General features: G+C 44.0%; 2 protein-coding genes across 3 annotated transcripts; one reads left to right on the top strand and one right to left on the bottom strand.

The window, feature by feature from the left end:
• The first annotated feature begins 21,333 nt into the window (after positions 1-21,333).
• On the top strand, positions 21,334-62,472 carry PSKH1 (protein serine kinase H1). 2 transcript variants are annotated; one of them, XM_044419816.1, is made up of 4 exons: positions 21,336-21,402; positions 25,405-25,508; positions 26,149-27,167; positions 55,377-62,472. In XM_044419816.1, exons 3-4 carry the CDS (start codon positions 26,247-26,249, stop codon positions 55,692-55,694), a joined length of 1,239 nt encoding a protein of 412 aa, XP_044275751.1. In that variant the 5' UTR covers positions 21,336-21,402; positions 25,405-25,508; positions 26,149-26,246; the 3' UTR covers positions 55,695-62,472. The 2 variants fall into 2 exon arrangements, with proteins under 2 accessions (XP_044275752.1, XP_044275751.1); XM_044419817.1 differs by lacking the exon at positions 25,405-25,508 and having other exon boundaries at positions 21,334-21,402.
• Positions 62,473-63,251: 779 nt separating this feature from the next.
• On the bottom strand, positions 63,252-70,629 carry CTRL (chymotrypsin like). Its single transcript, XM_044419815.1, is given in 7 exon segments — positions 63,252-63,497; positions 65,156-65,263; positions 65,909-66,020; positions 66,022-66,113; positions 67,501-67,582; positions 69,184-69,263; positions 70,262-70,629. Coding segments are annotated over 7 exon segments (783 nt in total). The 5' UTR covers positions 70,409-70,629; the 3' UTR covers positions 63,252-63,335.
• Positions 70,630-71,870: the final 1,241 nt, after the last annotated feature.

The following is a 71,870-nucleotide window of genomic DNA, read 5'->3' as shown; positions in this document are numbered from 1 at the left end:
AGTTAGTTTTCCCCAGTCCAATTTCTCCCTTGCCATCTCTGGCCTGCTTAGGTCCCAATCTTCCCTGCCCCTGGAGTTCCCCAAACAGTTAAGTCCCCCGTTCCCCAAATGCTTATGCCTCCGTTTCTGGATTTTTTGCAGTATTTTTTCACCCCACTATAAAAGGTTGAATTGCCTCTTCCGAGGCTAAACTATGCTGGTATTTGGGGGCCTGACTGTTTTGCCCCAGCCTTTCCCCACACTGGAGCACTGCCCCTGTGAGTTTCTCCAGAATGGAGCGTGGCCCCCAGGCTGAAAGGTCTACCTGCCTCTACACTCTGCCCAATTCCATAGTCATCTCTCAGCCCTGCCCCCCTTCATGAGATGAGGGATGATTTTGTCACCTACAAGTTCATTGTTTTATGATGCTGGAGAAGATGGTGTCTCCTTTGTTCTTACAAATAACAGAGCTAATGAGAGAACGTGTGTGTATGTAGCTCTAGGAGAACTGGTCCTGGAGAAGAGAGAACAAGAAGGAACCAGGCCAGGATGAGTGTGTGGGCTGCATCTTGAAAGAGCCGTCCTCAGATAAGGTATGAATGGAGGGAGGAAATCCCCAGCCTCAGGCAGGGAAGGGGCCTCTGAGAAAGTTGTCAGAGGATGAGGTAAACTATAAAAGTTTTGTTCTAATTGTGTACCTCCTGCCAACCTGGCAGTTCGAAAGCATGCAAATGCAAGTAGATAAAATGGTACCACTTCAGTGGGAAGGTGACACTGTTCCGTTCACCACGGTGTTTAGCCATGCCGGCCACATGATCATGGAGACTGTCTGTGGACAAACGCCGGCTCCCTTGGCCAGGAAACGGAGATGAGCACTGCCCCCGAGAGTCAGGCATGACTGGACGTAACATCAAGGGGAAACCTTTCCCTTTACCTTTTTAATTGTGTACTGCGCAGTTCCAAGGCCTTCTGCCTTACATGTTTAAGAATATGTTGACCATCTTGCAGTCTCTGTTCTCATATTGTTATTCCTACTGTCTTTTACAACATGGCCTTGCACCCCTCCATTTAATTAATTAATTAATTAATTAAAAGCTTTTGTATGCCGTCCTATTGTACAAGATCTCAGGATGGCTTACAATATTTAAAAAGACAATTAATACAACAATTGCAATAAATAATAAAACAGAACAAAACAATAAATCGCAAAACAGAGCGAATAAACTTGAAAATGATTAAAGTTTTAAATACTGTTTAAATAAAAAGGTTTTGGCCTGGCACTGAAATTAGTATAAACTTGGCGCCAGGCATACCTCTCTGGGGAGTACATTCTAGAGTCTGGGGGCCACAGCAGAGAAGGCCCTACTCCGAGTTGATGACCTTTTTACCTCTCTTAGAGAGGGTACCTGGAGTAGGGCTTCTCCCATAGATCTTAAAGGGCGTGAGGGCATATAAGGAAGGAAACGTTCCATCAGGTATTCTGGTCCCAAGCCGTTTAGGACTTTATAGGTCAAAACCAGCACCCTGAATTGGGCCCAGGGATGTCCTACCCTAGGTGGTGTGTGTATGTTAATCCACAGGTTCTGACTTTGGTCTCAAATGGTGTGTCAATCTTTATTCTCAAGAGGTGCAGTAAGATCTGTTACAAACGCAGAAAGGTGAGAAATAACTATGTGACCCACGCAGTCTAATCCTGCTGCAGAACTCAAGGTAATTACATGAAATTCCCAGGAGGACTGCCCCATCCTATCCCACCATTGGCTGAACAGCCCCAGACCTGCCTAGCTTTGGCCAGGGAGCTGCCTCTTGTGTCATGCCCGAGGAGTATTTGTGTCTCTTCTTCAGTAGAAAGTGTCCACTAACTTACACTAATTAATGTAACTACCTGCAGATGCTAAAATTGCCCCTTACGTAGCAATATGATTGAGCAGAAAAGAGAAGAGAAGAAAGAGGGGAAGAGAAGAGAAAAGACGGGAAGAGAAGAAGCAGGAGCTACTCCCTGTGAATGTGTCTACCCAGCAGTTCCTGCAAGGTCCCTCGGCATTTAAAAGCAGCCAGCAGGGCAGATAATCTCCCTATTCTTCATTTACAATTTCGACAATCCTGTGTTTAAGAGTGAATTAGTACTAGATCTCTGCAGGAATCAGCTAAGAGGATAAACCAGGCTGCAAGTATGTGTGAACAACAGAGGATACCCAGCAAAGCTTGCGTATCATTTATCTAGGCAGCGTTCTCAAGATCCCTGAGTGGAAAGCCACTGTTCCTTCATGCATACAAAGAGCTGTGCATTGCTTACTGCTTCAGTGTGACACACTGACTGACTTTGGTGGTCCTGAGGAAAGAACTGAATGAAAACACTCTAGAAATTGTTCAGTGGGGAGGAATAAATTGCCTAGAAGATACTGCACATCATTGAAAGGGGAAGAATGCAGAAACATTTTCACACATGCTCAGGATGGCCACCATAGAAACAGGAAATGTTGCAGTCAGTGGTGCATTTAATTTGCTACAGAGTTAACACTTCCCTTGCTTCTGGCAGGGCAAGGAGCTGCTTCGCGTTACAGTTATGTGCAAAGTTCTGAAGGTGCCCAAGTGCTTTGCTGAAGGGGCATTGTGGCACTGGCACAGAGCCTCTTTCCTTTGTGAAGAAGCTAGATCTATGGGTCTCTGTCCACCTCTGTGTGGCACCCCCTCACATACCTGTATGTCACCAACAGATCCCCTCTGAGTCTCCTCTTCTCCAGGCTGAAGAGACCCAGTTCCCTCAGTCTCGCCTCATACGGCATCCCCTGCAAACCGGCCACCAACCTTGTGGCCCAGCGCTGCAATGACTCCAACCTGGCTATATCCTTCCTGTAATGTGGAGCCCAGAACTGAGCACAGTACTCCAGTTGCGGGTGCACCAGAGTCGTGTAGAGTGGTAGTAATACCTCTCCTGATCTAGAAGCCACACTTCTGGCTATGCATCCAAGGGCAGCATTCACTCTCTTGACCATCCCATCACACTATCACTACATTGCTTTCAAGGTGTTTGCAGACTGACTGCTTTATTTATTCACTATATTTATTTCCTGCCTTTTTGTCTTTTCAAGGAATTCAAGGCAGCGTACATGATTCTCCTCCTTTCCATCCTATCCTCACAACAATAAACCTGTAAGGTCAGTTATGCTGAGAGTCCAGCGACCTCTATTGCTGAGCGGGGACTAGAACCCAGATTGCCTGAGTCCCAGTCCCACGCTCTTAACCACTACTCCATACTGGCTCTCAAATAAAAATCAGCTCCAGAATATTCCCAGGCATTGATGTCAGACAGACAAGTGTGTAGTTCCCAGGCTCTTTTTCTTTTCCTTTCTTGAGGATGGGGACAACACCTGGCCATCTGGCACTTCCCCATCATCCATGATTTCTCAAAGATTAGGAACAGTGGTTCTGGAAATTCTTCTGCCTGCTCCTTTATGGGCCCTGGAGATTTGAACTCACTCGATCCAATTAGATGATCCTTGACCGTTTAATCCTATCAGTCCTGAACTGCCATCCTTCTCCTTCAGCTTGTGCTTCCCCTTCATCAGGAAGGTCATAGAGTTTCTTTTGGGAGAAGACTGGGCCAAAGCAGGAAGTGAGCACTTTGGCCTTTGTCACCTGTGATCATTTTGCCATCCATATTATGCAGTTGAACCCCTATTTCTTCCCTTTGTCTTTTACTTTGTTGTTGTTGTTGCTTTTCGCATCCCTCGCTAGCCTCAGTTCATTCCTGGTTTAGCCTTCCCGAAGCCACGCCTGCAATTTCGTGCAACCTGCTGGTATTCTTCCTTTGTAGCCTGGCCTTCCTTCCACTTCCTATAGATGTCCTGTTTGTTTTCAGATCAGCTCTAAGCCTTTTGTGAAGCCACATGCACTTCTTTTGTTGTCTTCTATCATTTTCCTTGTTGGAATTGTTTGCAATTGTGCCTTTAGAATTTCCTTTTTTAAAAATTCCTACCCTTCTTGGACTCCCTTTCTCATCGGAGTCACTTGCCATGGGACTTTACCTATCATTGTTCCAAGCGTATTAAAATTGGCTTATCTAAAACCAGTGTACATGTTGGGCTGCATTTGACTTTTGCTTGGGCTGCATTTCCCCCAGAGTTCTTTGACCACTAGGTCTTCCCTGCTGGTTACTGTTTTAGTTCAAGGATAGCCCTTCTTCATGTTCCTTCCTCCACTTTCTGTTGGAAGAAGTTATACTCAACATATGTTAGGAATTTCTTCGGGGGGGGGCAATGTTTGGCAGAATTTGTCTTGCGATAGAAATTGGGGAAATTGAAATCCCCCATAAGTACGGCATCGTGCGTTCTTGAAACACTGGCAATTTGCTTTTCAAACGTTTCATCCTTGTCCTCTCCTTGGCTGGGTGGTTGGTAATAGACTCCAACCACTGTGGTCCTTTTATTCCTTGCTCCATATTAATCCAGATGCTCTTGATGGGACCACTAAGCTCATCCTCTTATTTCTGAGCAGATACATACCTTTCTGGTATGTATCCACAGGTCATTCTGACATGCATGTGGTTCCCCCCCACACAGCAGGGAGTGTCTCACAACGGACACACTTCTCTTCTTCCTGCAAGCCTTGCCATCAATGCCGCCACCTGGTTGCCCTTCAGCCTCTTGTTCAGTGTTGCGCAGGATCACCTGCAGTTCTTCCACCACAGGCTGCCCTCCGGCCTCATCCTCACGTAGCTGAAAGCAGTTTGAGAGCTCCCCAGCTTCCACGGGTGCATAGCGTCTTCTAGTCCTTCTGCACTTGTCACCCTTTTCCAGGGAGTTAAGTCTTCATTTTCGCTTCTCCTGCGATTCTCCTCTCCTGCCTCATCTTGCTTTTGCACTTCCTGCTTCTGCACTGCTCTTAGCTGTTGCAGTGCCACCGCCCTGTCTAGAAGCAATTCCATCTTGACCTCAGGTAGGATAAGCAACTGCACGGATGTTGCAGGTCACCGCCACTGGGGACTCCTCTCAGCCATCGCTTTCTGCTGCCTTCTTGGTTCTAGCCTGTGGGGTCTGTTGTGACAACTACCGCTTTCTCCTGTCTTCCCTGAAGGTTAACAGCCCAGTCCCACCAATAAATGGGAGTGTGTTACAAGGAAGGAAACCAGGGGTTGGGTGGGGGGACTATGAGGGAAAAAGCACACATTTCGTCAGTCCAGTGACGCCGAGATGTGTTGGACTACAAGTCCCATAATTCCCAACCAGCATAAACAGTGGCCATGAAAATAGGCGTTGCAATCCAGATCCAATACACCCTGGATAAACCCTTGATCTGAACGAGCATGGCTCTTATTATGCTCTTAAGTTTGTTAGCACTGTCAGTGTGTCTCGTCTCTGTTAATCTGCTTTGCTCCTTCTTAGGAAAACTATCTAGAAGTCTTCCTTACATGTAGATGGAGGAATTCCTAAGTTTATTTGAGACACAATCCTATGCAAATTTGAACAGAAATAAAAGCGTGCAACTTGCAGCGCGGGCATGCAGGGAGTGGTAAGCTGTTTTATTGTGTAAACTTGCATAGGATTGTGCCCTGACACACCAAGGGGAAAAAAATAAGTACTTTACGTTTTCAACAGTTTAAATATTCAGTTTATGTATTACCTTTCCACCCAGAACAGTACTCTGGACAGTTAATAAAATAGAGATGAAATTAAAATCTTTATTATAGTGTAACATAAAACAAATCCATGAAAAGCACAGTTATAAATGCAACAACCTATTGTATCACTTGAAAGATTAACAAACTGATTATGGTTCTTAAATATAGTCCAGAATGTACATTATCAAGGCTGTGCCAGAAGCCTGTGTCTTTGTAACACTCTGTTTTTACTCAATGGACTAACATGGCTGACCATCTGGAAATTAACTGGCAAGCACTAGCACTGTTAAATTACCCTGGCGGGGACATATATTGACGAAGCCAAGTGCAGCAATAAAAAATTCCTGGTTATCAGATAATTCAACCTATATTCAAAACAGTAGGGATACATTTTATGCAATGTATACATTTCTGTTGACTGACAGGAAATATGAGGGCATGTACCCAGCGGATTATTTTCTGGACTGTCTGAATTTTGTTCTGACAAAATATTTGCAATTTACAGAAAGCTGTGAGTGTGTAGATGGTGATGATGATGATGATGCCTTGGTGACCATCCTAAATCCTAGGAACTTGTCCATTGCAAAAGATCCTTTTGCTGCTTAGACAAACGAGATCCTCTCTGGAGCTCTGGCAGCCCTTGCAAGCTGCACTTTCTGTTGTCCATTCATTGACCTGTTTGGGTGTGTGTCCTGCATCCCCATCAAGTGCTTTCTTGCATTAGCTGTTCTTGCTTTGTTTCATTTGGGTTTAAGTTTATATTGACATACTCAGAGATGCGTTGTGTAGGAGGTAAGAGGAACTGTGTCAGAAAGAGGCTGTTGCTAAGTATTAAACAATTTAAGGGCGAACACATGCCTGGTGAATTAATACCAACAACGGAATCTTAAGAAATGAGGAATCCATTCAGGCTGAGTGCTCTGGTCATGATGCAGTCTCCCTCCAAGATTTGGATGACTTGCATGCAAGCAGCTTACCAGACTGGGTTGTTTGTTTGTTTGTTTTTGAGACCTGCTAGGAAGTGCAAGGGACTGCAGGTGGCGCAGTGGTTTAAACCTCTGTGCTGCTGTGCTGGTTGATCGAAAGGTCATTGGTTCGAATCTGCCCAACGGGGTGAGTTCCCATTACTCCATCCCAGCTCCTGCTGACCTTGCAGATCAAAAGCATGCAAACGCAAGTAGATAAAAAGGTACCACTTTGGTGGGCAGGTAACAGCGTTCCGTGCACCTTGGTGTTTAGTCATGCCGGCCACATGACCACAGAGACTGTCTGCAGACAAACGCTGGCTCCCTCGGCCAGGAAACGGAGATGAGCCCCCAAGAGTCAGACATGACTGGACTTTAATGTCAAGGGAAAACCTTTACCTTTACCTTAGGAAGTGCAGTTGAAACATAGCCAAACAGGAGAGAAAGACCACACTAAGAGTATAATTCTAAGGACTGAATTAACTCCATCTGGGTTCAGTGGGGCTTGCTCCCTCCTTTAGGCTTCTGCTTACCAACTAAGCACACTCCAGCCCAACGCGGGCTCTGTCAGTTCCAACTGTGATGGGGCTGATTCTCCATTGTAACTGTTGCAAATGTGTGGATGCAAGAAACCTGTTTAAGTCTTCCCTTCCATATTACTATTTTTTTAAAAGAACGCACCACCAAGCTTCTAGTCCTTGATGCTTCTAAAAGAAAATAATTTGAACGTGCAAAGAAGAGATATTTGCCGGCAGTCTGAGTCCAAGCAGCCTAGGTGATGTTTTTAAACCTGGGGCTAGGGTGGTGGCTGGGGCCAGATCTCTTTGTTCTGCATGTACCATCCATACACCTCACACTTCCATTCTTTCTTGAGCATGCGATGCTCCTTCATGGCTCAAGCTTTCCTGTCACCCTTTGTCTGAGAACAAGACCTGCAAAAATCCAAAATTTTGTGAACATGAAAAGCAAATGGCGTGTACAGAGTTTCTGGGGTTGCATGAAATGTCCTGATTTGGAAACATTTGGATTTCTGAATGCTGATCTGAGGTTTCTTCAGTTCAGTATTTTGGACCCCTGTGTAGCTAGGAGCAGTGCTGTAATGATAAATTCTGAATTACTGGTGCTCACCATGACAATCGCCATAGTCAGATCACCAGAGAATCCAACATTGCAGGCAGAGTGTTAATTGGATGAACAAACCATTTTTAACAAATTCTGTCTCCATCAGGAATAGACCATTTTTCCAGCTAATTGGTCTTAATCACCCACTGAAGACCATCCCTCCCCAAATTACTTGATGCAGCAGCGTTTCATTTCACTTATTTCATTTCTATAGTGCCCAATCACTGCAGTTCTCTGGGCTGCTTCCAAAGATTAAAACCTTAAAAATAAAAACCATATGCCTATGGACATACAACAGATTGAGAGCCATACATATATCTAAGCATACTTTTGAACAATAGGAAACAAGAGCAAATCCAAGACCTGATGAAAACCTCAACAGATCTTGCCAAATGTCAGAGAAGAGGGGGGGTCTGGCACTGGATGCGCCTCCTTGGGGAGATAATGGGGGGTCGGGGTTCCACAGGGAAGGCTTTCTCCCCTGTTGCCCTTGGGGGAGCAGCTGGAGGAAGCCCTTGCCTGCCATGCTCAGTGTGTAGTGGTAGTTCCTCCTGGGACAGGCACCCCATCTGGTGGTATTGCCGCCAAAGACCACCGACAAAATATACGTTGTTTCTATGAACATTCATTCTCCACTTCCCCCACCCACTCTACCTGGGGGATTATAGCTAATCTCAGACAGAACAGTGAATTCAACGATAATTGGAATCACCCTTTTAGGGCTCAGCTCTATGTATGTTTAGGCAGAAATAAATCTTACAATTCCCAGCATGCCCCAGCCATGCATAAGATTGCACCCTCAGAGTGGTGGACTAAAAGCACTAAAAGCAAAAGTAATGCAGTGAAATAGACGGAAGCTTAGAAAAACCCCATCCTAGGCATATAGTTTCCATTTCCATCACTGTACTTGCTCAAACAACCTTAACACTTCCCTTAAATCAACCCTGAAGGACCTCTTGGTAGTTGCTCCTTGCGCCTCCAGTTAGGCTAGATTTGCTCTACTATTTCTCCTGCCATCACAAACCCAGTGTTACTCACAAGGGGACTGGCTCATCTGTGGGGGGAAGTGGATGCCTACAGAGCATCCGGAGATCCCTGCATGAATACCCCTCTCTCCCATTATGAAACCCTCAGTCGACCTACTTTAGGCTCTCTGCCTTTGTTCTTAATTCCTGGAAATGGCCGTGCTCCAGATTTTGCCCATCAAGTCAAATTAATTGGAGTCAATCCTAATTTGCTCTCTGCTGCTCTTCAGGCAGAAGATTAAATGCTTTGCAGATATTATCTCCCCCTGTCTCCCCACGACTGCCTCTCCCTTTTCCTAAGGGACAATCCTCCCCGAATTAGGAGGGCCGGTAGATGGGGGCAAAGGATAAAAGAAGGGGGAGCTCAGAGGAGATGATATTTAAATTCACTCTTTGTAATCGTGGCGGGGGTGGCGGGAGCGGCACCGAGCTGGAGCTATTGTTGGGAGGCTGAGTACCAGATGGCGAGCCAATGCTAGGCAGCTGTGTGACAGCAGTGGACACATGTGGAGCAGAGATGGGAGGACCAAGGCTGCCCTGGCGATGACGGTGCCATCCTGTGGTTTTGCTGGTATGCTGGTCCACAGGCCCTGCTGGCTCCGGGGAGGAGAACTGGATGGGGAGCCATGGCTGGCCGAGGCTGGTTTGGCTCCCTAGGTGAAACATCACATCTCTCATGCACCAAGAGATGGCCTTCACCCTCTGTTTAGAGTTTGCCAAGTCAGGACAGTGAATCTGCATTCAAAATCCCACCTCTAAAATGTGTGCATTTTTTTCTTTCCAGACAACCTATAGATACACAACAGTTCACACAAAGGCCTGATGACAACCCAGAATCAAACTGGTTGACTATAGGTTCTCACTGAATCAAATGCACTATGGTTTAACTATGGATTGTTAACCATGAACAACCCAGAGTTCATAACACAGTAGTTCACTGGTTCTCTTCCTGGCTTGTTCATGGTTAACAGCCCATAGTAAATCATAGTGCAGTGCTTGCACATAGCAACAACCTCTGATTTAATGACAACCCAAAATCATCCATACTGTGGGTTGTCATTACATGAGTCATGGCTTGGGCATCATGGCATAAATAAACGATGGATTTAACCTGTGATAAACCTGTGAACTAGGTTATGTGTTTTCCATAGATTCTTGAGCAACTGATCCTTAGAATGGTTTCCAAACACTGATGTTGAGACAATGATTATTTCTGTTGAAAAGTTTGGAGATAGTGTTCCACTTCTTCCTTTTTTAAAATTTTGCTTGCTCTTCTCTCATTCTTTCCATTATAGCAGGCAGGATTCTCCCTTGTACCTTACATCAGTGCTAGAAAAGATACTGTTATGGGTGGGAAGTCCTGATCTCAAAATCTCAAAACAGTCAGATGGCTCTTTAAGGTAAATTAAACTCCTTGGTCTCTTGTAAATTAAAGTGCTTTTGGCAGCCTGACTTTGAATCACTACAGGCAGGAGTTCTTGAACAGGGAGATGGTTCACTTGGCCAGGGACAGCTAGTCGCTACTTGCTTAGCATCTGTGGGCCTTTGCCATTCCCCTGAGCCAAGGACAGCACTACTCTGCTGTGTCCTTTCAGGGTTACTAGGCAATCCATTCCCCAAGGGTTGGGACTATCTGCAATTAGTTTTCTGCAGCATCTTGAATGTGCTGCCTCAGTGTACCAGGCAGCAGAAAAATCTTTTTTCTCAGGACACCAGGGAGAAAGAGGAATGGACCACTGAGGCCACCGTATGCCATCATAATTATTTCTGGCATTTCAGTTTGGTAAGTACAAAGGTTTAAGGGAGTGCACCCCTGGATGATTCAACCCACAGAATAATTTAACACTGAAATGGAGATAGTTGGAACACAATACTGATGGAGAGTAAATTCTGGAAAACTCCCCGTAAAGGGGATGCTTTGCTCTTTTTAAGTACTTTTTAATAAAACATAATTCCTATTTTGTCTTTTGGGGAGATGCTAGGGAATCCCTTTTAAAATTTCTTTTAGTGCGCACATATTTTTATTAGAAATCATCACATTTCAGGGTGCTTCAAGGAATGGTTTTTATTGTGTAACTGACCTGCCTCATTTGCAGAATTTTACTGGTGGTCCAGATGATAACTTCTTCCATTTATAGCCTGCTCAGGTTTTCCCATGTTTTCTTCCCAGGAGGAGGAAAAAAACATGGAGAAAAAGGTGGAATGCCTTTTGATTGGTAGCATTAGCAGTCTTCTGTCTGGAAGCAGCGTTAGCCCTTTTCTGACTGCTCCCCACTCAGTCTCTTGAAGCGAAATCTCTATGGAGTACGGCTAGACACCAAATGCATCAGGACACACAATGCCTATGTACAGTTTCTTTTTGATGCCTGCCTATAATTGCATGTATAGATAACAAATGTTACTGAATGTGTTTGCGAAGCATCTGCAATATGTCCAGCTTGGTACTTTGTGTGGTGACGACGACATTACATTTAGATCCCATCTTTCTTACGAGGAACCTTGGATACTTTACAAGTTCCCCTCCTCTCCAATTTATTCTCACACCAATAACAACAACAAATCGGCATCTTGCAGCATGAGAAGCAGGAGCAGTGTGCAAGAGCTGTGTGTGTGAGAGAGAAACACTCAGTAAACACTCCCTTTTTCTCCTGCAAAATTCAGGGTGGCCACAGACTGGGGCTTTCCCTGTAGTGCCAACTATATGCAGCATTACATAAAACACGCAGAGCCATTGCCTGAGCCCTTGCAAATCTGAGAGATGGCCGCATGCCCTCCTTTAGACGGGGCAGTCCTCTGTTTGAAAGCATCTTCTCTTTGAAAGGTGTCTTCTGTTTGAAGGGCTTTCCAGTTCGAGTCCCTGCATAAGACTGTTGTTCTTGGTGTGGCCCATGGAGTCATCTCTGACCTCTGGCAACCCCATGGATGAAAGCCCTCCAAAATGCCCCATCCTTGACAGCCCTGCTCAGCTTTGAAGTTCAGGGCTGGGGCTTCCTTGATGGAGTCAGCCCATCTCCTCTTTGGTCTCCCACACAGCCCTTCGCCTTTGACTTCCCCTAGCATGACTGTCTTCTCTAGTGAGTCTTCCCTTTGCAGAATGTGCCCGAAGTTGGACGACTTCAGTCTTGTCATGTTTGCTTTGTTGAGGATAAAGCAACCTCATAAAAAAGGAGAGCAGAGGCCTTGAAGTGGCCCATTCACACCTGAAAGCAGACTGAATTAGCAGGCTCACAGGTCATCTGGTCAAAATCTTCCCCCACAATGGTGAGATACTTTGTATTTCTATTTAAATTATAATAATTATTTCTAAATTTTCATACACATACATCAGCACAGAACAATTTTATGCAAATCTGTCTCCTTTCTCGTCCTTTCTCTGGGGTGTATTAAGAGACTACCCTAATCCAAAGTCACCTTATCTCACAAATTTGAAGGCTGAGTTAAGGCGATCCTATGCAGTTCTAGGCACACCTACTTCTTCTAATTTCAGTTGGCTTAGGCACACCTAACACTGCAAAGGATCAAGCTACTATCTCTCAAACTGCTGTTGGCTGTACTGAAATAAGCTTATGTTTCTAAAAGGCATGTGTGAAGTTGGATTTAAATAGATTTAACTGAAAATGAACCCATCCCTTTTGGCCTCCACCCAAGCCAGCACTTAGCCCTCCCTGACTTTTTTGTCCTTGTTTTTGCACTTGGAGAAGGGCACCTTGCTTGCCGCATGGTCTCCACACCCTTGGTCTAAAGCAAAATCATGAAGCCTGAATTTCCCACATACATGCAGCCTGCTCTTCTAATCTCCTGCATCCTGCACCGGCAAGGCATTTTAGGTAGCTCCTGGTAAAATACAGATGAAAAACAAATTCCTAATTAAAACATAACATGAAATAAATGAAAACAGAGTAAAAGCCCCCCAAACTATTGGCAGGGAATTTGGTTACAGTGTGGGAAACCAGTGTGACATACAGTATCTTGTGATACCTTAGAAGCACAGAAGACTGACTGATACCATGTCACCTCATCCTCATTTAGCCTGGGATGCAGAACACCAACCAGTAGTGGCTCTTCTGGGCGTCTGGCAGGAGGTTTTCCAGCCCTACCCACAGAATCTGGAACTGAACTTGGGATCCCTTCTATGCAAATTATTTTCCCTGCCCTTGAGCTCTGGTCCCTTCTGACCAGTAGCCATGCTGCCTGGGAATTATGGGAGTTGCAGTCCAACGCATCTCAAGGGAACTAGGTTGATAACCACAACCATCCAGTCAAGCTATCTGTCATGAGCTGTAATTTTCGTCCTGAGTAAGCACGTTTCTCCAAAACTCCTTTTCCAATAAATGCTACTGTTAAAGCCTCTGAGCTCACCCAGAGTGAAATGCTGAGCCCTGTGTAACATCCATCATTCCCGCGCTTCCTTTATAACCCCTTTGACATCTTGTTCTTGAGTGTGGAGCACTGTGAAATCATGTCCACCTGCATTCGTTCTGTTTCTTACCCAGTTGAACCTCCTTGCCAGTGCTGTCACCTGTCAGCCAGCACCACCTGTTCGAGAGGAGGGATTTCTATGTCCCACAAAACACTGAGCTCCCTGTCTCCACTCCCCTGCTGTGAGGGGTGTCCAGCCCCCTCTCCGCAGATGGGTAGTCTGGGGCTCCCATTAGCTCGAATGGTCAACCCCTCCGCCCAGAATGTTGCCGGGAGAGATGCTTGCTAGCCACCTATGCCTTACAGAACCCTCAAATAGTAGAGTTGGAAGGGGCCAGAGGGCCATTGGGTCCAACCCCCTGCTCACAGCAGGGCTCCCAGTTAAACCATCCCCTCCAAAAGCCTGTCTGGCTGAACCTTGAATGTCCCCAGTGTGGAAAAGCCCACACTTTTCCCAGGTAATGGCTTCCATTGTTGGACTGCTTTAACTCACAGGAATTTTTCCCCGATATCTAGCTGGAATTTGGCTGCATGTAACTTGAGCCTATTACTCCAGGTCCTGGACTCTGGGATGACTGAAAGGGGATGCTGTCCTTCCTGTTTGTGACAACCTTTCAACCTGCCACACCTACATCAGATGAAAAAGAAAAATAGAGCTGAGTGTCATCTGGGTTCGAGTCCCCGCTCAGCCATGGAGCCAACTGGGTGACTTTGGGCCAGTCACAGGCTCTCAGCCCAACCTACCTCACAGGGTTGCTGTTGTGGGGAATAAAATTGAGAGCAGCAGCAGAATGATGCAAGCGGCTTTGAGTTCTTTAAAAGAAAAGGGTAGGATGTAAATATAATAAGTACATATTGGAGGTAAGAGGCTGAGAGCATCTTCCTTAAGGCCACCTATTTAGTTTATGCCAGGCTAGATTGAACTGAGGACTTCCCACCCATTAGTTTAAATTCTTAGACATGGCACACAGCCAGCTCCTTGTCTGAATAGTGTAACTGAGCACATTTGTAATGGCACACTGCTAGTCTGGGCTTTGTGCAGAAGTCTGTGGCATGTCAATGGGTTCCCCATGTTTGGATTCCATCAGTCCATCAGTCCCTGGGAGTTGTAGTCAGCAACCTTTAAAGGGTAGCAAGTCTCCTGTCCTGGTTTTAAAATCCCCCTTGCTCTGCTAAGAGTCAAGAGTCAGGGTTAGGGCATATGAATGGCAAGAAGGTCCTAAATTTCCATCCTTGGAAAATTTATCTAGGTAATGAATAAAGTGGCAGATGATAAGAAGGACCTTGGAGGAGCATTTTCCAGCACAGAAGAGAGCACGGGACAACATGGACCGGTGCCCTGGGATGCAGTATTGTGCGTCTGAGACTTTCACTGGGCAAAAACCACCTCCTCCTTAACTTTATTAGAATAGCAGTCTGTAAAAATTATCACAGTTTAGCCCAATAAATTTCATGCATGTAGCAGCCATTATGGATTTTTCCAGGACCCAAAGTTTAAAACACACACACACACACACACACACACACACACACACACAGAGAGAGAGAGAGAGAGAGAGCACGAGCGAGCACTGAATAAAAAAGTTAATCTGTAATAAGGACTTGGAGGTCATCTTACTGCCTGTTTCCCTTGCTCTCAAGAAAAGATTTGAACAGGGGGAGTGAGCTGGTCTCCCAAATTGGAGTCTGCCCCAAAATAGCCAAATTCTGTTTGTTTAGCACAAGATGTTTAGAACCAGTCATTTGGTGCGTCTATAAAGCAAAAGCTCTCTGCAGTGCACAGACACATTTCCAAGATGTCTTTAGGTGTCCTGGCATCAATGGAATAATGAACTGAATTCTATTAATTCTCATGAGAACACAACAGTTTACTAGCAGCATTATTTTCCAGTGACGCCACACACACAAGAGACAGAAGGTTACTATTTCCACAAATAAATGAGCTGTATTTGTAAGAGAAGAGAAGCAGCTGAGGAATTGGGGTGAATGCAAGAGAGACAGTTACTCTGAGTCAAAGGGTTTTTTCACACATGGGGGCTTAATCAGGATTGGTGCCAGCTGTTGTTCCTGCATCTAAACAATCAACAGTTTACAAAGGACAAACAGAACCATCTCAATGAAAAAGAATGGCTGAACACTAATTGGGTATTAGAAATGGCAGTTCAAAGGAACCAGAGCAAACATTTCTGCTTCCTAAGGCAGTTAATTCCTGACCTCAGGGATTCAAACAAAAATAAAATTAAAGTGTTTACAGGGCTAGTAGTGATGAATTGGACACAGTTTTCTTTTGCCATGAATCATGATCAGCACCTAAGTTTAAGATGCAGAAAAGCTAGAAAGAGGAAGGCAGCAAGGATGAATCAGGAACTGGAGGCAAAGCCCAATGAGGAAAGATGGAGAGATCTAGGCATGTTCACTCTCAGAAAGAGAAGGCTGAATGGGTGATATGATAACACTCTACAAGTACCCAAAACGCCTTCACAAAGAGGAAGGACAAGCTCTCATCCCTTCCAGAATGCAGGACATGGAATAATGGACTTAAAAGAAACCAGGATTTTCTCAGTGTCAGAGTAGTGTGACAATGGAATTAATTACCTGGGGAAGTTGTGGGCTCTCCTGCACCAGAGACATTCAAAAAGCGTCTGGACAGTCATTTGAGTGTCCTGCAATAGCAAGGATCTAATGGGCTTCTGTCCTCTCCCAACTTTACTATTCTATGATTCTATGATTTCTCGCTTGACACAAACAGTTGTTATCAATCATGGCTGAGGCTTTTATTTTACAATTGCTCTGCCTCAAAAATTGAATTTTACAGTGTTTTGAGACATTGCACTTCCATATGTATCCCTCCTGCATTTTCCCACCAATGCTTCCTTCTTTTTTTCTTACCATTAAGAAAACTGTTAAGGAGCGAGAGATGGGATAACTGCACAGTGCCTTGTGAATGGCGGTACCAGGAGCCCTCCATCGGGAAGCATCCATGGGCTCATGCAAACTGAGCACGGACCAGCTAGGATTTTGTCTGCCTGAGGACCAGTCTACATCAGTGCTGGCACCATTGGCAGTATTTGCCACTGCTCCTCATCCTCTTTCTCATCACTGCTGTCTCTGGCTTGCTTGCAGGCAGGCAGCCAGTGAGCATGTAGTCGACCTGGGCCAGAGCAAAAGGCAGATGAACGAGCAGGTTGCAATGGGAAGAGGAGGAGCAACTCTGGGAGCTCTGGTTAGGCTCTGGTAAGGGCCCTTGGCAAGTGCCCAACCATGCTTACCTTTGCTCCAGGCCATAATCTACCTCTGTTAGCTTGGGACTGAATCACATTTACCTGAATGGATTAATGAGTGTATGGTAACCTTGTGTAGAGGGCTGCCAAATGCAGCTTTAATAGTTGCGCAACAGAGGGAATTTCAGAAGGTGTGTAGCTTGTCATGCAGAGAAGGAAACTACCACTGAGATTCTCTTTTCCGCACAGCTATTAAATGTGCAGAAGCCTTGTACTTGGCCACTCCATGCTGTATGCAGAATATGCTTTTATTCATCTCACAAAAGTAGTTGTCTTTTGATTAGAGCCTTCATCATCCAGCTGTTGCATCTTGTTTAGAAGGCTGATCTGCTGCAAAAATAAATGCATCAAAGCTTTGTGGACGAATATACATTTAGATTGGATGGTCCTTCAGTTAAAAGAAGACTTCAAAACAGTGCACTGCCCTCTGAGAGCATCTCAAGAAGTTGACTGTTCTCCTAAAGAAGGACATATATGGCCACTGTATAAAATGTTGACATTTAATACATGGAAGTTGGTTACTTTTTAAAAAAAGCTCATGATTGCATAATTAAGATACCATGTTTTTATAATTAAAAGCAGCAATACCATATGTATTTGGTATGTGGCAGAGCAAACAAATACACCATACAGCAAGCAAAGCAAGATTTTCAGCAAGCTATGGTAGTAAGGAGGTACAAGATGTGATCTGTGGTGTTGCAAGTACGAAAGAGAGTTTCTGCTTTCATTAGTGGTATCTTAGAGCGTACACATGGGTGTGTGCATGCACAGTGTGCGCCATGACGATCCTCTCACAGCAAGACTCTCACCACCACCCAGCCATTTCACACGGATCTTGCTTCTGGCAAAGGGGAAAGCAGCTGCAAAAAAACCTTTGCTGGATTCAGCAGCAATGGCTGCAGCAAACCTCATCTCTGGTTTAAACACATTGTGCCACGTTCCAATTTCAGCTTTATTAAGTTGAAAGAAAATCTGTTAATCCAGCCATAAGGCTACAATCCTCTTACGCCAAAGTAGCCCCATTAAAGTAAACTGTACTAATCTAGAGGAAAGAGTAAGCAACAAACTTCAAGGAAGAACAATCCTAGAACAGGTCACCCAAGAAGTAGCCTGAAATGGTCTTCTTTTCACCCAACTTCACATATTTATTCTTGCTCATAAAGGCCTCCAGGGTGCACCTGGGTGGCTTTTGTTCTCACTGTTTTCTCTCTAATACTAATTCAGTCAGTGAGTGCAGATAGAAATGGAGCCAAAATGAGAAAGAAGGCAGGGGCAGTAGCACACTTAGCAGAAGTAAACAGACACCTAAAGGGGGTAAAATAAACTACAGCATACAGCTCAATGAAGATTGTGTGTGCTTAGTAGTCATGAAATATTGAAGTACCACTTGGAATAGAAAAATGGAAAATGGGATCAGACAGAATGTAATAGAGCATTCAAGCTCCTTACAGCTAGAGGAGGGCTTGATTGGGCAGGAACTCTGAAGACAGGCAGTCCTCTGGCTAGGAGGTTAGGATACATCGCAACATTTTTCAAAAAGGGTAGTGGAAAGGACATGGGGAATTACAGACCGGTTAGCCTTACATCCATTGTAGGTAAAACAATGGAAAGGCTCATAATAGCAAGAGATCTAGTGATGCTAGATAGGGAAGGGAGGCTGGAGGCCATACAACACGGCTTCCGCAATAACAGGTCCTGCCAGAAGAATCTTGTGGAGTTCTATGACAAGGTTTCAAGGTGGCTAGATGGAGGGGATGCGGTGGATGTAGTCTACCAGGATTTCAGCAAGGCCTTTGACAAAGTGCTCCATGATATCCTGGTTGAGGAATTATGGAATTTGGGGATAGGCCAACACACTGTCTGATGGATCAGGACATGGTTGACTGACCGAAAACAGAGGATAACTATTAGTGGGGAATCATGAGGATGGCAGCCAGTGAGAAGCAGGGTCCCCCAGGGCTCTGTCCTGGGGCCGATCCTGTTCAATCTTTTCATCAATGACATGGAAGAAGGTGCAGTCTGCTGATCAAATTCACAAATGATACTAAAATCAGGGCAGTGCCCACAACTGAGGAGCAGGTACTTCAGATCCAAAAGGATCTGGACAGACTATGGAAGTGGGCAGGAGACAACAGGGTGGCGTTCAATGTGGATAAGTGCAAGGTCTTGCACTTGGGGCATAGGAATAGCTGTCATAAGTACAGGTTAGGTGACAAGTGGCTGGAGAGCAGCACTTCTGAAAGGGATCTTGGGGTGCTGATTGACTGCAGGCTGAACATGAGTCAGCAGTGTGATGTGGTGGTCAAGAGGGCGAACGCCACCCTTGGATGCATAGTCAGAAGTGTGGTTTCTAGATCAAGAGAGGTATTACTGCCACTCTATATGACTTTGTGTGCCCGCAACTGGAGTATTGTGTTCAGTTCTGGTCCCCTCGTTGCAGGAAGGATATAGCCAGGTTAGAGTCAGTGCAGCGTAGGGCCACAAGGTTGGTGACCGGTTTGCAGGGGAAGTCATATGAAGCGAGATTGAGTGAACTGGGTCTCTTCAGCCTGGAGAAGAGGTCACTCAGAGGGGATATGTTGGCGACATACAGGTACGTGAGGGGATGTCACATGGAGGTGGGGAGAGACCTGTTCTCCCCTGCAGAGGAAGGCAGGACGAGCGCCAACGGAGCAAAGCTCAGGGAGTCAAGGTTCCATTTGGATGCCAGGAAGCATTTCCTGACAGTCAGGACCCCGAGGGTGTGGAATGGGCTTCCATGAGAGGTGGTTGAGGCCCCTTCGGTGAGGGTGTTCAAAGATAGGCTAGACATGGTGGGCATGCCGTGAGCGGAGCTGACTCGCTCTGTTTCTCTGTTTCTGTTTCCATACAAGTCCCACAGAGCATGGTGACTTGAGTGTTGTAGGAGGAACCCACAAGGGCCAGGTTCTAGTCTCCACTCAGCCATGTATTTTATTTTATTTTTCTGGCATTTTAACAATTGAACTATTAAACTTTGTTTTTATGTCTGTATTGCTGCTATGCTTCTGTGCTGAATAACAGCAATAGCGATTATGGTTTTGTTCTTTTAATTGTGTGTGTGTGTGTGTGTTTAGCTTTTGTTTAATTTTAACTTTTATTAACCAGCAGAGAGCCTTGGCTACCAGGTGGTATATAAATGAAATAAATAAATAAAGCTTACTGGGTGACTTTGGGTCCGTCACTTCTCTCAGACTAACCTTATCTCACAGGGCGGTGCTTGCTCTTTTCAAGTTATCTCTGACTTATTATGACCCTATGAATGAAAGCTCAATAAAATGTCTTATCCATGACAGCGCTTGTAAATTTCAGGCTGTGGCTTCCTTTATGGAGTCAATCCATCTCCTATTTGGTCTTATTTTTCTGCCTTCTACTTTCTCTAACGTGATTCTTCAGGGAGTATTGCCTTCCTACGATGTGAGCGTTGTAGAGATGACAAAACAGAGTGAAGGAGGACTATGTAAGCTGCGGTTGGTTCCCTGCAAGAGGGAAAAAGTGGGGATATAAATAAGATGAAACAAAGCAATATAATGTGTTGCTAATGCCTTGGCCCCAAGAATCCTATCTCATTAGCAAGTTTTGATTCAAACTGCAATCCTGTGCATCCTTGGAAGTCAGCCCCATTTAGTTCAGTGTGATTTATGGCAAGATATACATGCAAGTAATTGCACACGACTTGAAGATTAAGACTCCCTTCTTCTTCTTTTGTTCCATGAAATACACAATATATGTCACTTCTTTCCTCCTTAAGACTTCAGAATTTGAAACTAGCCTTCCTTTTAACTGAACTCAAACACACTTTTCTCCAATTTACCTTCTTTCCTACTGTTTTATTTGTTTAGGCTATCTTTTTACTGAATTCTAGGGATTGTACCAAATTTGCCTTACACGAAGCTTACAATCGTATAGACTTCTGCTCTCCTCAGAAGTAAGCCCATTGAGTTCAAAGCGTTACTCCCAGGCAAGTGGGTATAAGATCGGAGCGTTGAAGCAGTATTTATTTTAAGAGTTTTTGCATAGCAGCTAAGCTTTCCACCTTATTGTTCCTGATCGTTAGTCCTTCTTTGCACTTCATTATTTGGACTTCCCGTGGGGAAAACTGATGTGTCCGCTGATTATGTTTCTTGCTGCATAGGACCCCCGTCTCGTCCCCGATTTTTTTTTTTAAAGAAGTTACGTATTAATGATTCTCCTTCTCTTCGTTATCACATTTCCTGAGTTTATTGAATGACTTGTCCGTAAATGTAAAAAGTATTCTGGGAGAGACCCTGTGCATATTTAAAAGCTCTACAACCCCCAGCATGGCTGGAAAGGGATTACGGGGAGGTGCGGGTTTCCCCCTCGCTCCGGCTAAGTGTGTATTTATTTGTTACAGTTCTATACCGCTCAATGGCCAAAAGCAGTTCAGACCATACACAGGACTGGAACCTCACTGGAAATCCCACTGGAAACAGTGCGACACACTTCTGAGAAAGCGTGTATAGGTTGCGCTGCTAAACATGCTTCATTTACGTGCGTGTGCATGTAGGAACCACCACCACGATCTCGAGATATGGGATGTTCTAGCCTTAAGCCGGCACACATAAAAAGAGGCAGGAGTACACGCTTTATTCGCACGACAGACCCAGCAAGGACAGGGTCGGTCGCACCACCTCTCCTCGGGGGCAGAATCCCGGGCACCAGCAGGCCTACAGGAGCAGCGCCTGCTACCTCTCTTGCCCTGCTTAAGTTCCCCGGCGACCGCGACCGCCACCCTCCCAACTTCCTCGCCGCCCTCCCCACGACGCCTCTGCATTAAGTACCAAGATGGGCCCGCCCAGCACGCATCTCCACCAATCAGGGCCAGGGAAAGCGGCCGCGCACCATGCGTTATGTCCCCGAGCGCGTACTGATGACGCACTGAGGCGAGCGCCAGGCCATAGCCCCCGTTTGGGCTCGGGCTGGACCCGGTGCTTACCCCGCGGCGGGCTGAGGTGAGTCGGTGCGGGCAGCTTGGTCCCAGAAGTCGCTGAGCTGCATGTGGATTTTGCCTTCTCCGGCCGCTCTTGCTTCCCACACGCGTCACCTCGGCGGGCCTTGCCTGGGGTTCTTGGGCGCTTTGAATCTTACAAGGGCCTGTACTTCTCTCCTGCTTGTCCTTCGTATAAGGCCTGTGTTACGGATTTATCCCTTTCCACTTGCCTGTGTACACCAGCTGCTGGGAAAAATGGCTGGGAGAGTGCCCTTGCGCTCATGTCCTGCGTGTACGTTTCCTATGGGTCACTGCGGAAACAGCATGCTGGAATAGCTGGACCTTTGGTCTGACCCAGCCTGACTCTTATGCTCGTATGGCTTGACTCTGAGCCTGGAAGCGTTTACACTGAGCCTTTCTAGCGCCGTCTTCCCCAATCAGTACTCCTGGTTGCCCCTCTAAAAGCTGTTCAACATAAGGGATGTCAAAGCTCTGGGAGAGCAGCACGTTGTCGTTAAAGGTTGAATGAGGGAAATAAATAAAGATGTGTTAATATTATCATTGTGTAGCTGCCAATGAGAATTAAGTTCTTAAAACATAGAAAACGTATCTTATCCCAGGCAAGTGTTTACCATCTAGCTCAATATTATCTTCACTAAGAGGAAGAGGCTTTCCAGGGTCTCTCAAGCAGAGGGCTTTCACATCACCTGCTACGGGGTCTTGAGCATCTGGGACCTTCTCCATGTAATATATATGCTTCATTGCTGAGCTGCAGGTCCTTTCTTCTTGGTCAACCAATAATCAGTTTTAAAGCATCATTATGAAGGTCTGTGGCCTAATGCTAGGAGAACTTAGCTTGTGTTAACATGCTGTTGCCTGAAACTCTTGAGTGATGTGGGAGAAAATGAATGGGAATGGATAGGCTAGGTTACTGTTTTCCAATCTTTGTGAAGTCAAAAGAATGCCTGAGGATGTATGCTATCTTGCTGCCCTTCCTATTCTATAAAAATATTATGAAAATGAGAATGAGCTGTGTGTGGACAGAGATGTTTAATTCAGTGTACCAAGAAAGCATGCATTGTATAAAACTAAATATGAGAGGTGCAGTTTAATTCTTGTATCTGAAGATTTCTTCCTACATTTTGTCCTGCCTCTCTGATATTTCTTAAATGAAAGCTTTGCAAATGAGTTCCTTGGAATAAAATTTGGTAAGTTATTAATGCAAAGAATGATGGATTTAATAACCGTTTTTGTTTGCTGGGTTCCTACAGCAATTTGAAACCTACTTACTAACATTTCACATGCACACAACTTAGTATTTTATGGCTGTTTAATACTTGATTCCACTTGGTTACAGGCCTCTTTTAATGCAGCTTTTTGGACAGATCTGCCTTGGAGAAAAAAAGGCAATGACTCCCTCTCAAGCTGCTCTGTGACACACAAGCTTGAGAGGGAAGATGTGTTGATAAATGTGAAGAAAGTTATCCATGCAGTTACTGGATTGATAGATGGACATTAGTGACCACTGGTATCTTGTCATTTAACGCACAAAAGCTAAAACATACTTTCTTACTTTTGTAAATAACGAGCCCACATATTTGCATGTGCTGCAAATGATTAAATTCCAGAAATGGCCATTATTGACTTATATAGTATGTGTCCTATCCTAAAACCTGATAAATATGAGACAGAAAACTGGACAAAAACAGGTTTCTAGCTAACTTTGGCTGAAATTAAATCCAGGATTGGAGAATATAATATATAATGTAATATAATATAATAAGGCAACAGTACCGTTGTAGGTTTCATTGAAGAAATCACTAGGCGTCATTGACTGATATTATGCAATGTCAGCTTTTTCACCCAAATATGTTTTCTCTCCCTTTACAAATTAAGTATTGAGGGGGATGGAGCTGCTACTCTATCAGTCCGTTATCTACCCTTGTTTTCTGCCCACATCAGACAGCAAGATTCTAGGCAGAAGAGGTGGTGGCCAAGAGGACCAATGGTACAGCTGCATCTTCTGATAGTACCTTGAAGATTTAAAAGGGAGAGGCACCATCTCCTTATGATGCCCTGACAGTCATACCTGCTTTCCAATTACTTTCTTCAAAAACATATTACTTAACAGATTCTTGGAATAGGTCTAATTGTGCTGATAACAGTTTTTTCTTCCCATCCTGAGGTTTGAATGGGATGGAAGAAGGTAAATCACTTTCCAGATTCCCAAACTACTTTTGCTGTCTGAGAAGAATTTGTGCATCAGATCTTTTTACAAATAGTGTAGCTAAAACAAGACCTTCGCAGGAGGGTTAAAATTTAAATATGGCAGCAGATGGCATATAAAAATAAAAATTTAGGTGCTGATATTTCTCTTGTGGGACAAAATGTGTATATTTCCAATGGGGTGTGTGCTGTAGCTATTTTATAAACTTCTGAAGTTAGTCATTAGGAAAGTGTCTTATTTTTAAAAAGCATCTTCTAGAGGCATTCTTCCAACACTAACCTAAGTGCTTTTTTAAAGATCACATTTGCTCAGTTTGAGTAATATACCACATTTAAGGTTGTTTTCCTGATATTTTGAATGCCGGCAGTACATGATTGATGTGCATTGCGGGTGGTTTACATTGTCATAGGCATGTGGTAAGCCATCGCCAGAGTGGGAGTGAAGAAGTCATAAGTGCCCTTGTCCCACTCTTTTCTTTCTTATTCTTGAGCCTCAAACCAATTCTGTGCAAGGAGGTTTGTCTTGAAGAGATGTTTAGGCTTAAATGCAAACCTCTGAAGACTTACTTTCATAAGCCGTTTGGACTTGTCTTAAATATCTTGCTTGTTCAGCTCTGAGTAATGGGATTATCTTACACTGCTCAGGTTTCATGTTCATCTAAGGAAAGGTAAAATCTATTATGACAGCAGAAGTTGGGAATATCAAGCAGCTTTCCAATATTACCCTTTGAGTATTTTCCCCCTAAGGCCAAAATTAAGAAATCTTAAACTGCCTGTCAAACTGCAATTATGTGTAGACAACATTTCTAGTCCTACCCAACTACTTTTTGTTCTAATCTTTATGCAAAGTTCAGTTATTTGAATGATCATTCGTGTCTGGAGATGACACATAAAGTCTAAACATACAACACCATTTTGAGTCAGTTGCATTGGCTACCAGTAGTTTCCAAAACCAATTAAACGTGTTTGTATCTGTTATCATTCTTCTTTGTGAAGGTTCGACCCTAAAATGTGGCTTATAAAGTAGACTAAATAAATCTTCAAACAATTAATCCAAGCAAGCTTCTCCAGTTTGATGGGGATAGGAGTGCTTGCATTTTCTAGCCAAGTGACAAGAAGCACTTCATTTTCCTAAAATTCAAAGAGTTTGCTGAAAAAAATGAGAGCAATGAATCAAGCAAAAAAGTCCCACCAAGAACCCTATTCTATATGTATCTAAAAACATTGTTGAGATTTAATTTATAAGAATGAGAAATCCTTTAAAGCCCTGATAAATGTTTCATTGCTATTTGGTTATTAAGTTACAGCTTGCAGTGTGGTTTTTTATAAATACATAGTATATATATTGCAGTGGTGATAGCACTGTTTGAATATATACCATTTGCAACATCTGGCTTTCCAGTGCTATGGTAGTTCCAGGTTCTAGAGGAACAATAGAGAAATGAACATGGACAGACTATGCTAACTACACAGACATATAGACTAATGGTGTATGCCCTTGGAAGAAGTCTGATTGATTTACTTCCAAGTAACTTTGCCAAGTCTGAAGTGGCAATACTTACCAGTAATAAAATTTATAAATTCTGATTACAGAATTTGAGATTCTTGTACAAAATTTTGGACCCCTTTCCTTCCTATACTCTTCTTTTTGCAGAAAACAATTGCTGCTCCATATCCACTTCCTGTATTCATCTGCATAGATTACCTTTTCTTGTATAGACTTTCATGAGATGTGAGTCCTTGATACCCATGGAACGTCAATGCCTACTTAACTTTTTCTTTTTCCTTCTTTTTCTAGGGAGGTACTCAAATAATTTTGAACTTTTTATGCTGTATAATCAAGATGTGCAGATGCTTAGAAGTATAAGACTATCTTGCTTTTAACTTAACTGGAGTTATCAGGTGTGAACCTTACTTTTCTTTATTATGAAAGGTGTGCTGCTGATATGATACTTCTTTCATTGCTTTCATGAAATGCGGGTGTAAAGCATGCTTAAATTCCCTTTGTAATCCTATTTGTTGAGAAGCCACACTTCCTAATTTACAGCAAAGATAAGTTCTTAGTGATTTCCATAAGCATGGTAAGGAACGGTTTTAGTATTGCTCAACCCAGACATCATACCATACTATGATTTGTCCATACTAATCATAATTTGCAATCCAACATATAGCTTGTCCTTTCAAATGTACAGCAGATGAATCATAGTTTAGAGCAGCTTGTTTGCTTTCATCTGCTTCTCTCAGCATTTAGCTGCATAAGCTCACTCCTGTCACTGGCATAGCTGATTTTGAAGGTAATGTCAGTTAAGATATGGTGCTAAATCATAATCCTCATAAAACGTAATTTGCAAACTTCATGCTCTAATTTCTGATTCTGGTGTACTGACTGATCACAGAACCACTGTTTATCCAATCTTATCTTATAATTAACATTTCTCAACCATTGTGTGGTTAGATGTAAGAGTTGAGTCAATGTGCAGGACGGGAGGGGGGATTTATTTGGAAATGTGTCACATATTAATGGCTCTTTCTTTTCCTCCAGCTTCTTGGGATGTTGCGAAGGTTCAAGTTATTCCAGACATGGTTGCTGTGGTGTTGCTCTGGGAGAATGCCTTGATGGATGACTAATACCATTCAGTGATGGGCTGTGGGACTAGCAAAGTACTTCCCGAGCCTCCTAAGGATGTTCATTTGGATCTTGTTAAAAAGGTCGAGCCATTCACTGGTTATAAAACGGACATATATAAGCACTTCATCAAGAGTGATGGCGATGCCATCAAGTCTGCTATCCCTTCTCCTCCTTGTCACACAAACCCACATGTGGAACAGCCAGAGCCTCGTAAAAACAGAGTGGCAAAGTATCGTGCAAAATTTGATCCCAGAGTGACAGCAAAGTACGACATCAAAGCCCTGATTGGCCGAGGTAGCTTTAGCCGTGTGGTGCGGGTTGAGCACAAGGCTACAAAGCAGCCCTACGCAATCAAATTGATAGAGACCAAATACCGCGAGGGACGAGAAGTGTGTGAGTCAGAGCTGTGTGTGCTGCGTCGTGTGCGGCATACCAACATTATCCAGCTCATTGAAGTGTTTGAGACTCAGGAGCGTGTTTACATGGTGATGGAATTGGCCACTGGAGGTGAATTGTTTGACCGTATCATTGCTAAAGGCTCCTTCACAGAAAGAGATGCTACCCGGGTGCTGCAGATGGTCTTGGATGGGGTTAAATACTTACATACATTGGGCATAACTCACAGGGACTTAAAGCCAGAGAACTTGTTATATTACCATCCAGGCATGGATTCTAAAATAATGATCACAGACTTTGGACTGGCAAGTGCTCGAAAGAAAGGAGACGATTGCTTAATGAAGACCACTTGTGGGACGCCGGAGTATATAGCCCCAGAGATCTTGGTCAGAAAACCTTACACTAACTCTGTAGACATGTGGGCCCTGGGTGTTATCTCATACATCCTACTGAGCGGGACTATGCCTTTCGAGGATGACAACCGCACTCGTTTGTATCGGCAAATCCTGAAAGGAAAGTACAGTTACTCAGGGGAGGTGAGTGTGTCGGGTCTCCATGGTCTCTCCAGGAAACTCCTTTGTCCTTACACCTTGACTCCTGCTACAAGCCAAATTCTATCTATTGGAATATAGTATGCTTTTTGTTTCAGAAATTAAATCCCCTTTCTGTAAAAGTATGTTGCATTGTCAAAGAGCGACTGTCATCTTGGTTAAAGTGAAGGTAACAAGGGACTCGGTGGCTTCTGAGCATTGGCCACCTCTTCCCCACTGCAGGGAGGTGGGAAGGCCAAGCTTTTCCGTAATAGTTACCAGGAGTCCTCCTCAGGCCGTTTATCCTGATCAATTTCATTTCATGTGTTCCATTTTTTATAAACCTTCTTTCCAGCTTAAAAAAAGCTCTCAAAGTGACTTACACCAAAAATTGTATTAAGGATTTATTAAAATTCAGAATACTTAATAATAATAGTCAACCTCTTCACTGGACTATTCATTGGAATAGTTGGTTGTTAAGCAGTTACCGAGGCCTTGCCCTTTTGACTCCTCTGGAAGAAGAGTGCAAGGCACTTTCAGTATCTACAGCAGCCTCAGAACAGATGACTGCTTGCTGAACAGCCAGGAATGACCGGCTATCTATGAAATGTTCTCTAAGACATTCCCCTCTAGGAGTTTCCCTAGTACCAGGGAAGGACAGTGGGATAGGTCTGTTTTCTCCACCTGGTGCTTCCAAGAGTTATCAAGATACCTTATTGTCCAGATGCAGGACATTGTAGCATAGCATCAGCTGTTTTGCTGTTTGCTTTGTTCCATTCTTTGCCACATGGTTCTCGGTGGGAATAAGGGTATCTGAGTGAGGAAATGAGCTTACTCTCTTGTTCCTTCAGAAAGGACTACTCCAAAATGGAAATAGTTCAGCTTGGCCAAAATGTGACCTAGAAAGAACTTTATTTTTACTTGATAAATAAATATACATTTATTTATCTATAAATAAACATTGCTTTATTTATTAGATTAATATCCTGCCTTTTTTTTTTTTTAAGAACTCAAAGTAGCTTACACAATTCTCTTCCTGCTGCTCTCAGTCTTATCCCCACAATGCTCCTGTGAGGTAGGTGTGACTGGTCCAAAGTCACCCAGCTGGTTCCATGGCGGACTAGGGACTAGGACACTGATCGCCTGTGTTTCAGCCCCATGCTCTTAACCACTACACTGGTTCTCATTATATGACTAAGAGCAATTTTTGAATCAGGGGGTTGAGAACTGACAGTAAAATAACTGTCTGAAAAAGTAAATGGGATGCTTAATATTTCTGGCATTTTAGATATATGAGTCTGTGCTGGCAATTTAGTAATGTCTTTTGTGGATTGCAGTGATCTGGATGCTAAATCAGAATATAGGGTGATGCAGAAACACAAGTTGCTCTTCTTAAAAACTTTCTCTGGAGAAGGTTAGTTGTGGCCTAAGACTTCACACATCCTTCAAAAAAAGTACCTTTACCAGTACAGAACAGGGCTTTTGCTCTGTAGCTTCTGTAAAGTGCCTTGCAGAAGGATTAACCTTCTTTGCCTTTTCATATTATGTCATGTTATTGAAATGGATTTTGTTGCCATTGTACCTCTTGATGTACAGCATTGTGAAGGTACATAATATTTTTTTGTTGCTGTACAAAAGTTAACAAAAACAAGCTGGCATTTGTTGGCTAAGTATTTACTCGCATTGCTGTGACATGTTAAAATAAGTTACGGTGCAACCCATAGAAGTCACATGTTATAAGTAGTTGGAGTTAACGTATATATGTAGTTTCAGTGCCACATGATCTCAGATTAAATAACACCTGTTTCTGGGAAGACCCTGCATTAGTTGGAGAGCATATCTAAACAAAAAGCATTATTAAGACTGAGGAGTTATCAAAATAGATCTGGAATAAAATTATGCAGAAACACAGTGTTTGGCATTTGCAAAAAAGCATGTGGGAGACACAACAAACATGTAGGAAAAGGTTCTCTGGCACAGTGAGACCACACTGGAACTGCAAAACGCTCCTTGCAGCGCAAAGCCAACAGTGTTTAATGCCCCTGAGACCATCATCCCCACAGTGAAGCGTGGTGGTGGCGGCATCTTCTTGTGAGGCTGCTTTTCCTTGGCAAGGGCTGAGAAAATAGCCAAGATAGAGGGCTATATGCATGGAATCAAGTAGTTCTAGAGGAAAAGCTTTCATTCTGTATGGGAACTGAGACGGGTGGATGTTCACTGTCCTGAACACACAAAGGGACACTGGAGTGGTTTAAAAACAAGAACTTGAATGTCTTGTTCAGCCCAAGCCCAGTTTGCTTGAGAATCTGTGGCAAAAGCTGCAGGTTACACATTTCTCGATGCAGCCTTACATAACTGGAGCAGTTTTGCCAGGAAGAATGCTCAGACACTACAGAACCTGAATGTGCAAGAGGGTCTCAGTTACAGAGACCTTAACAAGAGAATTTTCCCTTGCAAGTGCCAGCACAAGCTGGCACTTACTTTGGTTGATTTTACTTTCATGCCACAATGAAAATATTGTGTACCTTCAAGGTCTTGTGTATCTTGTGTACATCAAGTGGTAACAATGTGATCAAATCCATTTCAATTAAATGTAACACAACCAAAAGTTAAATGGGGGTGAATACTTCTGCAAGGCTCTATATGCATATTGCAGTGTTGTGTCATACATTTTAATTTCATATTCATTCCATTGCTATATCATCCAGTGGCCAAAGTTTCTGGACAAATTACAAAGAATGCATGTAATAGAGTTAGATGTCACAAGCAAGCATGTACCTCTAGTTTCCTGTGTGCTGATGAGCGTGGTGCCTTAGCAAGACAGTTCTAAAGTTGCTTTTGTATGTTTCTTATGTGGCATGACATGAAATTCTGACAACTGCCATTCAGAAATTGAGTAAAGATAAGTAGTATGTTGACAAAACTCCTGTTTGACTTTCATGCTTTTCCTCCTTTTCCTAGATTCAAGGGCTGACTTGCAAGTATTTCTCAATTGTTTCCTTGCATGTAAAGCTAACCCACAGTTAGTATTATATGTAGGATTCTCTGAGCTCAAGGAAAGCCTGGGGCTTTATCCTTTTCCTTCTGCTGAGTTTAGCTTTGCTTTATCCATATCCTGGCTTGTTATGTACAAACTTGGAATTGTGACATCTAAAAGAGATTCTGGTTTGTTGAGCAAGCTTCCAAAACAATCCAGGGTTTATTATTGCTTGTTTAGCTGGTGACTAAGATTTGTTTTTAAACCAAGCTTGCCTGTTCATACATAAGAACAAGCTAGGAGTTGGAAGAAGCTGGTGCATATACACTGGGTTAGTTTTAGATGGAACCAACCCAATGGTTTTAGTTTTCACAAAATTTGTTGTTGTTAGTCACGAAGTCGTGTCTGACCCATCATGACCCCATGGACAACACTCCTCCAGGCCTTCCTGTCCTCCACCATCTCCCGGAGTCCACCTAAGCTCACACCAACTGCCTCAGTGACTCCATCTAGCCACCTCATCCTCTGCCGTCCCCTTCTTCTTTTGCCATCTATTGTTCCCAGCATTAGACTCTTCTCCAGGGAGCCCTTCCTTCTCATTAGGTGGCCAAAGTATTTGAGTTTCATCTTCAGGATCTGGCCTTCTAAAGAGCTGTCAGGGTTGCTCTCCTCTAGGACTGACCGGTTTGATCGCATTGCGGTCCAAGGGACTCGCAGGAGTCTCCTCCAGCACCACAGTTCAAAGGCCTCAATCCTTTTGCGCTCAGCCTTCCTTATGGTCCAGCTTTCACAGCCATACATTGCAACTGGGAAAACCATAGCCTTGACTATACACACTTTTGTTGGCAGGGTGATGTCTCTGCTTTTTAGTATGCTGTCTAGATTTGCCATAGATTTCCTCCCCAGGAGCAAGCGTCTTTTAATTTCTTGGCTGCAGTCCCCGTCTGCGGTGATCTTGGAGCCCAGGAAAATAAAATCTGTCACTACCTCCATTTCTTCCCCATCTATTTGCCAGGAAGTGAGAGGACCGGATGCCATGATCTTAGTTTTCTTAATGTTGAGTTTCAAGCCAACTTTTGTGCTCTCCTCCTTCACCCACATCAAGAGGCTCTTTAGTTCCTCTTCACTTTCTGCCATGAGAGTGGTATCATCTGCATATCTGAGGTTGTTGATATTTCTCCCAGCAAGGGGCAACTGGTAATTCATCTAGGCCCGCCTTTCTCATGAGGTGCTCTGCATATAAGTTAAATAGGCAGGGCGACAGTATACAGCCTTGCTGAACTCCTTTCTCAGTTTTGAACCAATCATTGGTTCCGTGTCCAGTTCTCACTGTTGCTTCTTGACCCGCATATAGGTTTCTCAAGAGACAAATAAGATGGTCTGGTACTCCCATCTCTTTAAGAACTTGCCACAATTTGTTGTGATCCACACAATCAAAGGCTTTAGCATAGTCAGTGAAGCAGAAGTAGATGTTTTTCTGGAACTCCCTAGCTTTCTCCATGATCCAGCGTATGTTGGCAATTTGATCTCTAGTTCCTCTGCCTCTTCAAAATCCTGCCTGTACTTCTGGTAGTTCTCGGTCCACATACTGCTGGAGCCTAGCTTGTAGGATTTTGAGCATCACTTTGCTAGTATGTGAAATGAGTGCAATAGTGCGGTAGTTTGAACATTCTTTGGCATTGCCCTTCTTTGGGATGGGAATGTAAACTGACCTTTCCAATCCTGTGGCCACTGTTGAGTTTTCCAAATTTGCTGGCATATTGAGTGTAGCACTTTTACTGCATCATCTTTTAGGATTTTGAATAGCTTAGCTGGAATACTGTCACCTCCACTAGCTTATTTATTACATTTTTATAGTGCCCAATAGCCCAAAGTTTCTCTGACTATGCTAGAAATTAAGGCTAATGCTAGAAGCTATAGCTTTCCTCATAATTCTCTCCTTTTTTCTACTATATGGTGGGTTAATTAGCTGCCTACTTTCTATTGTTGCCTTCCATTTAGTCTCAGAATTGGTTTGGTTAGAATAGTCTTAGACAAGAGTTGATAGTAATCATCTATATCACTGAAAAGCACCTAAAACCTTTTAGGCCCCATATACCAAGATTTAAAACATCATATGTAAACTTCATAAATATGCTATTTTATATATTAGGCACATTGCAAATTATACAATTTATGTTAAGGCAATAAGATAGGTTTAGGACTGATGAGAAAGAATTTTATATGTTTCAGTTTCCCCTTTGGCAATGGTGAGGGAAATGGAGGGGAAATTCTCCCCAGGGACATCAACATTTCTGGAAATTTTCTCTCTTTAGTGAAAAGGGGATCAACCAAACTCAGGCACTGATTCTTAATACTGCATGTATGTTCTTATAATGGGCAGTTAGAATGGGAATTCTTCAAGAAGAGGAGGCAAATAAAGTTTATTCCAGTCAAGCCGAAGGCATGGGCCATGCTGCCCCATCCCTCAGCTCTTACCCACTGGAACATTAATTTGAATCAAGATACTCCATGTTTGTAAATCTTGTATATCTCTGCTCTCATTTTTCTTTCCCTTGGTATTTGCTCTGGAAGTGCAAAGTGTTTGTTACAAATAGATTCACACTGGCCTGGTTTGCATCAAAAGTAGCACTCAGTTTATAGTCTAGACTAGTTTGCTTGTTTAGCCATGTCTCCTTGTCTTTTAATACACAGTCAGTGAACCTAAATTTTCTGATTTAGATGATCCAACAAAGTCCACTGTTCAGAAAATGTGAACAAGACTGACAGTTGCTGATGCAAATCATAGCTTGGCAATCTTGAAAGCCTCAGAGTGCCCTGTGTCCTGGCAGGATGCTGCCAGCAGTGTGTGAGCAGTTTTTCACATTTCCATCCTCTTTTGTATTTTTCTCTAGTTGAAGCCCTGAGCCTCTCCAGAAAGACTGTGCTGCCATGGGCAGGGCTGCACTAGAGAGGTCTCAGGGGACATCAGATCCTGGCCTCTCATCTCCCTTCCTTTCCTCACCCTCTTTTAACCCTCTTAAAGTTAAGAAGAGGTCACTTTTCTAGCCTGGGGAAGCAGCTGTAGTTCTTTGCTTGCTAGCTGCAATAGGGATGGATATGGGCAGTAATGGGAATATAGAATCCCCCTCCCAAAGTTCTAAGAGTGTCTTCTGTGGCTTTGCGAGTGGTGCTCTGACAAGTCCTGTGTTCTCTGGGACGTTCTTCCAGGTCTATAGGGTTGCTCTGCCCATTTTTTTCGCCATTAAGTTGCATTCTAGCACTGTGAAATTACCATGACCAGATCCCTGACAGGCACTCCAAAGAAACAGATCTGTGGATATTTGATCATAGTTGTAGGATTGATCTACAGTGACCTTTCTAAACAATAGCATAAGAAAGGAGTTTATGAATCAGTTGGAACAGTGTCTTGCAACATAGGCTATCACAGAGTTTCACAAACAGGGAGAACTTGCATGGCAGAAGAATCCAGTAAGGGAAAGAGGTTCTTCCTCATCCCCACCCCAAGAAGTGTACAAGACAAGGTTGGCCTCCAGTGCTAAGCTGAGATCACAGAGCCCTATTGAGAGAAATGAGAACTGAGATTCTGGCTGACTTGTGAAGTATTCCCATTTTCGTGACAATAAATGAACTGACACCTAGCTAATGTGGCAGCCCGACAGAGCAGCAGAGAGCTTACCACTGGGGTTCTATTCCTGGAGTACAGGGTCTGTTTTCAAGAGGCTATTAGACAATCGATAGGCAAGCTATACTATAATAGCTCATTCAGGTCCTGCTGACCTCAACTGCTCTAATTATCATTCTTTGGCTCCTGCATGGTATAGTGTTGATAGCTAAGGCATGAAGTTTAAGGAAGCCTGGAGGGAAGGGACTTGGCAAGCAGTTCTGATGACGTTAGCTCCCTGGGTAAGGCTTACACTGCTTATCAAAGCTGGATCAGTGCAGCCTATCCATCAGGAACTAATTGTGTTCTCTCCTGCTCCCTGCAGGTCCTTCTTTGCTTTATCAGGATTTTGCTAAATAGGCTGAGTGGACTAAGTTTTATTGTGGAAAATCCTACAAGTTACATAGTAGAAAGTGCCTTCTATTGCTTTTGGGGATTGTAAGAAGACAGTGTCTTGCAGAAATATTCACTTCCTTTTGATTCTTTCACATTTTGTTGTGTTACAACCTGGAATTGAAATGGAGTTAATGGGCATCGTTACTACTTGATATACTCAGAATATACAGCATTGTGAGTGTGTGTGTGTGTGTGTGGAGAGAGAGAAGCACAAAAGCTATAAAAAACACACTGGCATTTGATGGTTGCATAAATATTCACCTTTTTGGTGACTTACCAAAATAAGCTCTGGTGTTAACCCACTGACTCTGGAAGTCACGTATTGCAAAGTGAGTAGTTGGATGGAGTCCACTCATGTGCAGTTCCTGAATTCTCATTAAATACGCCTGTTTCTGGAAGGCTGCAGGGTTTGTTGGAGAACACAGCTAAACAAACAGCATCATGAAGACCAAAGAAAGATCAAAACACCTTCAGGAGAAAGTTGTGCAGAATAAACAATCGACATCAGGTTTTAAAAAGATATCACATATTATGTATGAACTTTCCCCAAAGCACTGTTAAGTCTGTTTATTACAAAATGAAAAGAGTATGGCTTAGTCAGAAACAAGCCAGAACTGAGGGCTTGGCTGGCTGGAGCCAAATACAAGGGAATTCTAGAGGAAAACCTGTTCCTTTAGAGGACTTGGGGCTGGGACAGAGGTTCATCTTCCAGCAGAGCAGTGATTCTAAACACATGGTCAAAACCTGAATGTCTCAGAATGACCCATTCTGATTGAGAATCTGTGGAAAGATTTGAGAGTTGCTGCCCACCACAAGTCCCCATCCAACCTGGCGGAAGTTTTTCCAGGAAGAATTGAAAAGCACTGCAAGACCTGGATGTGCAAGAAGGTCTTTATAGGCTTACACAAGACTTGGTCTTCAAATTCTTGCCAAAGGTGCTTCTGCAAAGTATTGACTCAGAGGTAAATGCTTCTGCGACCAACAAATGCCAGTTTGTTTTGGGTGACTTAACTTTTGTGCCACAATAAGAATATTTTGTGTCTTCATGGTGTTGAATATCTTTTGTAGGTCAAGTGGTAACAGCTGATCAAACTCAGACAGACAGTGCATAGAGAGTTGTAGCTTTGGCCAGTTCTGAGAAAGGGTGCTCTGAACCACAATGGAGACAGTGGTCAACCAACTGGCAGCTGTTCCACTATATACTTGCACAGGATTAAGCACCACCAGATAGCAGTACTAACTAAATGTTAAGATTCAGCCTTGCAATCTTCATTTGTTTGCCCTGGCTCAGGCTTTCAGCAGCCCCTGTGGAAGGAAAGAGGAATAAATTGCGGTTATATCAGCAATCATTTGCTTAGAAGAACTTAAATTCCTCGTCATAACGGCCTGTGTTTTTTGCATCTTTATTTCTGCTTGTCCGGCATTATTTACATGACTAGAGCCACTGTCTGTCTATCTCAATACTTTTTCCAGATTTTTCTGCCCTGTCTGTCTTAGCCTTCTCTGTCCTTTTGTTCTGAGTAACAATGGAAAGATGTGGGTTCAGATCCTTGCTGGGCCATGATGCTCAATGGATGATTTTGAACTAGTCGCTGTTTCGCTGGAGTCTAGCCTAGCTTTTGAAGTTGTTAGTTGAAGATGAAGAGGGTGATGGAGTGAAAGAGGCAGGTACACCAGCTAAGCTCCTTAGAGCAAGGATTGAAATTTTATAATTTAATAAATACAAGGCAGAAGTCCTGCTTGCCTTTGTCATTTCAGTATCTCCTTTTATGTAAGACATGAAAAATAACATGGGAAGAAGTTCTGTGTGGAATGTTTCTTGGGCCTGTGTGGAGTATCTGGGAACAAAATAATAATCTTGTGTACATACTTCATACATTTTTCCCCATCAAAAATATTGAGAAAGTAGAGGCTGTGTCATCTGTCTTAAAGAAATCTGTTGTCACATATATTTGTTGGCTTTCCTGGGAAAATGGCCCACCAGCGTCACCCCCTCCTTTCCTGTTGCTTTGTGAATCACATCAGCTTTTATTCTCTGATGAATGCCACCTCCAGATGGAAGGAGGCTTAAAACAGCTTGACGCACAATGCACTTTGAAGGGTCTTGGTGCAGATGTTGTCTGGAACATGGTATCGTGCATCACTGTTTGCTCCCCTGAATCCGCTTCATTGGGTATAATCCAAAGAAGGGTGGGGTATCATAAATGTCTTTGTTCTCATGGATTGGTATCTTGAACAAACCATCTCACCATGCCCGTGTGGGAGAGCAGAAAAAGCCACAAGTTTCGAATATTCCTAAAGGCAAGTCAGACTTGCCCAAGTCTCATTTAAAACAAAGTAGAGCTTCAGTGCTGAAGTACAGTGATCTTGGTGGGAATTAGGTGTGCCTTTTGCTAGAGCGCCTTCACTGGAAGGGATATTGAGCTTATATTAAGGGTCAGATGTGATGGTACAGAAAACACTTCTGCTTGAACTCCAGAATTGCTGGCAGCTGGTAACTTAACCTTATTTAAAACTTTCTTTCTTTACTTTTCAATTCATAATGCCCAGGGTGGTCTATAAATCACATAGTGTTCAGGGTGGTCTATAAATAAAATGAGGAGATTTTTACATTTACAATAAACAATAGAAGCTATTATAATAAAGCATGGCAGGATTAAGACCAGTCATTCTGACAGTGCAGTTCTGTACTCACTTACCTAGGAATTAAGCCCCATGGGTCTCAGTAGAGCTTTCTTATGAGTAAGCATGTATAGGATTAAAGTATTAAGGTGGAGAAAAGTAAAACAGTTTAAATCCCTTCATTTAACGCTTGCTCAAAGATATACCAATAAAATTAAACAATAGTAAGACTCAAAAGAAAAAGAACTTTGAGCAACATAAAATGAATGTAAAAATAGAGCACAACATTAAATACCATTAAAAGCTCGATAGAATAAAACTGTTGCTGCTGCCTCTCTGAAGCACCCTAAAGAAGGTAACAATTTTCCCATTTTGAGTTGCATCATCAGGATTTTACTATAGAAAAGACCTGTCTCTCTATGTGATGAACATATCAGAGGCTCTCTGGTAATTGTAGGTTACAGGCATGTTCATGTGGGAGGAGCTAGTGCTTTGGGTATCCCTGCCCTAACTTTGGTTTGCTTGGCATCCTTCCCCCAATGGAATAGAATTTGGCAGCTGGATAGATACAAGAAGTTTTGCAAAACAGACTGCTATCAAGAAGGCAGTATTTCTGATAGATGCCTACCCTATTTCTCAAGGTTAAGGGCATTCCAAAGGTAAGGTGGCTGATCTTATCAAAGGGACAGGCAGTTCTCTGGATAGTGCACTTATTCTGCACAGCGCCCCTGAAGCTCCAGTGGCTGTCTTTCTTCTGTAGTCACAATGCATTGTTCCCAGGAGCCACACTATTGCTGTCCACTAACCACCATATTTCCCCGAAGATAAGACCGGATCTTATATTATTTTTTGCTCCAGAAGACGCATTAGGGCTTATTTTCAGGTGATGTCTTATTTTTTCTTACAAAAGCCGTAAGAGTCTTGCCCTGAGAGTCCTCCACGATTCCTTTCTTGTACTCGACAGAATAGCTCTTTCCTTTTGCATCCACCTTGCAATTTGCATCCATGCATTAAGCACGTCCATTAGAACACACGACATATTGACGTTATTTGTGCGTTGTGTCTGTACGCTAATTGGTCATTCGGCAACAAGTCTCGCGTTCATCTGTTTACATAGGGGTTTACCTCTTGTCCAAAGGCACCCGCTTGGGTATTTACAAATACTTAATTATAATATATATTATCATTTATTTTAACTATTAATGTCAATAATATTTATATTTAATTATATATTAACATTATTATGGTATAATTCAAGACGTCTATCGTGTGTTTCAATGGATGTGCTACCATGTTTCCCCGTCTGTCTGGCTGATGATCTTAGCTGGGGCTTATTTTTGGGGGAGGGCTTATATTATGAGCATCCTGAAAAATCATGCTAGGTCTTATTTTTGGGGAAACACAGTAGGTCTGGAAGCTTGTTTCCTCCTTTCTTCCAGTGATTGATACACCTGTTATTGCCTTTTGAAAGTAGGAAAGTATGGATACCTATTCCAAAGGATTGTTAATTACTTGCCACTCCTTACCAACAGAACAGGTGTTTGAGGGATAAACTGGAATGCATTCATGTATGTTCCATCCTTAGTTATGCTGACTGCTTCTAACAGGAGCCAGTAAATGAAGTTTACTCAAAATCAACACAAATCTGAGCACTCTTCGATGAGGACTTTTATATAACCTTTGCCTACATGTATACTTCTGTGCTTTCTTAGCTAGATGTGCAATCCATCTGTGTATCTCATTGAAAAATGCATTGGTAGCAACTTTTGAGTTCTCATGATTATCCACCACCGTCTTTTTAGATTGCCCTTTCCTGAGATGTGTTAAATGTTACAGATTTTTTTTTCACTGAGGTTTAGAACTGTAAATATGTTTAAGAATGAAGAAACACATCCATGAAAATCCTGACTGGAATAAATAGCAGCTAGAAAACTCAGCTTTTAAATGCACCTGAGAGTCTGTTCTACCTTCAGGAAGAAGAGAAATCCATTTACAGAGGAATGTGCTCTTGTGTCTCAGATGAAGATAGCATTGAGCAAGTGCTGGCAAGGCTTCATGTTACCCGAGGGAGCTCAGTTGAAGAGGCAGACTATTCTTGTCTCTTTCTTCCTTCCTCCCTTTTTTTTTTTTTTTTTGGTAAAAATGGGGAACATTGAATGGAGCCTGAAATAGGCTGCCTTCATGCCTGAGGGGGAACACTGAGGTCAGCCTGACAAATGCACACTCCATGATGAGGTGCTGAAGTCTTTCTTGCTCTGCCTCTTACTCTTCTCTCCTGCCTTTGCCCATAATGCTGTCATTCAAGTAAAAGCTAGTGCAGGTGTACTTGAGTAGCTTTTGTGCTGGTCTGATTACACAAACCATATGGCCAGCCCTCATGTAGTAGCTAAAACTCTCACAGAATCAAGGAGTCATCTACTTGAGCCAACTGGCTGCTTGCGTGCAAACACAGCCCTGGAAATAACAGTGTGCTTGGTTGCAGATGGTGAGTGCAACTTGGCTTTAAAGAATCAGAAATGCTGCACACGAAAAAAGTTTCTTTTGGGATCTTTTTCTTTTGGGATGATTCACAAAGGTATGTTTGGGCTGGACTTCTGTTTAAAAGCTGCATTATGCCCTTTTCTTATTGTAAATATATTGAGCACAAGGTCAGGATTAACCCTGGTGACTCAAAACAAAACAGTTTTGTTTCCACCTACTGCATTTTTGATGCAGTTCAGTAACACACCTGGAAATGCATGGCGTATATCTGGAATTGCTGTTTACCCCAAAAGATGTCTGTTTACCCTTTCTGTGTGTAATTTCTAACATTCCAGTCTACTTCTATGAATTATCATGTATTTTGTGTTCCCATTTTTCATTGTGGTGCATTATTTATTGCAAAACGATTTGAGTTTCTTTGAAAGAAGTGAGTCAAAACTTCCTAAATAAAATGAAGTTCTTTAAAAATCACACGACACATTTGTGTATGAGTTAAGGCAAGTATTCCATGAATACTGGGGAAAAGTAGCTTATCTTCAAAGAAAAGTGTTCCTTTTGGGGAGTTCAGCAGCATAAAACCAGGCATATGAAAAGATAAATACATCCAGAGCTCATTGGTAAGTTACTGAATGCTCAGTATTGCTTACAATTTCATTGTCATCCAAAGCTCTTCAGTCCATTTCAAATGAGAAAGGATGGTCTCCTGGGCCAGCAAAGAGCAGGCTTCTCATGCAGCCTGGAACTTCAGACTGGTACACAGGGCAGAAGAATGCACATCCTTAGACTTCTTTGTTCGTGGTATTGACGATGGAAATGCATGAGATTTTCATTGTTGATGTGTGTTGCTCTTGCCTCCTTTGCAGTTTGGCACAATTTGGCATGCCAGGGAAAACCAAACCAAACCAAACTGACCCTCAGCATGTAATACACAATTCTTTCACAAGTTGTGTGGGTGGAGAGAAGTACAGTTGGGCCATAATGCTAAGACGCACAGAATTAAGATTTTCATTTCATTCTCTTACAGGACCTTGCAAAATCCTGTTTAAGGGCCCATGTGATGTATCTAGAGAATTAATAGTGCAGAAGGATAGACACTAGTGAGGTTTTAAAAAATAAAGCATATGAAATACACAGAAAATTTAGAAATACTCATAACCTAGGGCAGTGATGGTGAAACTTTCAGAGACCAAGTACCCAAACTGCAACCCAAATCCTGCTTATTTATCACAAAGTGCCAACACTGCAATAAAACCCAAATACTAAGGTTTTAGTTTAAAAAAACCCAACTCGTACATAAGAAAACTCAAAGCTAAAATCTTGTGTTAATAAAAACGAATGTATTAAAACTCACAGCCAGTCCAAGCAAATATATTGGCAGCGCACTGACCAGCCATGCTAAAGCTTGAATGAGTCATGGCTAATGAGTTGCGGCTTGTGACCTCATCGCCTAGCACCACTACTTTCCAAGCATGCGCATGGCCCCTGTGTGCACTGTTATCTGATGCTCAGCTGCTGGGTGATGCTGGGGCGACTTGGCTGACAGAGAGGACTCTGCCACCACTGCCATAGGGCATATTTGAGCTACAAAACTCTGCTGTATTATGTGTGTTGAACTTCAAATGTTTATATAGCGAACTGCTCAGAAATTTAATATGCCAGCAGTTGAGACTTCTTACAGTAATAGAAAATGGAATACAATAAGCAAAACTCATGTCTAACTTCTATTGACATTTTCTCTTTGCTTGTCTCAAAACGTAGTCAAGCATAGCTAGTTTCAGTAAAGCTAATAGCTCTGTTGTTTTTAGTGTTATGGAATTTATTAATTTAGGCATGATGGCGCAATTAATTTATTTTTGTACTCTTTTAATTCCAGTATTTGCCCAAATGTAGCTGCAGCAACTTTATATGCTATAAGTTCACAATACCCACTATTTCCTATTTTTTCTTAATAATTTTATTATTTTTCTTAATTTTGTGTAATAGCTATTATAAAAGCAGAAAAATGAATTGAACTATTAAAAATAATTGAACAGGCCTTTCCACTCTGGTTATTCAATTATGTTTCTAGCATTCTGTCCATGACTTGTTTGGTTTGTTCCGCTTCCTTTCCTGTGTGTGGTTCAGTCTTTCTGCTACTAATGGAAATAGGTAGCTTTGTTCCCCTTGCCCCTTCCCCTCCTGCAGCTCTGGGAGAGTGCCAGTCCGGAGTTCCCAAACACATTTCCCAATTAGTTCTTTGTTTGGGCTTAAATTCTTCTTTGGAAGGATTGTGGGGTTCTGCAGAAACCTGAGAATTGGCTCAGGCAAGTGATCAGTGTTGATTGGTAAAACAGTAAATTGTACAGACAGTTAGTGGTGGGGAGGAAGCTTCCTGCTGTTGGCTGTTATAACACCTGCTTTTGTTGCATTCACAGGCTTGGCTGTGTGGATTCCTGCTCAGTGGCTTGTAGCCTGCCGAGTTCCCACAGTATAGCATTCTGCACATACAGAGCGGCTTCTCTCCTAGGGGAGCCATTCTTTCTGAGATATTTCAGGTGATTGATTTCAGAGAGTGATTCGGTAGCTAGCAGCTACATTAACAGAGACCAAAGGGGGTTGCAATCTTATACAGATGGTACAAGGTGTACAGTCCATTCCAAGAGAGTCATCCTTCTTGAACTTAATCTGAACTATTGTGTGGAGTATTCCTATTCCTGGTAACACCCAGACCTGTTAATGGCATGATGCTGCCACTTCTAGTCACCTGGGTATCAACACTCAGGCAGCACAAACCTTTTGCTTGGACTTCTGCCAGATTCTTACTCTAGACCATGTTTAGCATAGCCTGCAGTAATTAGGGCTGACTTAGCTAGATCTGGGTTTTATACCTATGCTCTTGCCATGCTACATTCCCATCCTCACCCTTATTCCTTGCCCCTGCTATGCTAACTGCTTCCACTGGTACTGGTACTATTGTGTAACCTTTTCAGAATCATACATTCCTTTCACTTAATGGCTGGGCTTCCAGACCAGCCCCAGGCAAATTGGGACCTAAGTTATTCTTATCCTGATGAGATTTTGAAGGATCACTCCCAAATACTGTTGTAGCCAAGGACCTATTGCCCTGTGTATATTCAAAAACATTTTGTATTGGTTATATAATTTAGAATCTTGCAGATCGTTTCTCCCTTAAAAAAAACCCGGCAACAAACACTGATCCATGTTTCTAATCCTTAAGATTATAAAGATAGGTTTGAAAGTTTGTAGGCATGCCGGATAGGATTTGCAGGGACCTGGGCTTTTGCCACTGCCTCATGACTTGCCAAATAATTCTGTGACTCACTAATATTTGCTTAATAAATGCATGTTGCAGCATCTAGTCTTTCTTGGTGTGGAAGTCAGATGAAGTTGCTTCAGAATTTTCTGGGTTTTTTTACAAAGCAAAGCCCTGATGACTGGCTCTCCTTTCTCTCACAATCCTTGTGCTTCTCTGATTCCAGTCATCTAGTGGAGCACAAGGCCTGTCATAGGTGGCTGCCACTGTTTTTTAAATACCTATTTATTTTTATATTTTCTACTCTACCACAAAGGTTGAAACTAGGCCCCAATGATGTTGACAATGTGTTTATCAATTTAAAAGCAACACTTCTGTTTAAAAAAAAAACAGTTGAAAGAAACTGCATTGTTATGCACTATCAGATCATCTTAAATTTATGGCAACCCTCTGAATGGATGCCCTCTAGAACGGCTCATTTTTGACAGCCCTGCTCACCTCTTGTAAACTCAGGGCTGTGGCTGTTGAGAGCGAGAAAGATGCTACTTCGTGCATCCGTGTTCAAGAACTCTGGGCTGGACTTCAGAGGAATCAGAATCTGAAGGAGAACAGGGGCTGGGGCTGGGAGTGAGGGTCACCCTGATCCTCTCAAGTCCGGACTCACAGGTGGGCACCAGCCTCTGGGAGTAATCAAGATGTACAGTTGGTGGGAGAGTACTTGGAGCAGGGGAGATTTTCAGGCACAGACGAGGCAGCTTCAGGTCTTGATCCCATGATGTGGCATCAGCAGAGGAGGGCAGTCCTATTAAAGGATTGGTGTGCAGAGAGGAGGTGTGCTCATTTTCAGAGGGCCCCAGACATGCTCATAAGGAGAGTTCCTGGAGGTGAATATTAGATTGAGTTCAGCAAATCACTCTGTGCATGCTCAGAGATTCATTCTGGGTGCTTTTTGTTCAATAAAGAATGCTTTGCAAGGGAAAAGGTCTGAGGGTTTTGAACGCATGGAGGAACCCTGACTCACTACAGTGACTTTCTTTATGGAATCAATACATCTCTTGTTTGGTTGTCCTCTTCTTTTTCTTTTGCCTTCCAACTTTCTGTAGCCTGATTGTCTACTCCAGTGAGTCTTGCCTTCTCAGGAAGTGCCCAAACAATGGCAGTGCCAGTTTGGTGATGTTTACTTCTAGGGAAAGTTCTGGCTTGATTTTTCATTGTCATTCCAAGGTAGTCACAAAGCTCTCCCTCAGTACCATGTTTCGAATACATCAATTTTCTTCCTGTCTGCCTTCTTCACCATCCAGCTTTCACACCCACCCATAGTGATTGGGAGTGAACAAGCTGCACAGTTAAATTAAAATGCAACTTAATTAAAACAGGATAGTAGCAGATAAAATAGACCACTTGAAAGCAGCCGTTAGCTCATTCCCTTCGGTTGTTCGAGCACCTTCTTGCTAGCTCAAAGGAAAAATCAGCCTGTCAAGATTTCCTAGAGCAGGCATGTCCAAAGTCTGGCCCGGGGGCCAATTGCGGCCTGTTTTCAAATTTTGAGTGGCCCACAGCCTCTTCTTCCGCCGGCTCAGCCTGTCACTCATCCCCGCCGGCTGGCGTTTTTCCCTTCACCGCACAGCGGTTCCCGCAGCTGTCCCCTGCTGCCTCCTGCTCCTTCAAGGTTGGTGGTTATATTTCACCAGAAGATGGCAATAGACCTGAGTCAGCACTTTCGCCGTGTGACCCTTATGACACAAGGCTTGTGTGCCCATTTCTAAAATGGCGATTGTAACTAAAAAAAGGAAAGTTGACAGTGAGGGCCGCTGCTTCCAGGACAAGTGGAAATTGGAGTATTTTTTCACTGAAATACAAAACAACTGTGTCTGCCTAATTTGCCAAAGGACTGTGGCTGTTTTCAAGGAATTCAATATCAGAGGCACTACCAGATGAAACATGCTAACTACAACAAGCTAACTGGGAACAAACGCGGCGAAAAATGGAAGGAACTGGAAGCTGCTTTAACGGCACAGCAACGCTTTTTCACAAGAGCCCGTGAGTCAAATGAAAATGCCACAAAGGTGAGCTACAAGGTGGCAATGCTGATTGCCAAGCACTGCAAACCTTTTACTGAGGGTGAATTTATTAAAGACTGCGTGATGAAAATGGTGGAGAAAATTTGTCCTGAGAAGAAGCAAGAGTTTGCCAATGTTTGCCTGGCTCGTAACACTGTGGTATGGAGAATTGAAGACATTTCATCTGATATTCATCAGATGAATATCTATTCATCTAATAGAGACAGTTAGAGGCAAAAGGAGTGGAGTTTGACTTTTTTTCGTTAGCCTGCGACGAAAGCACGGATGCATCTGACACCGCTCAGTTATTGATTTTTTTGAGAGGAGTGGACAATGACATGAACGTGAGTGAAGAGCTACTTGACCGCCAGAGCCTTAAGGACCAAACAAGAGGAACAGATTTATTTTTTTCTGTTTGTTCCGCCATAGATGACATGAAACTACCGTGGAATAAAGTCACTGGGATTATTATGGATGGTGCACCTGCCATGGCTGGCGAGCGAAATGGATTATCAATCCTAGTCTGTAACAAAGTCAGCAAAGAAGGAGCAAAGCTATAAAACTCCACTGTATTATTCACCAACAAGTTCTCTGTGCCAAACATCTGAAATATGATCATGTTATGAAACCGGTGATGAAGGCTATTAATTATATTCACTCCAAAGCCCTGTGCCACCGCCAGTTTCAACAGTTTCTACTCAACATCCAGGCTGAATACGGAGATGTTGTGTATCACGACGAGGTAAGATGACTCAGTTAGGGGTCTGCACTGCAGCGCTTCTACTCTCTTAGGGAGGAAATCAGACAATTCTTGGCAAAAAAGGGACAACCGATGCCAGAGCTATCTGATCCAGTTTGGCTGGCTGATTTTGGATTTTTAGTTGACATAACACGACATCTGAACGTGCTGAACACGAGCCTTCATGGGCAAAATGCAGTGGTAAGCCAACTGTATTCACATATCAAAGCTTTTGGGACCAAGCTGCTACTTTTCCAAAGGCACCTGTCACAAACGCAGCCCAATACCACACATTTCCCATCGCTGCAGGAAATATTGACCAGTTTTTCACAGAACAATATGAGTGCACAAATAAGGAGGTATGAAGCAGACATCTCATCTCTGGCTGAGGAGTTTCAACAGCGCTTTCAGGATTTTGCAGTTATTGAAAAGGAGATCACGCTTTTTTCATCTCCTTTCTCTGTGAACCCTGATGACGCTCCAGACCACCTGCAGCTGGAACTCATTGAGCTGCAGTGTGACGCCGAGTGTCACAGTCGGCACCAACAGCTCCCTCTTGTCAACTTTTACCGCCAGCTGGATAAGGACAGGTTCCAAGAGATTTGAACATTTGCTAAGAAAATGCTGAGCTTGTTTGGTTCGACATATTTGTGCGAGAAGACATTCTCGGTTATGAACATTGACAAGAACTGCATGAGGACGAGACTAAGTGACTTTCACCTGCGTGACATCTTGCGCATCAAAACCACTGTTTTTGAGCCAGACCTGGTCTATATAATGCAGTCAAGATCTCAGTATCACCCTTCACATTAGTGCAGTTAAGTTATTTGTTTAGTCTTTCATAAAATAGTTCATTTGCATTTAATGTTAGTGGTTCAAAGAATGTCAGGCTGAATGGTCGGCCCCCACACATTTTCACCTTACCAAATCTGGCCCTCCTTGCAAAAAGTTTGGACACCCCTGCCCTAGAGTGAGTGCTCTGCAGAATGAGTGCCACTGTTGGAAAAGCCCTATCCCTTTTTTCCATTAGTCTGGCCTTGAATAATAGCCTCTTTTGGGATCGTAATCCTGATCTACAAATGAAGTTGTAACATACTATGTCATTCTAGATTGTGGGAGGTATTTGGAATGTTGGCAAAATCCATAATGGATTCAGTGACAGACAGATTCTATTCTGGATTGTTTTTGTCCTGAGACTTGTAGACTTGCAAACTGTTTTTTAACGTTCCAGAATAGTATGCAAATAGCACCCTGATTTAGTTGGGCAAAAATAAAATAACACAAGGGGAAGACACAGGAAGAGTAGATGAAACTACTCATTTCGGGCCTCTCTTGCTTCACTGCTTGGGCTGACACTAGAACAGATTGCTCTGGTTCACACAGGATCCCATGTGTGGACTCTGGGCTGCTTTAGTCATAGCTAAGAGCAGGGGTCTCAAACTCGCGGCCCACGGGCCAATTGCTGGGATGGGCAGGGCACGGGGGAGGGGCCCTGCGGCCTTCAAAGTGCTGGCGGCGCCCGGGCCGGCCTCCGGGAGCGATGCGGGATGAGTGGCCCACCACCACCGCGGTGGTGGAATACTTGATGCGGCCCAGCCTCACCCAGACTCTACTTCCAGCGGCCCCCAGGTAAGTTGAGTTTGAGACCCCTGGCTAAGAGAATTCAGTACCAGTGAGCCACATGTAGAGTACCTCTGGCAGCCTTCTCATTGCTTGCTGTTGTTTGCTTGGTCTTGTTTCCTCTGGTAGTGTTTGCCATCATCTTGCACCTAGATCAGCAGAAAAAAGAACAAAGGTGTTGCTTGCTGTAGCTTCTTGGGAATCTAGGGGACCTCTCTCTTGGGAATCTAGGGGACCTATCCTGAGATTCTTTTTTTCTTTTCTTTTTTTGCAACTTTAATTTACATCACATATACAAGCATGCCCAATGTCTGCTCTGACTACAACCAAAGTTATTTCTCAGGAATTGCTAGGTCATTAAAAAAATAGAACTTGTTCTGATACCTCCAGATTGAACTAAATTCAGGCAGCACAATTTGCAATTTGTAATGTCACTATTCCGTTCACTTGGAGAAGTTTACAAGCCTATGCCAGACTCTGATCTATACTTGACACAAATAGTCCAGACACCTTGATATCTGTAAATAAGGTCTAGATTTTTTTTTCTCAAGAAATAAAATAAAATGAAAGCTTGTTACACACATTGTGGTTTGAAATAGTATCCATGATAATGAAGACAGGGGAAGAACTGCTTGATGCTGAAAGCTCTTTAAGGATCAGGAACTTTTGACCAGGTTTTTAAACTATGAGAGTGGTTCACATTTTATTTAATCTTGCTTAATATAAGATTGAAAGTAAGATTATAAAGTTCTGGCGGCAAGACGAGCTCCTTCGGATCTTATTGTAGGATTAAGAATGCATTTTTTCTTACGGTCCAGAAAGCTTCCATGTGCTGCAGCAGACACTAACTCATTTGCCTCACTGTGAAAGAGTATAATCCACTTTTCCAGTAAAGTAACCCTAGCGTAAGTTCACAGCAGGGCTTAGCATTGGATCAAGAAGTCTCCTGAAGAAATCAGAGCGTGTGCGGTTACAAACATTTCCTTCCTTCACATGCTTGTATTCTGGAGGCTGTGGTTCTGTCTGCTGGGTTGCTTTCTGTGTGTCTTCAGATCTGAATGCTGTGCCAAGGGAAATGGAAGCACTTCTTACTCCTGGAATAACATTCAGTGCTGGTGAAACAGTGGCTCACAGGGCTCGAAATGAGCACATGAGCTAAATGGACAAACGACAAAATTTGTTGTTATGTGCTGACCTGTGCTGACTCTGAATGAAAGCCCTGGCCATGACAGTCCTTTTCCACTCTTCTAAGTTCAGTGCTGTGACTTACCTTATGGATTCAGTCCATCTCATATTTGGTCTTCCTTTTTCTTCTTCTGCCTTCAACTTTTCCTAGCATGAGTGTCTTCTCCATGAGTGTCTTGCCTTTGCATGATATGTCTGAAGGATGACAACCTCAGTTTCGTCATTTTTGCTTCTAGGAAAGCAGTGGCCTGCTTTGATCTTGCACCCACTTGTTTGTCTTTCTGGCAGTCCAAAGTATTGGCAAGCTCTTCTTCAGCACCATGTTTCAAATGTATCAAATTTCTTCCTGTCAGTTTTCTTCACTGCCCATTTTTCACGTTAATACATTGTAATTGGGGATACAGTAGTATAGATCAGTGGTTTCCACAGCTGGGGACTGGCAAACACAGGAAAACCACCTTGGGGACTGCTGAGGCAGAAACAAAAAGCACCATACACATAATGTATTAGTTTCCAAACACAGCACCAAAAAGAAAAATTATTTATTTATTTTTCGATTTATATCCTGCTTTTTTCCTACAGAGAGCTCAAGGCAGCTTACATCTCCTCCTCCATCTTATCCCCACAACAACAACCCTGTGAGGTAGGTTGGGCTGAGAGTCTGTGACTGGCCCAGAGTCACCCAGTTGGCTCCATGGCCGAGCGGGGACTAGAACCCAGATTGTCTGAGTCCCAGTCCCACGCTCTTAACCACTACACCACACTGGCATTCTCCACACTTATCCCCACAACAACAACCCTGTGAGGTAGGTTGGGCTGAGAGGCTGTGACTGGCCCAAAGTCACCCAGTTGGCTCCATGGCCGAGCGGGGACTAGAACCCAGATTGTCTGAGTCCCAGTCCCATGCTCTTAACCACTACACCACACTGGTTCACTGAGAAATGAACATTCTCCAAAACAACCAGAAACCAAACAACAAAAAATGCCAACAAAAGAATAGAATACCAAAATCGGTGCAGTGTGGCTCCCAGCCAGCTCCCACTGAGCCATCTCTCCTCTCCCGGGCTCCCTCAGTGGCACTGGAACACCCCCTGTGAATGCGATGCCAACCGAGGAAAAGGTGGTGGACCACAGCCAGCCCCTGTTGCGGGGATGCAACCCCCTCCCCTCAGACCAGCAGGAAATCTCCTGCACCGGTCCATGGACTGGCGGTTGAAAACCACTGGTATAGATGGTCTTGGCCTTGGTCCAGCAGAGGATGAAGGGCAGATACCTGTCCTCAAGCTTGTGTATTCTGGAAGGGAGTTTGAGGAATTAAGTTAGATGGTAGTGACAAAAGATGACATTTTCAACCTTAATGACAAACTGAAAGTCACCAAGTCACCTGGTCCAGATGGTATCCATCCTAGATACCATCAAAGAACTCAAATATGGAATTGTTGACTTTACCAGAATATTTAACATGTCCCTGAAATTGGTTTCTGTACCAGAGGAATGAAGAATGGTGGGATCCAGGAGGGATCCGAGAAATTTAAGGCAGTTTGCTTAACCTCTGTTCTGGGTAAACTGCTTGAAAGCTTCATTAAAGTTCGAATCAGTAAGTACATAGTGACAAGCCCTGCTAGAAAAAAAATCAGCATGGCTTCCAGAAGGGAAAGTCTTATCTCACTGACCTATTAGAGTTCTTTGAGAATGTCAGCAAGTGTGTAGATGAGAGCAATCCAGTAACCATTGTTCGGAATTCTAGAAGGCTTTTAACAAGCTGCTCACCAAAGGCTTATGGGCAAACCAAGTAGTAGACCTCACTGACTGATTAAAGAACAGAAGACAGGGTGGGAATAAATGGCAACTTCTCCCAATGGAGAGATCTCACCAGTGGAGTCCCACAGGGCTCTGTATTGGGACCAGTGCTTTTCAACCAATTCACATATGATCTGGAATTACAAGTGGTTAGTGAAGTGGCCAGGTTTGCTGATGACACTAAATTTTTTATGGTAAAAGGGATTGTGAAGGGCTCCAAAGGAACTCTCCAAGCTGGGAGGAAGGGCATTACATAGCAAACACAGTTCGATATCAGTAATGTACTTTGGGGCAAAAAGTCCCCACATTAAGTACATATAGATGGGATCTGAGCTAGCAGTGACAGAGCAAGAAAGGGATCATGGGGTAGTGGTGGGCAGCTTAATGAAAATGTTGGCCCAGTGCTCAGTCGCTCTGAAGAAGGCAAATTCCATGTTAGGCACAATTAGTAGCTGAATAGAAAATAGAACTGCCAGATCTTAACGCCCCTTATATAAATCTTTGGCGCAATCACACTTGGAATATTTGTTTAGTTCTGGTTGCCTTACTTGGAAAAGGGCATTATTGAATGAACTGGCAAAGTCACAGAGAATGGCAGTGAAAATAATCAGGGGCTGGAGCAGCTTCCCTCTGAGGAAATGCTGCAGCAACTGGGACTGTTCAGGTAAGGAAAAAAGGACAAGGAAGGGGAGAGACGAAAGAGGTGCTTGAAAGACTGCATGGTGTGCAGAGAGAGGAGAGGGAGGCATTTTTCTCCCTCTCCCCTAGCACTTGAACCCAGGATCATCCCATGATTGACGGGAGGTTTAGGACAGATAAAAGGAAGCACTTCCTCACACAGTCTATAGTAAAACTGTGGAATTTGCTGCCACAGGACGTGAACAGATGCATGAGGAAGGAGGCGATCTGTGGCTGCTAGCTTTGCCGGCTGTGTGTTGCCTTGCTTAGCGGAGGTGGCGTGCCTTCGTTCACCAGTTACCGAGGAGCTTGGGCAAGAGGAGGTCATGCATCCATCCTGCTTGAGTGATCCTGTGGACACCTGGTTTGCCACTGTGTGTACTGAGTGCTGGACTAGATGGACTTCTGGTCTGATCTAGCATGCCTTTTCCTATGTTCTTATGAGGTCTCTTGTTTTTCTTCTCTTCCTTTCCTCTCTCTTTCCTCTCTTCCACTCTTTGCACTGGTCACAAAGATAATATAGAATAGCTTTCTCCAATAAAGTGAATAGTCACCTGCACATCTATAGAATTCATGTGCTCAGTTTAAGTACATCTTGACTTGAGAGCTGCCTTTAGTAGTCATGGGAAGCTGCTTTCCACTGAGTCGCAGCACTGATCCAGCTAGCTCAGTATTGTCTCCACTAACTGAGATCTCCACAACCTCAGGCAGAGGTTAGCAATATGCTCCACAGAATGCTGTTTTGCATCTCTTACTGTCTTCTTGCATCTCCTTTGTGCAAGCTTATGCTCTCTTTCATTTTTCTCATTTGAGCAAGGCTTCCATATTCTGAAGGAAACTGCCTTTTCTCTACTGGCTTCCTTGAAAGTGTTCATTAGTAATTCTGGTGACTTCCTGAACTTGGTGCTACCTTTCCCCATTTGTGGTACACATTCTAAATGAGCTTTTGTTACTGTAATTTTGAGTAATCTCCAAGCATTTTGAAGGGATTTAACTCTCTTGACTCCCCCCTCAATTTTTTACTGGTTCTCTCATTTTAGAAGTTTCTTCTTTAGAAGGCAAATAATTGTGTTAGATTCATCCGGCAGTTTTCCACTTAAATATATATTAAATCTGATAGCACCGTGGGCCCTGTTTCTCATTAGTCCAACTAACAAGATCATTTACATCTCATATGTGTTCCTTGGTGGCACTACTTAGGATTAAATCCAGGGTCTTCTGCACTCTGGTCAATACCATGACAAACTATTTTAGGGTACAATCATTTAGGGTGTTGAAAAATGTAGCCTCTTTGACTGAGTGAATGCATGTTCCAGATATGGCAATGTGGGGGTAACTGAAGAAACTCATTATTGCAATATGTCCTTACTTGAAGGCCTTCTTCATTTCTTTTACCCTGGGCATTCTGGTCTGTGGGATGATAGCCTGTTCCTCATACGAAATTCGTTTTGGAATCTGATATTATTGCACACGGTGCTTCTCAGGAGGGTCTGCCCCTTTTAGGTCTCTTAGTCTGCTTGACATCATGTTCTCTTCAATGTACAGGGCAGCATCTCCACCAGTACTCCCTTCTGGTCCTTCCCATAGAGTTTATATGAAGAAATGACTATCCCGCTGGTTCACTGACTTCCACACATTGCACAATTATCACAGTAACAACAAATCACAGTAAAAGCCACCTCATCAGACAAACTCTTCACACACTGTAGTGTTGTAGCCAGGCCAGTTCAGGGAGCCACTTAACTGGTAGATTTCAATTCTGTTTGAGTAAAAACTTTTAGGAGCTCTTGGCATATGTTCTTTTCATTTCATTCTCTGTTCATCAAGAAGCAATGCCTCTCTGCATGATAATACTGTTGGAGAAGCAGTCACCACCCAAGACTTCTGGCTTGTATCTCCCCTTACAAACTAGGACCTGTCAACCAAGAAACCCTGATTTATGTCCCTGGCTTATAAGGGATGGAAGAAGCCAGGAACTCCATTTTGATGACACTGAATATTTGTTTTCTGGTTATTTTATCACTCCTGTTTATGGAAGAGCCATGTGGAAGTGAACAGTTTGTATGCATGAATGTGTAATTTGTTCACAGTTAATCAGGAAGAGTTGAGAGAGACCATAGGAACTGCTGATAGGGCAGGGTAGAACAGAAGTAGGCAACCTCTTGGCCTTGTGGGCTCATATAGAACTTTGAAAAGTAAAGTAAAAGAAAAGAAAAGTAAAAAAGTAAAACAATCATAAAATGGCTGCCATGGGTGGGCACGGCTAGTCACAAAAGAAAGGAAACCTGCCCAGAGGCATTCATGGGAAATTAAGATGGCCGCAGTTGGGGTTAACCCTTTTCTTTGCACTGTTTTCTGCTGGTATCCTTCCCCTCTGTGAAGACATTTTCATTTTAAAATGGAGGAGAATTCTAATTATTGGATGCAAAGGTGTGATTCAATATTGTACCTAGTTTAAAATTCCTCAGGTGAATGACTTTAAGCCTTAGTTTCTCCATTAGGTTAAAACAGTAATTAAATGACAAATATTTGTCTTTTTATTTTTTATTGAGAACTTCCTCATTTTGACCTCTTTTTTTTTAATCAGTGCTGCTCCTCCACCCTATTTCACCATAAAGGCTGAGCCAACTGTTATGGCCCATGCCATAGATCAGCTTTGCCTAGAATTAGATGAAGAAACTTCAGCACGGTACATATTCTTTCTCATTTCTTCAAAAGGGTGACTTAATTAAATCAAGTCAAAGATACATACAGTACAGCAGGTGAAACCTCCAGTAGCATAAACAGATCAATAAACCGATTTGTGTTTGCTGACTAGAAGAGATTTCTAATTACTAGTGCTCTGTACTACTCATTTCTGATGGTGCTGGAGTAATTGAAAGGATAAGAAATCCAATTCCCTCTTGTTTGAGAGTTTGTTTCTGTTTAGCTTCACTTAAGTGGGCTGGTAATGCTGACTTGTCTGTCGTAACTGAAGGTGGTAATTTATTTCCAGTTGTCCTACTTCACTATTCAAAAGTTGCTTTGAATGTAGGCAGGACTTCATTTTTTAGAGGTTTCAAATGATGTGACTCAGCATAATTAATATTGTTTTCTGGCTAAAAACACATTGTGAAAACTGGCCCAGAGTTCCTGGGTCTTTTTTGTTCAAATTCTAGGCCAAATAGGAGTGGGGAGAACAAAGTTTGTTGGATGTACAGTCATTAGTAGTTCTGAATGAAAATTATGTACCAGGTTATGAACTTATAGAAATAGCACATTTTCAGAACTGAAGCAAATACTGGAAGTTTTTAATTGCTGTAATTTCCAAGATTACTGCATGTAGGATGGAACCATAAATACAGGTCACAGTGCAATGATACTCTTTACATAAGTGTGGAAGGGCACAACAACACTGCTTTCAATTCTTCCCTCTTTCCTTCAGCATCCATGAGCTTTTTAAGGATTTCATTTAGTATGGCAGGAAATTTCCTGAAATCCTATTAGAAGTTTGAATGCAACATTCTTAAAATTCCTAGTATTAGTAAAAGACTTTTTGATTTTTGCAGAGAGAAAAGGAAGGCACATTCTGGGCTGTTGGCCTAATCTGGCCCACAGGTGTGCTCACACCTGCTCAAGGGGGCTGACCACCCTGCACAGGCCTGGTCCCCTACCCATGCCCAAGCTCCTGCACCTCCTTAAGCTTCATGGCCTGGTGTGGAGGCTTGGAAAGGAGATGGGGAAAATGAATCCTGCCGTTATCTCTGATGGGATATTGCACAACCCAAAGAAGAATCATTGTTACTTCTGATCAGAGATAACATGGTATTTCCCTTACTTGCAGGACCAGTTTCTTCAGCCCTTGTCAAGTCCCTTCCTCTGTGTCAAGAAAGGCACAGAGCTCTTATGCTTCTGACGCTATGGAGGAAAAAGAAGGGCTAGAGTGTGACAGCACGACGTCACAAGATGAGCCAGGGCTTTGGGGGCCTTTTGATGTTATCTGCCTCATTGACTTGGTCCAAGGTGGCATTCCAGTCCCCAGACCTAAAAACACCCCTGGCCCTGGCCGTAGAAAGATGGAAAAGGCATAGTCATCACAGCAGGAAGATCAGCTCTCAAATCCTGTTGACCGTCCTTTTCAAACGGGGGCTCTATAGCTATGTCACCACTAGAATTCCCATGATGCCCAGCCAGCACTGCTGATTGGTGCTTTAGCATATGTGATGTAGTGTTTGTGCATGTGTGTGAATAGCTTACCGATGAATTCTGTATGGGAAGAGGCTTCAAGGCCTAACTACCTGTTACACTCTTGGTGCTGCATGCTTCCACATCAGAAGGACCTACACTTTTTGCTTCTTGGTGTTTGTGGGGGATAGAGAGAGTTCCATTGGAATGGCAACATGCATGAAGGGGAGGTTTAATTCTTCCCTCCCCAGCCAAGATACTGACAGAATCAGATACTTTCTCCTGCAGTTGACAATACTGCTTTCTGGGAGGAGTTTAGGCAATCTAGTTGCTTTCAGCCATGTAAGTCAAATTTGAGCCGCATCTGTGGCTTCTTCCCATGCTGCTTTGGAAAAGTACAGATGAAAGAATAATTAATGATGTGGTTCCTTCTTGGAGCAGGTACCTTGGGCATGCTTTAAAACAAACAAGTTAGCTCTCTCAGTATTCCCTCTTAATTCAGTGATGGTTGAATATTTATTGCCAGTGTTATAATGATGCTTTTTTCCCTGCTCCTTTTTTCTCTATAATTTTCAGCCATGGCCCAGCGTGTCCAATCTTGCTAAGGATTTCATTGACCGCCTGCTCACAGTGGATCCTAGTGACCGCATGACAGCACTTCAAGCCTTAAAGCACCCCTGGGTGGTCAGCATGGCTGCTTCTTCTTCCATGAAGAACTTGCATCGCTCTATCTCTCAGAACCTGCTCAAGAGGGCATCGTCTCGTTGCCAAAGCACCAAATCAGCTCAGTCTACCCGTTCTAGCCGCTCCACCAAATCCAACAAGTCCCGGCGAGTACGAGAACGGGAGTTACGAGAGTTGAACTTGCGTTATCAACAGCAGTGCAATGGCTGACAATTCAGCAACATTCAGACCAGTCCATTCTTCTTCCATCGTCAGGACATGTTCTGCACTGTGTCTATTAAGAGGGGCTTGGGCTCCACTTGCCCTCTTTTTTATCTCAAAGACCAACCTTCTTCTTGTCTTGAAGGAGATGCAGCTTTTGGGACACTTCACCCAGGTAGGGTCAGTTAACAGTATCTGTCCCAAGATGGGGAATTGGAAAAGTCTGTTTCGTTGCCTGACATACTGGAGCCACACGGAAGAGAAGATTCTTACCCAGCCTGGAATCTTTACTGTTCCTATCTATTTATTGACTTCAAGTTAACAAAAAATCATCCTTGTTGCTACAGGGTCTGGTCATCTGGAATACAATCTTCTACCCACTCACCTGGGAGAAATCACTATCAGACTCCTTGGGACTGACTTCTGAGTAGACACATATAGGGTTGCACTCTCTTTAAGGGGGAGGACTTTCAAAAGGTGTCTCCTTGATTTAAAATCAGGATCAAAGGACATCTGGATGTGCCCAAAGCACTTCTCCAAGAGAATACAGAGGGATGGCTAAGTTTCTCTTGTGGCTGCAGCTTCTCACACTGTATCAAACATTACTCCAGAGCTTCTGATAACATTAGAAGTGGTTTTGGGGGGGCATAAGGGGCTGGAATGGGGAGATCTGAAAGCCCCCTGTATGTGTGGAGCACTGTGTGCATCTCTCTGGAGGCTCATTTTGCAGCCTTTGTTTCTCAGAGTCACAATTTTCACTAAAACAACTGCCTTCCATCCATATTGCTGTAAAATGAGGACCAAATTCTACATTGGTTCTGGTGCAAGAAATCAGAGATTATCACTGCTAGTGCTCTTCTCCCTCTTTCCCTCCACTTGCTTCTTAAACCTGAGAAAGGGTTGTGCCTTAATCACATAGCCTTGCTGGAAATGGGCTGGGCTCGACTTTGTCCCCCCTCCTTTTCTCCCACGTATTTTGGAGTATTGTCTTGGTTTCCATTATATCTTTCCATTTAATGCTGGGATGAATTATAGCCAACCCAGTCATTGTTCTGACTCAGCCGAAGCTCCGGTGTGTGACTCAGTAATGCAACATTGAAAGCAACCGAGAAAACCACGGGCAGCTTTCTTCTCTCTTCCAGCATCCTATGCACATATCAGAGCACCTCCCACCCCAGCAGCGACATCAAAGTTACAGGTCGCCATAAAGGTCTGAGTTAAAAGCTTTAGTGGGTTCTGACAACAGCAATGCCTTCCTCTGCAGATGGCACAGTGGGGTGCAGACAGTGCAGCTTAGAATCATAAAATTACGGTAGCTTAACGGGACCCAAAGATAATCTACAGTGTACCCCACCCCCCATGGATTAACCCACTTTTTCTGGTTTTAGTGTTCTGCAAGCAAAGAGGCAGAGAGCAAATGAGGTAGCTCAGTGCCGGAGCTGCCTCTTGAATCAACATGAAACGATCCCGATGGTCACAGTGAAAAAATTTGCTGCATATTACAGCAGCAAATCTCCAAAGTTGCTAGCCAACATGAGCAGGGGAAGGAGTTATTCCGTCTGTCTTCAACTTGGTCAGGTCTGAATATGTAGCAGAATGTGTTGCCTTAGCCTTGAAAAGGTCTGATTGACTCTCAGTTCAGGCAGCAGATGGGAGATTGCTTTTGGAATGTTCCTCTGTGGAAAAATATCTCCATGCATGTTAAAAACTAGTAGTTCAAGGAGCAAGCTAGAAAATTATTTTTCTGATGTGCTAGTTTTTCCCATTTTCAGGGCATATTTACAGAGGGATGAGAGTGGATTTAAAAAAGGCAATGATATTTTATTTCCACATTCTCCAGACCAGGCCAAACCATTGTCTCCCAGCTTGAAGCAAAGCTCACTCAATAGGCCTTCTAAAGGCTCTGTGAGATGTGTGTTCCTTGCTACGAGGAAGTCAGCAAGTGGAATGCGTGAGCTTCAGTCACTTTCCTTGTGCTATTTTTGATTGGAACAGGACCTTTTCAAGAGCTCTATTTCAGAAAAAACACCTATTCCATCCTATGGTGGTGCAACTTGTTTTTGCTAAGCAGAGTCACCCGAAATTGGCTTAAGGTCATTCCTGTCAGGCATAGTAGGCAGAGGGCAGTATCATTTTGGACAGTATCCTTAGCATAGACAAAACCTGCTTCTGTTATGATGAACAGTGACTCAGCCAGAAGTGTCAGGAACCAGGGTGCTGGAGGTGTCTGCAAGCAATGCTACTGCAGTGGGTTACTCCTCTTGCACACTTGAGTACCTTCTGCTACACACACACACACACAGAGGGAGAGGGAGAGGGTGGGGGAGCTGCTCTGCTGGCTGTCACTTGGGGCTGCTCATTAGCAAGGATCTAATTCTGCCCTCACCTTCCTGAGTCATAGTCAAGGTAAATGGACCGTGGGGCTTATGCACTTAGGAAGGTTCAATCTAGTTTTGCTACAGTGGGATTGGTTTATCTCTGCATTTCTCCAGTAAATGATTTCTCAGGCCAGAGTGACATCTAGTGGTTCAGGATACTCTTGTTCTCTTGCAAGTGATCTGGCTTTTATTGATGCTTTACTTCATACAGTGCAACAACCTGTTCTGTACAACCACAACAGCCCACTGCTGGCACACACCACAGTGTTTTTAAGACAAAGTGGGCTGAGGCTTAGGTGGCAGCCATCTGGAATATTCTGTGCCTAAATACAGCTTGTCATGTGTGAACCCAAGGACATGTTGATTATGTAAGGGTTAAACAACCCTTGGATAACCCATGGGCTCTTTTTGAGCTATATGAAGGTTGTTTAACTTTCACATAAACTACAGTTCCCAGCTTGACAAGCTGCAGCTGGATGTTGAATATGCAAATCATGGCTGGACCACATCACAGCCCGCCATAGCTTTAGTAAGTCATTCTGGACTGCTTTGATCATCTGACCCAGGTGCTTCAGTGAAGATTAGTTTGCAGTTAGATGCACCTGGTAGTGTGGCTAGAAAGTATGAGACTGTGTGCTGAGACTGTGTAGTTCTTCTAATTAACTTTTGTGGTGTGTATTTTACTGTGGAAGATATTGAGGTACAATGAAGAAGTCTCTTTTTCCCATTTCTTCCTATTTTTGTTGCCTATTCGGGGCAGGACACCAGTTTGGAGGTGGCTCACCCTGTTAGACCTGTACTATTGTCTGCAAAGGTCATTCTTACCTAAGTGTACAGGAATTTGCTTTATGTGGGATGGCAACCTGTACATGCTAGCAAGCTCTAATGAAATAAAAATTGTGAAAAATTAGAATGCTTTAAAAAAGCATTTCTAAGTCAAGAAAAATAACCTTATAGCCTCATTCTTCTGTCACCTCTGGGGTCAGCACAGTGCCTGGCACATACTTTCTTCTCTCCTGTTCTGCATTCATGCCAGCACAAGGCTGCCAAGCTGTTCTGTTGTCTGTATTTACTTCGACACATGTTACGATGACTACATTTGTGTACCAAGTCCTCTCTGAATTTGGCGATCAGTCCCTGCCTCGCAGAGCCCCTTCCTTCTCTTTTGAAAAAGTAAATGTAAATATATTGGAACTTAGCAATACTGTGTGAAAAGAAAACCCCCAGAAAACTCATTTTTTGTGGTATGAAATCCATCTGTTCACTGGAAAATGGGATGAGGACAATAGGTTATGTGTTAATTTTCCTAATATGAGGGGATTCCAGTGACATAACTGATAATGGAGTGGGGGATATCATGGCTGTGTCATTGCAAGTGTCTGTTCCACGGTTTGTGGATGAGGATCAGCAAATATCCAGGTCACTTTCCGACATTTTCAAAAGTCCTCTTCTTGCACAGTGCTTTGCAGTGTCATTGTACTTTCATTCCAGCCAGCAGAGTTAGGAAAATCTATTCCTTTGGGACCAGGGACCTTAGGGCAACTTAAACGAGGGCAGACTGGACTAGGGTGCTATTCAAATTAGTGTCTTGACTTCTGTTGAGTACTCTAATGTTGAGGGCAGTATTTCTTGAAGCTTTTCCTCCATGAGTCCAAGCCTGTTTTTACAGATGAGTGAAGAGGTCACTTGTCTTCCTGTTTCCCCCTGAGTAAACTCTGAGATGGCCCATTCCAGGGAGCCCTCATATTTATCGTTTCCTAGCCAAGGGGCTGCTATTTTGAGTTGCAGTTGGAAGTTCCCGCCTGGACTGGGTTCCTCCGCCCTAGCCTCATGTTCACTGATGCTCTGTGATCCAAGAATTCCTTAGGCTTATATAAGCATTTCTGTAGACATTCTAGGCCTCCACTTCCCTTTTCCTCAGAATTCCTCTCCTTGTTGTGCACTGAAGGCTTTTCCTGACCACCCACTGAGTTTTGGGGGAGAGGTTTAGTTGTACAGTATTGGACTCCACAGTTGGAAGGGGAGGCCCCTGCCCCTTGGTTTGTTTATGAATGGCTTTTTTGGCCCTAGCTATTGAGGATGCCTGAGACTGGGTAAGCCATGTGGAAAATACACGGATCCCTGTGCTGGTACCAGCTTAGGCTGGCAGCACTATGTGTAACAGAGTAAGCCCCAGAAAGCACAATTTACACAAAACTGTGTGTCCTGAAACTTCAGATACCCCTGCCGTCCCCACCCTGGTTCATTTCTTTCTTCCATTAATGCTATGGAGCCAGCAGTTCACATGCAGCCATTGCTTTAGTTACCACGTCCGCTCCGCTGACAGTGTGTTTTCAGCTGAAGAGATTTGGCTGTGGCCACTTTCTTCAGATGCATCTGGAATTGCTGCAGGGATATGAATTGTGGCTGCAGCTCAGGCTTCCTCCCACACTGTGAAGAGGGCTTCTTCCAGATACAGGGCCCCCACTCCTTGAGGGCCAAACTGCAGATGGCAGCACCAACGCCTGTTCGGTGCCATCTTCCCTGTGAGCTGCTCCATTCCTTCATGCACGTCCCTTTCAGTTGCACTCACAGTGAGGAAGAGCAAGATAAGGTTGGGAGACGTGGCGCAGGCAAAAGTGACACGAGGGGTTCAGCAGAGAGCCTGTGTCTGCCAAAGGCTGTAGTTTAGCCCTCAGTCAGCAAAGTCTGTGAATAAGCTAAAACTGCTATCAGTGAAAGCCTCTGTGGCTGATCATGGTGCAGCGGGTAGAGATGCATTCTGGCTGACGCTGGTTTCCCTTCTTTCTGACACATACTAAACCGAAGGCTGAAAATGTGTTCTCTTGATCGCAGTCGAGCAGAATGTGTTGAGCATCTTGTGAAACCCCACTATTAATAAAGCAGCTAAGATGGGCTTCTGAGGATTTCTCACTAGCATTCTGCAAACAGCAGAGCACCAGAAAAAGATGGGAGAGGGGTTGCAAATGGTAGTCAGCTGCGTAAACTTTTGCCATAATTTTGAAAGTTGCCTGTGCCACATAGGCTGTACAGATTTTACTCCTGTTAACACATGCCTTCTTTAAACCAAATAAGGTCACTTCCCTTGGAATTCCTAGATTAAGACCAAAAGAACTTGCATCACTAGTAATGCACACTCTTCATCCATGTATGTTTCTTCTGCAACTGCCTCCCCTTTCCCCCCCAGTTATGCTGCAAACTGGTTTTGAAGGGTGTTAGAAGGAGCTTGATAAGGCACAAGGGCCCAGTGTTCAAAGGAAAACCCCAATACAATGTTAAAAAATCTCTCCCATTTGAGCCATTAGGCATCTCTAAAGCTGCTCTTTGGATCCCATTGCTAATATTTGTCACTCAGAAAAGACATTGCAAAAATGTGAAGTGCATTAATTGACAAAAGGTCCTGTGTCTAGGGCATCTTGCTTGCCACATGGACAAGCCCCCATGGTGAAGATCCGTCATGCCACTGCTTTCCCACCGTTCTGTTTTCCTTCTGCCTTATCTTTGTTTCAGCTGCTCCAGCACACCAAAGTGGAAGGCTGAGTGGCGTGCTTTAACTCCATGGTTTCAGGTTTACAGAGTCTCTTTCCAAATCAGCTTGTGTGCAAATGAACTTCATGCATCTCGAGGAACTGCAGCAGATTGCAGGAGATTTGGGAGCTTGTCGGTGGGCACACTGTGAGCAAACACTACTAATCTGGCCTGTTGCGCATTTATCTGGCACAAAATGAGAGTGCCCTAGAACACACCTGCTGTGGGCTGTGCATGGATTGGGGTTATCAGTGGTACTAAGTTGTCTTTTAGGGAAACCCATTCCCCATTGCTTGTTTTCTCCCCCAGGGGTGCCTGATAAGCAGTCAAAGGGGTTCTCTGGAATGCAGCTAGATAACTGCTGCTTAAAATGAAAAAGGCACACTGTTGCTCTCTGAAGAGTTACAGGGGATTTCTGAGGATTATGCACTCATGGTGGCTTGCGGACTGTGGGATGCCACTCCCTTTTAACCTCCTGTCTGCCTTACCTTCTCCCGTGTCCTGTGAATGTTTTTGTCTTGACCCTTCAGTCCCTCTTGGAAAGTCTGCACTGCAGGCCTTGAGCAACTTTTTCTGGCTTTCCCAGACCCTTTTCTCTCCCAGTACATCTGAATAGCCAAAAGGATTGTTCCAAGCCTTGCCCGTCTTCTCAATGAAACAGTGGGCTGTTTCTTTTTGTCTCAAGTACTCATGTCTGTGATATTTTTTAAACTTCTGCTGCCTTTTTTTACACTATGGAATCTCTACTTTTCTAGAGTGTGATTTGATACATGACAATTAACCTGTAATGTTGAAATTAGTGTATAGAATTATTTATTTTGTATATTCAGTTTTTCAGTGTGTAAATATATCCTGTTTATTCAGTAAAATGTTGATCCTCATGCAGTGTTTGGTGGACTTCTTTTGGCTGACTGGGTGGTGGTGTTTGCTTTAATAGATGCAGTGTGCATGTGAGAGGGGGCCTGGGAGGCCCCTTCTGACTCGCTCTGTTTCTATGTCTCCATATTGGAAGCGGCAGTAGCTCCTGTGCAGTTTTATGGAGGCTCAGGAAGCTTAATACTTCTTCGTCTTACTCTTGTGACATACTAAGAAAGCACAGGATGGGATACTGCCCAGATCTTGCCCAGGTCGCAAAGTGACTTGGATAAGATGAATTTGTTCCATGTGTATTTTTACTTACTGGGGATGCTTCAAGACAAGGCTTTTACTATACAGTTGCCTTGGCTGGTTCACAGAATTTTATGGGCACTCCAGATATTACTGCCTTCATTGGGTAGTCCACTTATAATTTTTACCACTTCTTCTGCCATGTGTCTTACCAGGAAAAAAATTAAAAACATTGAGAGGAGGAAGGGCAGACTACTTGCTCAGCGTCTTTAAGTGTTAGCACTAGGAAATGTTGTTTGGGAACATCCTGGGAAGGCCACTTGAGAGTTAGCCAAGCATAGACTGGTAGAAGGTCCTGCTGTGACCTGTGGAGACTGCAGACAACCTAGAAGTCCATTCCTTGATTTCTTTGGTTTGCAAAGAAGCAGCTGGAATTGCTGTAGGTTCAGAACATGTCCATATGAACATTTGTACTGGAATCCTGAACTGGTGAGTAAGATGAATGAGGTTTGCAAGGAGAACCTTTATTTGATTTATATTGAAAGATGCACCTGTTACCTCTGTTGTGCAAATGTCCTTTGATGCTTTTCCTACATGGAAAGAGGCCTGGCAGCAGAACTTCTGCTTTGGGGCAGTATCAGTTACAAGCTACCACTTGCTCTATCCAGTTGCGGAACTGAGAGACACGGGTGTAGACAGCTGGAGCCCAGACGCTGCAGTTGCTGGTGCCCCAGGAGACAATCCCAATCAAGTTCCATACTGAGCCTTTCTGGCACACAAGAGGGCCACCAGAATCTCCCTAAAGAGGCACAAAAGAGGTCGCTCTTACAAACCTGAATGGCTCCCCAGTGAGTGCTTTGGTACCTTGAGCCGTTTGATACAGGCAGGCAACACAGGGACCGCCACCTGTTTTCACCCATGACCCTTTACCATGAGTTTTGCCGACAGGGACTGATGGGAGGTGCAGGCCAAATCAGGTGGAGGGCCACAAGTTGCCTGCACTCGTTTTAAGAGCATGAGCCGTGGAGAGAGATGCCCTGCAACTTGCCCTCGGCCAGGAACCACCAGGTGACTGTTTCAGTCCTCCACTAATGTGTAATAGATAGGTAATGGGCCTGGCTTTCCTTGCAGGAGATTACGGGGATCAGGTAATCCCAGTACTACTCTGTGTGTTTAGGAAAAGCACTGTATACATGTAGCGCTTAAAATGAGCCATGGTCAGGCCCACCTGGTTTGCAGCATTTGGGGGCACATTGCATAAGGCCTTCCAGGAGGCCCAACCCAAACTGCCATACATGCGAAGGAGGATATTTACAGACCTGACTTGCCAGGCAGCCAGCCAGACTCCTGTTTCTCACCCCTCCACACGCTTGTGTCATCAACGTGATGGCTGCCAGTTTAGATGGCTTTGCAGGAGGATTGGACAGATTCATGGATTATCAGTGGCTATTAGCCATGACAAATGAAAATTCTAACAAAATGTTGTAGGGTACGTGTCCCTTTTCCGCATTCCTGCCAAGCACCCAATACCTCCTTCCAGGATACTCCCTTCCGTTGACCCTCTGGCTCATTTTTCTGCTTTTCTCTTTCAAAAAGCAGTCAGCATTCAGCACCCACAGCCATGGGACACATTCGATTTCAGTTTTCAGTCTCCCTCGGGTAAGGGCTTTTTTCCTGAAAGAATTTTTGTGCTTCTGCAGCTATTGCAGCTTCCTTCTGCCCTATTTATAGTGCTGCCTTGTACATGAGGGTTGCTGCTTAGGTTATATAAGGATCCATGATACTCTGGTCATTCGGCATCATACTGGACAACAATGTTGAAGAGGTTGTCTCAGGGCTTGTCGGTTTCCCAGAGGCCTCCAGCTGGCTGTTCCAGGTGGTGGAGTATGGGATTAGATGAGTCTCTGGCCTCATCTAATGGAGTTCTTTTTGTGGGGAGTGGGTGGGGCTCCCAGACCTGACATTTCCTGGGGGTGGGTGCATAGCTGTTAGGCCTCTAATAGGGGATCCCACTACTGTCCAAAGTGATTTCTTTCTGTCCTCTTTTTCTGCATGCAATCTGTGAAATTGGGTCACCGTGAGTGCTGGGCTCCACAAGGGCGAAATATTTGCTGGGAAGGGAGACTAAGACAGACCTTAGCTCAGCTGCATGGCTCAGCTGCATGGACACTTCTCCTGAACTTAGTCCAGCTGCAAGAAACAGTGTGAGAAGCTACCTTGCAACATAGGATTTCCTGTGCCCTCATCTCACCTTTAACAGGGATCTGCATCTCCAGGGTTTTGCTTGTGGGCTTTTGTATCTGTCATGTGCCTGTGAACAGACTGTGCAAAAGGGCCATGTGGCTTAAAAAGAGGAAATGTTCTGATGTGTGCCCCCTTCTTCAAAAGAATGAAAGTTCCCAAAAAGTACATCCCTCTCTACCCTGGCTCTGCTGTGCCAGGTGCATGCATGCTTGCCTGGCAGGAGCAGGCGCCCACAGCCCCAGCACAGGTTATGGAACTGGTGATTTGGATGCCCCAGTACTGCTGGCATTGGTTCACGGTCACCAAGGGTACGGCCACTTGCTACAGCCTGATTGCTGAGCCGGTTGCTGGGGAGAGAAGCAAACCCCCCAGAATCAGACTCAGTGAAGAAAGAGGGACCACCCACTCACGCTCAGTTGCGCTCTCTTCCCCTCCCCGCCACACTCTTTGCTTCTTCAGCCCTACAGCCACGCCTGGAGGATGCTTATTGGCAAGAAGCTGTGGAGGCTGGTGGCCCCAACGCCAGGGGGGTGAAGTATCCACTCCAGGCTTTAGTCTTAGCTCCTAAAGGAGCTATCCATGGTGCTGAGGCTTGGTCCTCTGGATAGTTCCCTCAAAGATCAGACTGAAATGCAGGGTGGATATGGTGCCCCACTGACATTGGAGCCCCCAGTCTCAATTGAACTGGGAAAATAAGTATCCCTGCTCTTCCAACCTGTAGCTTAACTTGCAACGTCTTTCTGATAAACTTTCTGCTTTGTCCCTGCATTCACTGTGCACTGGGATGGCCAGTAGTGACAAACACCAGGGCTTCTGCAGCTTTAAGTTCTATAGAGGTTGTACCTGTTGGACTCTCATCATCTGCACAACTATTCAAGGTGGAGGAGCTCTGTCCTTAGTTGTACCTGGCTGTCCTACAGTGCAGACTTTGAACCATCCCTCTAGGCTACTTTTCCTTTTTCCAGCCTGCCTTACCTCAGCAGTCCATGTACCTGTGCTACTGGTCTGTCCCCAACCAGTGGTAATGCACTTCAGCCCCGAGGGCAAAGTCTCCGTGGGAGAAGCTAAGCAGATGGGATACATGGGAATTTAATTGGACAGGAGAGGACAGTTTCAACAGGGTGATGTCATTATTCATGGTTCTAGAGTCCCAGTAGGGATGAGTGATGGCCTGGAAAACAAAAGTAAGAGGGAGAGATGTACATGCTGCAAGATCTCACAGGTTTCCCTCTGTTTCTCCCCATGGGATGCTCATAAGAGCTATTGAATCCTACAGAAACAATCCCAAGCCACGTGTGGAATCCCAAGGCTCACCATTTGGAGCCAGATGCAAAGTTGTGGTTCTGAAAAGCAGACACAAATGTCGAACAAGGTGTTTCTGAACCATGCTCAGCACAGGCATTTATTCATTTCCTGTCCCAGAACTGGCATCACACATGCCCTTTCATAAATATATTTCTTTTTTTCCACTAAGCTTCCTTGGTTTTAGCAATCAAATTTAGCCAGGCAGGGGAATCTTTTTGTTGAGCTATTGTTGAACCATCAGACGTTGGAAGTCTACTTCTGCCCACCTGATCCAAGCCCTTATGAAGGGATGTTCTTTGAGGCCCTTCCCAGGGCTGTAGTTGGCATACCAGCTGAAGCTATTAAAGGGCATCCCTAGGAATGTGGGAGGCATGAAGGAAGTTGAGATGCTCACAGTGGTGCCAGCTCATGCAACGAGATGGACTGGGATGGCGTAGATTGGCAAGCCTGCAAATTAGGTAGCAGAGAGAGAAGCAGAAAAGAAATTAGAGAACACAGAATATGTCCACCTCTTTCTTAGAATGAATGGATGGAAGGTTTTCCCTCCACGGTTCACGGTATGGAGCTCTAAGATCCCAGGGGCTGCATAAGTGAGCTGTGTTGGATAATATATCGAGAAACATAGACGCAGGGTGAGTCAGAAGGGGCCTCCTGGGCCATCTAGTCTGACCCCTGGCTCCAGCCGGCTCCACTTCCGCCTTCAGGGAAGGTGAGCTCTGCAGTTGCCCAGTTTCTCTCTGGTGTAGGGGGCAGTCCAGGGAGGAGGTGCTCCAGCCAGGGAGTCCACCTGGGCTTCCAGTGGCATTGCCACACCTAGGAGTGCTCCGTTTCGGGAGCTACCACCCTCTCCAAGTCAAAGGATCAGCCCACTGGATCAGCTCAACGTCTACCATGACATAACCAGATTTGGAAGATTTGGAAAATGAATGCTTCAGACGGAAAGCTAGCATTGTGCGGTGTTCAGAATGTTGGACCAGAAACCTATGAGATCTGTGTTTCCACTTCGCCATACAGTTCTCTGGGTGGTTTTGGGCCAGTCACAGTTTAATCTACCTCCTAGAGTTGTTCTTGTGGGGATAAAATGGAGCTATGTAAGCCAGCTTGGGTTTCCCAGAAGAAGGAAAGAGGTGGGATATAAATAATAATAAAAATGGCTACATTCAAATGTGAATGTTTGAGTCCAAATGTGAATCATAGAATAGTAGATGCTTCCAAACATAGGACTCCTGGCACTACATGGCACAATATAACACCTTGGCAATGGATCTCCTCTGGACTGGTTCTGCTCCAGAGCTTCTGTCAAACTCTCCCAGAATAGCAAAATGGTACTCAGGGCTGGAGGAAAGGAAAATGCTCAGACCACTGCTGTTGCTCTACACACTCCTTTTGTATGCAATATACAAAAGTTTTGATACGCAATAACTTCATGTAGATTTGTAATCTATGTGCTTATTTATGTATTAAATTTGTTTAATGCCACCTATTAGTCTCACACTCTTATAGCTGGACAGAAGAGAGATGGGTATTTCTAATCAGCTATATCTACTTTGGGAGTTTTTTTGTCACAGAATTAAGATTGGAGAACTACAGGATTAACATTTCCTGCTTTTCCACTATCTACCCTTTAGATGGTGCTGTGGCATTGCAGAATGGTACAAGCACACAAGTGGAAAAGATGTTTTCTGTCACTTTTACAATTAAATGCCACATTTTCCCTTCTCTGGGGAAAAGAAACTTGCCAAAAGTGCTTTTTAGACACGAAAACAAAACTGAAGGACCACATTGTTATCTAAAGAATCTGTAAATGACCATGAATGGGGAATGAAGAGTGCACAATAAATCCTTCATGTAGAAAAGCCCTCAGTGAAGCCAGGAGTAGGACGAGATCAGTCAGGTATGCAAGAAACAAGGAAAGTGTCATGAAGTACAAAAGAGAGAGGGAGGTGGGAAGCAGGGATCACTGTCAGGTTCTTCCCTGGCTCAAGTGCTTTGTATATTGTATTTATAATTGCTGTTTTATTGTTATTGTGTGTTTTACAAATTGTGATTTGCTCAGAGGGACTTTGGGCTGATGTAGCAAACAATGAGTCAGAAAATAAATAAATATACTTTACGAGGTGTGTCCAGAAAGTAATGAGAAAAGTCCCTACGCTCGAGAAGGGCTCTGTGAAGGGAGAAGCTGCCCAAGGTCACTTGGGGTGGGTGCCAAGTATACATTAGAACACTGATCAGGTTCATTCCAGCCCTGTCAGAGTTGAGACCTCCTTTTTTCTGACACCCTGTTCAAGTTCCTCATATTAGGAAAAATGCATGTGAGTTTGGAACAGCGGTACATGATAAAATTGTGTGAAATTGGGTAAAAGTACATCAAAAACTTCGGAAATGGTGAGGAAAGCTCATGGAGAAACTGCTATCATCTGCAATCATCTACCCACTTGAAGACTTCCAGGGATGCTATGAAGAATGGAAAAATCACTGGAAGCATTGTGTACACTCACAAGGTGCATACTTTGAAGGAGACAATGTTCAGTTGTAAAATTTTTTGATAAAACAATTTTAAAAATATTCTCATTACTTTCTGGATACCCCTCATATATAAGAATCTGCTTCTAGTTGAAACAAATTGAAAAGTTCCAGTTGGGTTTGCATTGAGACTGGTATTATTATATATTTACTACATTTGTTTCACCGTTCCTTTAAAGTCAGAACGGTGCACATGGTTACCACTCGGTGCCCTCTTCCACTGCAATTTTCTTCCCACAAGAATCGTGAAATGGCTTTGGCTGAGAGATGGAGCTTCATGGTTGAGTGAGAAGCAGAGGGGAGCAAATCATCTGATCTGCTGCTTGGATTCACCAATAGTTCTGCCTTAGCCTGTTGAAAAGGCCCTCCTCTTAACCCATAATATGCCACCAAGAAAACCGAGCTTTTCTTACCTTACATTACAGTGGGCAGCAGTAATAACCCAGTTTGCATTTATCAGGGAACCGCCACAGAAATGGTGATTGGAGCTAGTCTGGAAAAGCAGGAAATAGTGGAGGCTCATCTGGAGTAAACAGTGAGATAACAGAGGCACTCGTCTCTAGCTCTGGTAGCATCAAGGTAGGACTTTGGGGCAGAAGCCCACTTCACAGAAGTGCTGGTGGGCCCTGAAAGGCGGTTGAGTTGGGTTGGGTTGGCACATTTTGAAGGAAGGGAAGTAATGTGCATGACCATGCAGTCCTTGTCCAGAATTGCCCAAAGGCACTACTGGGTGGAGAACTTATCCCCGGCCCCCGGCTCCCCTCACTTTCACCCCAATCCTGTCTGGGGACTGAGCAGAACAGCAACACCATGTTGTGCCATCTCTGTTCACCAGATCAGTGGCTCCAAAAGCTCCCCATGCCAGAATGTGGCTCATCTCTCCTCTCTTTCAAGATGGCTTTGTTCAAGCAAACACCTCCAGGTTATTTCTTCTTGGCTCCTTCTGCAGTCAGTGATTAACAGCTGCTTCTAAAATGACGAGATGTACAAAGGACAACAGGAGGATAAGGAGAAATAGCGGCTTGTGACAATGCCAGTGGGAGGGATGGGGTGTGGATGGCATCATGTCCAGAGCTCTCAACAACTTTAAACTCAGTGGTGTGTGTGTGTGTGTGTGTGTGTGTGTGTGTGTGTGTGTGTGTGATTGGTTGGTCTTTTAACATGGTAGGCCACCCTGGTGAATAGAAAAATGGGACATTTGTTCATTCTTTCATTCACTCAGTTAACTCAGCTAAATAAATTAGCTCTCCCTACCCCCAGTATCTGTCATCTGAAAGTCCTCCATGGTGAACAATTCTCCATACTTAGCAGGTGAACATATATGCAGATTTAATTCTTGGTGATTAAATTGATTAAATCTGTGCTGAAAGAAAGGAGTGGCAACCTGATCAAACCTAGCTCTCCTGAGGAGTCACTATGCCGCAACTGTCAGAGCTCGTCCTTCCTTCTCCGAGGCACCCCACTCCACAGCCAAAGCGGACACGGCCTTACCTGCAGTGATACTTGCCAAGGCCACAAGCCTGGTGTTGCATTCTCTCCGTTGACAATTCTCTCTGCGTCCCTTACATTTGGCTTAATTGATGGGACCCGCAGCCTAGGAAGCAACAAGCGGCCACTGGTAAGATTGGACTGCAGCATCCTTGCTTGCTGTGCTCCAAGCCCAGCTCAGTGTGATTTTGGTGGCGGCGGCAGCGGTGGCAAAACTGATACTTGCAGTAATGAGTTGATTTGCCTATAAATGTCCTACATGTGTGCGTGCAGTTGGAGTGGAGTGGGGAAAACTGCAGTTCCTGCTTGCGGCTGTGGGGTTGTCTGGAAAGAGACAGGAAAGCCAGCGCTGTGTGGGCACCTGCACACACGTGTGTGTAAAAAGAAAGGGGACAGGAGACCCTCGGAGGAAATTCTCTTGCTTTTGCGGTCTGCTCCTCTCTCCTGTAACCAGGTGCACTGGGCAGGAAGCCCCGGGAGCCTGTTTTGCTGGCTGTCTTGTGTGTGCTGAAGGAAGGAAACAGCAGCTTCCTGCCGGCTCCGTGCTCCATCACTCATGAACCAAGAGCGGGCAGGAAGTTCAGAAGGCTCCACCAAGGACCAGGCATCCCTGAGCTTGCAATGCATATGCTGGTACTACTCACCAGAGACAACGCCAAGCAGGGCTACGTAGACAGAAGCTACCCACAAAAAAGCCATTTCAGTTGGTTCAGTTGTATCCCCTGGGAAATTCAGATTGCTCAGGGCTGCCTATTTTATATCACCACAGCAGCTGTACCATGAGCAAGCTGGCACCTGCAGACCTTGAGCTGATAATACCAGCAGGCCAAATTTAGCCTTGTTTTGTGGGCAAGCGCTATGCCAAGAGGTTTCTCTGCCAGCACTACGGAGCTGCCAACGGCACCTGTTTCCCGTAACTGCCTCCACCTCAGGGCTGCAGGAGAGGCTTCATTGTTCAGAATTATCCTGTTCAGTGCTTAGATGCTCAGCCGTGGAATCACCGGAGAGGAGGCAGGCCCCTTGTTCAGGGCTCTGCTTGCGGAGAATTCCCCAGGGCGGTGCTTCTGGATTGGATGTGGGAACTTTGCCATTTAGAGTGTGAAGTGGTGTCAAACACACATTCCTGTCAGCCAGCAAATTAGCTACCCAACCTCAGATCTCCCTTCACCTCCACCTTTTGGGGTTTGTGAGCATATTCGGAAGCAGGAGAAATTGGCATGGGCACAGCCACCAAATGGCTTCCATGGGGCAGGGTGACTCACAGAAAGGTTGCTGTCGGAGTCTGGGGGAAGTTACTCCTGAGGCTCAACCTGTGATTGAGCCTCACTCTTGTAATCAAGCTTCCAAGGCAAGTCAGCTCCATATGCCAAGCCATGTAGTTGCACCCTGCCCCTGCCATGTACAACATAAGGAAAATTGGTACAGTACCACCCCTGGAAATACCACCCTGGCACAGATGAACAGGTGGTGCATACCCCACATACATACACACAAAGCTACAGGCAAAACACAGATGCAGTAAAGCAAAATAATTGCAAGCAAACAGACACATTAAAAAACAGCACGCATACGCAGGGCACACGTACAGCAAAATGCTTCCCACCTGCCTCCC

This window comes from Varanus komodoensis, unplaced genomic scaffold, assembly GCF_004798865.1.
Source record: "Varanus komodoensis strain SLA01 unplaced genomic scaffold, ASM479886v1 scaffold109, whole genome shotgun sequence".
NCBI lineage: Eukaryota > Metazoa > Chordata > Lepidosauria > Squamata > Varanidae > Varanus > Varanus komodoensis.
The sequence above is the reverse complement of the archived record's forward strand: the minus strand, read 5'-3'. Positions and strand labels throughout refer to the sequence as shown.

Bases quoted from the DNA above. Each gene is read 5' to 3' on its own strand.
- PSKH1 (XM_044419817.1), top strand. From the start codon at position 26,247: ATGGGCTGTGGGACTAGCAAAGTACTTCCCGAGCCTCCTAAGGATGTT. The intron at 27,168-55,376 runs GTGAGTGTGTCG...TATAATTTTCAG, and splicing joins AGTACAGTTACTCAGGGGAG to CCATGGCCCAGCGTGTCCAA.